The sequence below is a fragment of the Leucopleurus acutus genome (genome assembly GCF_964270905.1).
Source record: "Leucopleurus acutus genome assembly, chromosome: 14".
NCBI classification, from domain to species: domain Eukaryota; kingdom Metazoa; phylum Chordata; class Mammalia; order Artiodactyla; family Delphinidae; genus Leucopleurus; species Leucopleurus acutus.
In genome coordinates, this window is record NC_139156.1 from 12,712,714 (window position 1) to 12,784,802 (window position 72,089).

The window sequence follows — 72,089 nt, forward strand, 5'->3', positions numbered from 1 at the left end:
AATGAATTGAAGGTTAAGTGACAATTTTTCTTTACAACCACTCTTGTCGTATAGTGTGTGAACTGAAAACTGGATTAACCTTTAATTACGCTCTACGATCTCTCAACCCCAAGACAACATTCCCACTCCTACCAGTAGTATTTGCATATACAATTTAATGAGAGAAACATCTGTTTGCATATTTGGTATCATTAATATTATGCAGATAAATAGATATGCACAGTGTGATGGGCATTCGTGTTAATGTCTCATTTTCTTTCTTCATTTCTAGTCTGTCTTCCTCCACCCACTGATTCAGCTAGACTTGTATTAATTAGAAGCAAAGCCTGTCTAGAGCCAGCAGCCTTGTGCAGAATGCACAGATGCAATAGGATCTGAACGCCTGCAAAGCCACATTTTATTCAACTGGGGAAAACACTGCTGGGTTTTACGAAATGTACACTTTATAGGCGTGTGTGAGTGTCTGCGTGTGTGTGTGTGCGTGCGTGCGTGTGTGTGAGAGTGTGTGTGCATGTGTTTGTGTGTGCGCGTGTGTGTGCATGTGTGTGTGTGACTGCGTGTGTGTGTGTGCGTGTGTGTGTGTGTGTGTGTGTGATTTAAACAAAACTATGCTATCCCCTCTTTAATCAAAAATTTAAAGAAATCCTTTGTCCATCTTAGGAAACATTTGCTTTCGTACACAGCTTTCCTCTTCAATGACTGTATCAAAAACTTCCTATATGGAGTTTGACAATTTTAGCACTGACAGAGCCCTTGGAGGCCAAGCCAATCAAACCTTTATTTTTGAGCCAGGCTGAGTGACTTGCCTGCAGTCACCTTAGTGGCTAGTGATGTAGCTGGGCCTGGGCAGGGGTCTGAGCCTCTGGACTTGAAGCCTAGTGCTTTGTCGACTGAAACGTGCTGCCTCTATAGGTGAATGAAGTTTCAAGACATTTACAAAAACCAGTAAACCCATTTCAAACAGTTTTCTAGAAATTCTATGTGGTTATTAACTGAGGCCATTTTAAAGGTGTACACATATGCATTATGAATATAAGATGCACTCTATAAATACAATCTTTATCAGTAAAGGTTATGTTTTGTGTATAAGTGTTTTGATTTTTGCACGTGCAAAGCTTCTGTTTCTGCATTGATCCAAAGATAATGAAAGATTCCTTAAAGATTTTCAGGGCTTTAATTTCATGGTACATTTTTCAATACTTCTTTCAATATGAAAATAAAGTGCTGCTTCTTTATGCTTTTTAAAGTAGAAAAACTCTCAGTTCTGACTTAATTTCACCCCCTTCTGATCATAAGCCTTGAGCCACGCACCATCCCCTTTAGTACTTCCAGCTTCCCAGCATATGCCGTGGAAATTATTTGATAGAGCTACTCCCCATGACTGTATTGTCTCATCAGAATGAAGAAAATTCTTGGCTTTCATTAGTGAATCCATCCTCATTAATTCAAACTAAGTGGTGGTGGTGGTGAAGGGGCAGCCAGATTAACTAGTGAATACTTTGAACCATAGAAATTTTTTATGGGAATGTACTATTCTTACTTCCATGGATGTTCTGTAATTAGAGCTGGGCTGTGACTCTAAAGGTCTTTAGGATACATGATTAACTCAGTTGGTTTGTGATTTCATATCCATTATTTGAAGGCAAAGGTGCATTACTAAACTATTGGAAGCAAATTGTTCTCTAAACACTTTCAAAATTCTCCTTGTACCCTACCTGCTCACTTACACTATGTGTAAAATAAAAAGCATTTCTAGAAAAGAAAAAAAAGGGAGAGCTAGTTCAGATAGAATATGGGTTACTGTCATTTCCAAATAAGTAAGATATTTACCATATTCTCCAAGTAGAAATGGGTACAATGTCACAATTTGATTTCAAAAGACATTTTGAACACCTGATGTGAAAAGGACACTGATCGAGAATTAGGTTTCTATCTGAAGAATAGTCATTCTGTACAATCATTTTAGATGCTCTGTCTCCTACTATTGTCCGGCAAGTAACATTTAAATACTAGGTGAGAATGTCTCCCTGCCAATTGTGACTGTGAATGCCTGACACAACAATAATAACAATATTCAGTGTTCATTAACAATAAACATTTGTTGGATGGCTGAATGGATGGATGGATGGATGGATTGTGGTAGCATGAGGCATCCTGACTCTGTTAGCCATTTCTAGAATCTGAAGGAGCCCACCATTTCCAATGACCTAAGTACAAATTCTAGTCCTCGGGCAAATTTTCGTAAAGAGAGGTGTCACTATAATTCATGGCTTCTAGCAATAGCTGTTCTATGATGTATTTCGTGGGTATCCAAATGTGAATTCCTAATCACTCTAGAATTGCTTGGGTAGCAAAGTTAAGGTGTGTGTGTGTGTGTGTGTGTGTGTGTGTGTGTTGGGGGATTCATAAGGAATCTACCCAAAATTGCATTTAATAGACAATTGGAAAGTACAAATTAGATTCCAGCTTCATGGTGACCCATATATTTTAAAATTTATGCTGCAACTTATTCTTGTTTTTACTTTATATTAGACTTGTCTTATAGATGCTCTTATTGTGTTTCTGGCTGTATTCTAAACTCTAGAAGTTATAGTATATGCTCTTGGGTATACTGATTTATGGGTCATGAATACATTTACTCCAAGACAGGAGGGAAAAATGTTAGAAGGTTCAGGGCCAGATTTCCCTTGTGGGGTGTTAAGGGTGCATCTGCTGATCCACTGGTTGGAACTTCTTTGGCTCCTGCCGTAATGGTAGTTCACCTGTTTCTGACTGATTTAGGTCAGAACTCTTGGCATGTGATCAAGCTTCTGGTTGCATTAGGAATTGGAAGCACAAATGCCTTACTTAGATGCACTAGAAGAATCTCTGGGGTAGACCTTGGGTTTCCATGGGCCCATCAACTCTGGGGCATTTGTCACTGTCAGCAATACACTGGGGCGAGGAAAGAAAATACTAGCGCTTCTATTAACATATTTTCATGAAAAAGATAAGAAGTAAAATAAGCATGACTAGTACTTATTATAACGGATGAAATCTGTATATGCATATAATTTAATCGTACATATGCTGAGGATGATCAAATCCTTTTGCAGGGATGGGGATACATGGTCAAAAAAGTTGGGAGACCTCTAGTCTATGGGAAGATGCACTGCATTTCCTAGGACAGCTGATCGGGGCTCTTGTCTACCTTTCCAGTTTCTTTCTCCCACTCCTTCCCGATCATTTCCTGTAGCTCTGGACAGTCTGGATACCCCACCCAGCTTTCAGATCTGGGCTATGGTGTTGTGTCCCTCAGGGCCTTTGCACCTGCTATTTTTTTAACCTTAGGTTTTCTTTTCCCTCTGCTTAGTGAATCTTCGTTTTACTTTTGTAAACAGTTTCCTGTATTTTTTGGACTGTGTGGGTCTTTCTTTTCGAGGGCTCTACCATCCCCTCCTCATGTCTCTGTCACAGCTTTATGAGTTTACTGCCCTGTTGGTCTTCTGAACAGCATGAGGGCAGAGATTGTTTGTTGTGCCTTGGCGCATAAATGCTTGTAGAATGAATGAATGGAAGACGTGACAGTAGTCTTCACTGACAACGAGCTGCGCTGTTTGGACCCTGTGGCTTGTTCAGGTCACCAGGAGGGGTCGCTGTTGGCACTTCTTGTAACGGGGAGAGCCTAGCTGTCAGATCTTGGCTAACAGTGAGTTCCTTCCCAATATGGCAGAGTCTAATTTCAGGTTAAGTTCTTCCCCTACCCCTTCTCCCACACAATCACTTAGGAGGGGGAGAGAGACTAAGCCAGAAGGCAAAGCAGAGCCTTGGACTTTATGATGAAAGTGCTTTTTGTACCTGGGATACCCTGGACATTGTAGTCTGGGGCCCCTGACATGTGGGACCATCCTTGGATGGAGTCACAAATGCTACTGGAGAAATTGTTGATGCTGTCTTGCTTCTTCTAGACCAGAGAAGTCGTTCTGGAACAAACAATGGAATATTAAAGAGGGTTTTGAAAATATCATTGGCTGAGAGACAGCAACCAACACCCAGGAGCAGATTTTGTGAGGCACAAAATCACTTTGCTGCCTCTGAATGCAGCGGGGTCGGAAGGTTCATCTGGCTTCCCTTGGTAAACTGGATAGAAAAATGCACCAAAGTAGGCGAGATCTTTGTATTAACCATAATGTCAGAGAATGCATTGCCATTTGCCATGACAAACTATGTTTTTAAGAGGCAAGCAGTTAGGAAGGAGTTGCTGCAAATAAAAAAGGGGTACAGAATGTTTCAGTCCCATCCTTTAAAACTGCTCTTCATTTTTTCCACTTTATTTTAATTCCAGGACATTTTTATACCTTGGTAATAAATTAACATTTCAAAAGTACTTTTACCTGCTGAGATGGTTCATTCTGCTAATATGGGTAACACTGTGGGCTCGAATAATTAGTGTAAATTGCCTTTGAATAACACAGAGCTGGGAACAACTCTAACTTGCCAGGGCTTAATGCCCCTTGCTGTACAGGATGAAGAGTCCTTAATGGGGCCTGGAAAAACAACTAATACCTACAAATCAAAGGAGAAAAGCCGTTTTTGATGCATTTGTCTGAGAGTGTGAGTTTTAAACTAAATTGTTAACACTTCCTCCCCTGCTGAGGGTCATGGATTAGCTAGGCTGGGAGATTCTTTGAGAATCTTTCACACTGACCAGGGGAGGTAGGGGGTTCCAAATACAAGTGTTTTCTTAACCCTAATCCCCACCTCCCTGACCAGGACAGCTCTGCATTTCCCTCTAATTAGGTGAAGAATTAGGAGGTGGATAAATGTGTTCGGGGATGAGGATAAAGTGATTAGTTCACTCCAGACCATGATAGCGATTCTGAGGCACTACTTAGTTCCTTTCAAGATGATAACTTTTCTCTTTTCTACAAAAACGTATTCGAGCAAACCTCAAACATGTATTTATAAGCAATGATAATTATCTTCAGGCAAGTTTGGGACAGCATATTGACAAACGATTTTTACTCCCCTTTGCATTTAGCTGCTTTTCATAAGATTTTTATCCCATAGAGGAAAATCCAGAGCAGTTTCTAATCGGACTCAAGTTTTATAATTATTTGTGCAATCTGAACACAATCTAATAACCTAACCCAAAAATAATGCATTCACATTTAAATGATCCTTTCAATGAAAGGGTGGAAAGGACACATTGCTTAGGAGCTGAGATAAAACCTTTTTGACACTTCTTCTGCATATGAATGGATACTACTGGGTATGCCTTTTTTTTTTTAAAGATCTTGTAGATATTCTTCACTGAAGTGTAATTTTAAATCTCAGGCTGATGAAAGCAGTTACAGAATAGCTTCAAACTTTGGTGATATTAGCAACCTTCACCCATGACGACTATCCCAGAGCTATCTAGATTTCTAAATCAGTTTCTGCACACAAAACCCGCAGCCAGGTACCAAAAAGAACATATCGTCTTTTACACTCCGTTCCAGAACTGCATGCATCCAATTTTCCTCTGCTTTTGCCATTTCGCTCACTTGTAGGCTGAATGTGTCACCTTTTAGTCTTACCTAGTACATGTCTTTTGTGCTATAAACATATAATGAAGATAACCTCAGGAAAAGGAAAAGTGTTAGTGATAAATAACAAAACGTAGTGTTCTACCTCTTTTCCGAGGGCGTTGGAAGGCCCCAGGAGTTTTTCCCCTTGGTTCTGTTTGAAGACCCATGAAAAGCAATGATCTAATTCTGACCTTTCAGAACAAGTTCTCCCTGTTTCCTCCTTGGACGTTCATCTCTGAGGATTATAAATGAGCCAGAGCAAAACAGAGGTGAAAAGTACAACTGTAGCTGTGCGCTGGGTCTCCGGGCTTAATTTGTCTTCTCTCTCTTTTTTTTTTTTTAAGTTTAGTGTTTTATTTTTTTAATCTTATACTTATTTATTGAAATATATGTTAATTTTTCCCCCTTTTAAAAAAATTGAAGTATAGTTGATGTATAGTTAGTTTCAGGTATACAGCAAAGTGATTCAATTATACATAAATATATACGTGTATTTTTTTCAGATTCTTTTCCCTTATAGGTTATTACAAAATATTGAGTATAGCTCCCTGTGCTATACAGTAGGTCCTTGTTGGTTATTCTTTTAATATATAGTAGTGTGTGTATGCTAATCCCGTACTCCTAATTTATCTCTCCTTTCCCCTTTGGTAACCATAAATTTGTTTTCTGTGTCTGTGGGTCTATTTCTGTTTCGTAAATAAGTTCACTTGTATATTTTTGTGTTTGTTTTTAGATTCCTCATATAAGCGATACCATATGCTATTTGTCTTTCTCTATCTGGCTTCCTTCACTTAGTATGATCATCTCTAGGTCCCAGGCTTAATTTCTGAGTTAGTCTGAGCCCACTGGGAGTAGACCCTGCCCCTCCAGATCACACTATGGTGACTTATAATAATGGGAGGGAGGCACAACTCATTATTTAAAAACAACAACAACAGCAACGTCTTTTAAACTGCTGTAAGTTTTCCTTTCCATTCCTACAAATATCACGGCTGGTTTAAGGTGTGATGCCCAATTACGCTATACAAGACAGATCACACTACATTAACCAGGATTATGTTGCCTCTTGATCTTATCAGCTTTGTTTCCTAAACTACAAAAAGATCTAACACAGCGCTGGTTAGCAGTTTGGCTTAGACAGTCTCCACAGTCATCCATCACTGTCACTGGTTAGCAAGAGGCATTAGGCACGAAGCAAGGAGGCAGGGTGCTGTGCTGATACGCTCTTCCCAAGCCAGCGCTCTCATCTCCCACTGATGCTCGTCCTTCCTCACTACTGAAACTTTCTTTTCCTTGGTGAAAAGAAATCTATACCTTCTGCCTTCTGAAATCTTAGGCAGTATGTTACACACGTCAATTGTTTGCTTGTTTTTAAATTCTTAGCAGCTATAGATAAGACAGAGAGGGAACACAGAAGGCAAAATATACATTCCTAAGCTAAAAAGAGGGTAGAAAGTCAGATGCTTGAGGGAGAAGAGGCTAATTAGCAGATTAAATCTGACCAATACCATCTTCTGGGTTCAACTTGGATACACTGTGTGCCCATAATGGGAATTCTCAGAAGAAAGATACAGTCTAGCAACTGGGATTTAGCATCGTTTTTTTTTTTTTTCTTTCCCATCAACTCCGGGATTATGCCAAACGTGTCCATTTCTGTTTTCTAGCCTGACTCTTTTAAAGAGCCCTAGGAGTTAGCTAAGATATCTGGATTCTGACCCGCCGTAAATGGGAGCAGACAGCGCCTGCGCTGGGCACTTTCCTGTGTTAGGCAGGTATCGCGGCTGCCTTGTCGGGAGATGTGAAACAGAATGAGATTTGTAAACAGAATCCATTACCCTGTTTGTGATCAAACTCTGATAGGATCAAGTAACTGGTCTCGCAGTAGAAATATCTACATGTCAAGGAGTACACTTGATAATTGTAAGAATGTAGTTAATGCAGCAGGAGAGAATAGCAAACCAGATTAACATTTCTGTTACATAATTACAAGTTCAAGGAGTTCGGCCTCTTATCACTTTATAGTGAGTATAGAAAGTAGGAGTGATCTTCTTTAATTTGTAATTGTTTAACTGAAATGTGAGGTCCAGCGGCCTTTTTCTTACCCTTCTGGGCTGCCAGACATTGGTATGCAGAGTCTATGTGAGAAGGCATAGCACACTATCAGAGGGAGACGTGTTTGATTATTCTTTAAAACCAACTAAGAGAAGTTAATCTCATTGAACTTCTTTTTATTCAACAAAAGAGTTGGATGTTTCCAAGTCTAATGTGACTATAATGTTCATTAAATGGGCTTCTTTACACCTTTAAATGGATTAACGGCACATCTTCACAGTCTAATTATTATACATGTCATTCAAAAAAATCACAGATCTAATTCAGGGGAGGTGATAAAGGCCTTTCTTTTACAATGATGGAAAAGACACTGCAGTAAATGGGTGTGATTTTTATCTGGGCCATTTTTTTTTTTAAAGGGCACATGCTGCTCCGAGGAGGTGGGAGGGGAGGATGTGGGGAACATGCCAAGTGTTTCTGCCCTGGTAATTTGCGTTTGGAGATTTAGGAGCTGACCATGCCGGAGCTTGCCCCTTCCGGACTCACCGTGCCAGGTACCTTAGCGGTTCCTCCCACCCAAGCCTGCTCGGCTAATGACTTCAGTCTGTCCAAGACAGCTCTTAGGCAGATAAGCGATAAATTATGGACAGCCCCCTTTCAGTCTCAGGCCTTTGGGGCTTCTCTGAGTTCCTTTACCCAGACCTTTGTTGAAAGGCAGAGACACCCTCCCATCACGCCCCAAGAAATAGCAGTTCGGTTTTCACACGTACATTTCACATGTATCTTTGGGCCCGTACTTGTCTCCTTTTTGGCTGGGGGAGCATTAAACTTGACATAGTCTGGCAGCTCACTGGTGTCCTGAGAATGTCACAGGCCTTGCTTGGTGCAGGTGGGTACAGAATGTTCTAGAAGCCATCCCAGAGCTGCAAGGACATTTCTCTCCCTAGGGGATGGGAAGTCTAGAGGGGGAGCCCTGGCACCCCAAAGGGAGTGATTCAGGCTTTTTCCGGTTTAAAGCTGAAGAACGCGGAGGTTTGTCTTCATTCATTCATTTCGCCAGTATTTACTGGGAAACGATTCTAGGTCAGGTACTGGGCACAGCCTAGGAGACGCAGCGCAAAGATGCACAGACACAATTCCTCCTCTCAGGGAGCAATCAGTCTAAGAGATACGGATAGAAAATTTTTTAAATCAAAGGAGTCCCTAAATTTTCTGGATGAGAGGGGCTTCGAGTTGACAATCTGGTTAGAAGTTGACTCTAGAGGACTTGCTTTGAGGTTGTGCTTGCCTAGAAAGCTCACACAGTTTTTATTTACATTGTACCTCCATGGAGTTGCTTTGTAGTGGTGGCTGGAGACCTGGGGGAAGAAATGAAGCACCTAACCCCTCCCTTGGGGCCACCACGAGACACCTTCCTTGGAATCAGTCAACAACCTTTTTCCCTCCTAGGGATACTGGGGAGGGATCACAGGTGAGGACGTAGGGTGTGTCTTTGGAGCCTCTTCATGGCATCATGGAAGAAGCATACACTGTGTCAGGCAACCCAGGGGGGAAACACCAGCACGGCTGCTTCCAGCGATTGGCCTGTCAAGTTACTCATCTTTTTAAGTCTCAGTTTTCTCCTCTGTAAATAGGGATAATTATACCCATCTTTCAGTGTCCTTGTGGGGATTTAGAAACAACACATATATAGAGGGTCTAGCACAGTGCCTGGCACATAGTAGCTGTTTAGTAAATACTAGTCCCCCTGTTCTTCCCTATCATCTGCCCCCTTCATCATCCTCTTCTTCCCTGTCCCATTATTAATTCTCACAGTGAATCATTTCACTCTGAGTTAGGTCTTACTTCATGACCAAAGTGTAAAGCTCAAAGCCTATCTGTACTGGGGTCTTTGGCTTCCGAAAGGAAACTCCTAAGACATTCAAAATCCTAAGGAGCTGTGGAATGATGCCCAGTGGGGTTGACATTTGGGCAGGTGGACATGCCTTTGATGTGGACAGCCACAGAGCCACGTGACCACAGATTCTCACAGCCAGAGGCCCCATTTCAGGCTCCATGGTCTCAGTCTAAGCCTGCTACCTCAAATGCCACCTTTTAGGCCTGGCCAGGGGCTGACTTACAGCTCTGGAATATGCACGAGGTTGGTGTGGCCCGGGCTTAGCACGTGCTGTCCCCAAGCCTGAGCTGCCCAGGCTCAAAGCTGAGATGTGACACTTTTGCTCCCATCGCTGCCCATCTTCTGGTCTCCTTTGTATCTGGTGTTCCACAGGATATGGCAGCGATGGGTGAAGATACTCTTAGAAATGCCAGCACTGAGGCAGTAAACTCTTTCATAAATCATTTAAGATCCATGCTGTACCAACATCAATTATGAGAATTAATTGCCCCCTAAAACATGAGGAATTGTGCTACAGAGAGTCAACATGAGCTCAGGAACTGTAAGCCTCTTCCTCCTATCTTCTGAAGGCACGCCAGGCGGGTACCTCGATAAAGCAAACATCAGCCTTTTGTTGTGTGCTAGGTACTATGTCCCCATTCCCAAACTAATAAATACTAAATGAGTAAACAATTTTGTTTTCTCTCTGCGCTATAAAGAGTCAGTTTTATTTGGCCAAGTAACTGCAGGGAATATCATTAAATACTTTTCCAATAGTGCTTTCTCTAAGCCAGAGTCTGCTCTTGGAGAATGCCTACAGATCAATCTAGAAAGTCAAGGTGGAGAGAGGTGGGGTGCAAACCCAACTCTCTATAAGAGGCCCCTCAAAATTGGAGCTGTCCTCACCGAGAGAGAAATCGACAGTGGAGACACGTATTGTTTACTGACCCATTTACTCACTCACTTGTCTTATTACTTTAATGAGGTACCATGGAATATTAAATTTCAGGAATTAAAATGTTACCCAAACAAAGACATTCTGTAATAATAAAAAGCCAGAGAAAAATTTAATTATAAAAATCTGATTTCAGGATATTTAATAGAATTCTAATATTTTATTTTTTATGTATAGACTGTATATATGGATGTAACTTTTATAGCATAAATGTGTGGTTAGATATATAAATAACCTGCATGTTACACATGAGATGATATTAACACCAAAAGTCTATACTCTTTAGCCAGAAACCAGATTACTACTTCAAGATTTTTCTCTTCCAGGGCAGTCTGTGAGATTCCTATTTCCATCTTAGATATACTTGATTCATAAGGTAGGAAGAGTTAAACATGTTTTAAGTTAATTTTGTCCTAGGTTTATCAGGTAATAGACAGCATGCTTTGATTTGCACTTATGCAGAGACCTGACACCAGCTTCGAGGCTTGGGAGGGAAAAGGATCTTTGTTCAGGAAGTTACTTATTGGACAATTAACATGTGGAAACTATACCGAGCGGTATGTGCAACTGGTAAGTTCACGTTGAATTTCCAAAGGGCGGAGGCTCATTCTTCTTATAACAAGACCGTGACAACTCTTGCTGCTGGAATAAATGGGATCATTATATTTCAGTCTCCCAGTGATTATCAGAAATGAAGCTTTGTGAATTCTTTCCTAATGGGGCCACCTGTCACCCTGCCGTCTTTGTATGTAATGGTATTTTGTTTCTGAAGACCTCGGCCCAAGTTTAGCTCTTCCAAATGTGAGGGACCATGTCCTGACTCCCCCTGTCTTGCTGTGATGAATAGATATATTTTCAGCCAGTTACGCACCTTCCACCCAACATGTGATTCTGTGCAACCGAAGTGACTATGGCAGGTATGTAAAGCGACAGCAAAGCCAGGTGTTCCACCATCATTGCTTGCCCATCAGCAGATTTGATGGCTGAGACATCCGCAGCAGGAGGTGACTCACCTCCCTGCCCCCATTCCCCCACCCCCACCCCCAGCCTGCTGCCAGCTGCTCTGGGCTTGTGGCAGCTGCATCAGGCTGTTGCAGACACTGAGAGCTAGCAGTGGGTCACTGTGGCCCGAGGTCAGGTGAACTGGGCTTCCAGGACCTTACTCAGGGACTCAGCCAGAACGCCAGCTCCGCATCTCTTCTACTGGCTGGCTGGCTGCATACGCTCAAGGCTTTTCCTCTGAGGCTGGACAGAGGATGCAACTTGGCTCTGAGATCACTTGTGTGACCCACAGGCTCTTAGGGGTGCAGCTGTCTTGTAGATCTCTGGTGGATGATTCAAGATTTTTCTCTACCAGGGCATTCTGTGATGGCCCTATTGCCATCTTGTTTGATCTGTGAGATAAGGTAAGAAACGCTAAACAACTCACCATATTTGACGTTAATTTTGTTCTGGGTTTACTAGGGAATAGACAGAATGATTTGATTTGTCCTTATTCAGAGACCCGACGCCAGCTTTGGATGCTTGGGAGGGAAAAGGATCTTTGTTCAGGACAAATAACATGTGGGAAACTAACCAAACAGTATGTGTTAGTGGTAAGTTCACGCTGCATTTCCAAAGGTGAAAGCCTACCTCTTCCCTTTCTCACGTGCGTTATTGGGTCCACTGATAGCTTTAGACTTTCTCCCAGAGCGGGTGTGGGGTGCGGTGGGGACCTCCGAAGGGTGCGGCCTGGCACAGTGTCCTTGCCAGGGGTCTCCTCTCCTGGGCAGAGCTATGTGGACAGAAGACCAGGCCCACAGCAGCTGATCTGATCAAGTACTTTCATTAGGTTGTGCTCGGTTCTCTGAAACAAGGAGGGGAAATCCTCGGAAGGTCTTTTTCATTTGAGTGAAAAGTGCTTTTCAGGGCTTGGGAGTCGAGACTCGGGAATAATATTTGAGTGCGAGTCTGCACAATCACAAGTGCCTGGGCACATTTCCTTACCTCAGTCCTATAGGCCCATGTGGATCGGGGCCGCAACATTACGGGGAAATATAATTTCACGGTAATTGGGACTTCTCACAACCCACTTCCTGAAAGGTTCAGGTTTGTGCTAGTGAGGCAAGATTTAATTAGTAATCAAAAGCGTTCACTCCAAACATAGGAAGAATCCTCGGGACTTTCTTATATCACCCAAAGATGTCCTTGTTCCAAGCTGGACCCAGGGAAAGTGAGTCCCAGACTGACACCTTAACCTATTTCACTCTCAAATTCTCTCGCAAGTGATGGTTCTTCAGAAACATCGCCAAGCCTCCTTCCCTTCCCCCAGCTGGACGGACGGTCACATCACTGCCCGAGTGGCTGAACTGAGCGCTGCCATCCTCATGCAGCAGGCTGTGTGATTCTGACCACAGCCCCCCACATTGACACCTGTTGAAATAATATTGGAATCACTTTTGTAACTAATCGCTACCAAGACGTCAGCTCATTTAGTCTGACGATGGGACAACCCAGGAGACTCTGTTCCTGCCGGGGCTGAGGCTCCTAGCCGAGTCCAGGCTTGTTGTCTATTATCTGACAAGCCCAGGACAAAATTAACACTAAATATAAGGTAATTTAATTAATTTCTCCCATCCCAACAGGCAGGTCCCAGCACCCTGGCACCCCCAGGCCTTCTAGCAAGCAGAGGAGCGTTGCACCCCCAGCGAGTAAACACTCGGGTTGTGCTTTCATTATTTTACGTGGGCGATTTGCAACCAAGGATTTCTATGAAACTCCTTTAAGCACTAAAGCAAAAGTATAGTTTTTTCTTATCCTTAAGGACATGTAATAAATTGTGTGAAAATTGTTCACAGGAAAACATACCTTGTAAGAGTCAGGATTCTTCAAGGAATGTGTGTGTGCTTTCTGGAGAGGAGTGGGGAGAGAGAAGAGTGAGAAGGGGGCGGGGGGGGGAGAGAGAGAGAGAGAGAGAGAGAGAGAGAGAGGGAGGGAGGGAGCGTGCGCGCAGAAGACCCTGGTTTAAAAGGAACAATAATAATAAGACAGTCTGAAAGGGTCAAAAAAAAAAAACCAAAAAAACAAAGAAGCTATAATAAATATAAGAAAAAATACACTTCAGAAATTGTTTTATTACGAAGACCTTCTGTGAGCTGATATTTTTAAGGGACACAAAGGCCCCTTTTATTTCCAAATTTCAATAAAGCTGACCCTTGACTTTCATCCCCAGTGAAGTGAACAGCAACCTATTTAATTATTCCTCCCATTTTCCTGCTCTCCAATATTAAGCCAACACAAAAGGACATAAAGCAACAGGTTATGAGCTTTATGAATGCAAATTGCAACTCCTCCGTCTGTAAAGATGAAGTAGACAGTTGAAAAGTCTGGGTGGGAAAAATGAGGCAGCTTGTGGCTGTAACTGTTAGCCAGCTGAGCCCTTCGCTTGTAGTCCATCACTGGAGGTCATGGGGGAATGTGGGCTTTTCCCCCATGTCCGTGGAGTGGGAGAGTTTGCTGAAAGCCTGGTCCGTGTTCTCACCTGGGTCTCCCAGTGATGAGTGACAGCCAGGCTGAAGGCTGGCTGGGCTCGGTGCGTGTGGCTGGGGGCCGTGGCTATTCTCCAGGTGAAGCCGATTAGGTTAGGCATCAAAATGATAAGGAGGTTGCAGCATATTTCCAAGTGTAGATGAAATCAGCTACCTGAGTGAGGAGAGACCAGGTCCATAAAAGCCTGCAGACCTCATTAAAAGGCAGATCAGCGGGATGGACTAAAATCATTAAATATGTTAATTTACAGCCAGGAAATGAAAACTTGGGGAGAAGCCAGTGGCTGATGGCTTGAGGTTTCATCTTGGCTGCCTGGGTTCCTTCCTTGGGTGACCTTGGGCAACCTTGGGTGCTCGAGATACCAGTTACCTTGTCTCTTTTGCGAGGGAGTTGGCGTACATCATTTAAGTTCACCCCCATTCCATTTAGTTGATCACTCGGGACTCTAGTCACCTTGGGCAGGTGCTTCTCAGCCAGGGACATTAGAATTACCAGGGACCTTTTAAATATCCCAGTGCCCAGACCCATCCCAGACCAATTCCATCAAAATCTTGGTGGAACTCAGGAATCAGCATTTTTTCAAGTTCTCTAGGTGATTATGTGGCCAAGACTGAGGACCACCAAACTCATTCTTTCTAAAAAATAGGAACTAGAGACCCCTAACCCCCCCACACACACCCCCGCCGCCATCTCCCATCCTTGAGAAGCAGTGGCGTTTTCTTGATGGGAAAAGGGATCAAACAACTTGCTCCAGCTTGCACTCGATTTCTGGACAAATAACTCAGGAAAAAATGGAATCAGACAGATCACGGGTGTAGGTAACAGCAAATGGCAGGGGCCTTAGATCTGCCTGGTCAGCTTGCTGACGGACGGAGCTGGAGAAGGCCAAGCGGGCCATGCCATGCCGAGGTGGAAGGCGTGGGCTGTTTGGAGGAATTGGAGCCCATCTTTGCTTCACAGACTGGAGCTCCCAGCCCGTAGTGAAGCACAGGCATTTCTCACCGTGGTCCTTTGACTGCCCTCCAGGAGGGAGAGAAAACTGAGACCCATAAAAAAGTCAACATGAGGGCTTCCCTGGGCGCAGTGGTTGAGAGTCCGCCTGCCGATGCAGGGGACGCGGGTTCGTGCCCCGGTCCGGAAGGATCCCACATGCCGCGGAGCGGCTGGGCCCGTGTGCCATGGCCGCTGAGCCTGCGCGTCCGGAGCCTGTGCTCCGCAACGGGAGAGGCCACAACAGTGAGAGGTCCGCGTACCGCAAAAAAAAAAAAAAAAAAAAAAGTCAACATGAAAAGCAGGTTAGGGTAAATTACTCTTTTAGGCGAACTGCACTGCATGGACCAGTGTGTCCTCCACAAAGCTCATGTCCTCCCCAGAACCTCAGAATGTGATCTTATTCAGAATAGAGTCATTGTAGAGGTGGTTAAGATGAGGTCATCCTGGAGTAGGGTGGGCCCTTAATCCACTGTGACTAGTGTCCTTATGAGAAGATGGGGGCAGGGAGACACACGGGGATGACGCCATGTGCGTTAGTTTGCTTGGGCTGCCGTACAAAATGTCATAACAGAAATTGGTTTTCTCACAGTTCTGAAAGCTAGGTATCCGAGATCACGGTGTAGGCAGATCTGGTTTCTCATGAAGGTTCTCTTCTTGGCTTGTGGATGGCTGCCTTCTTGCTGTGTCCTCACATGGTCATCCATTGACCTGCTACCTGTGTCCTAATGTCCTCTTTTTACAGGGACACCAGTGGTATTGGATTAGGGCCCACCCCAATGATCCCATTTTAACTTAATTACCTCTTACAGACTCTATCTCGAATACAATCACATTCTGAGGTGCTGAGGTTAGGGCTTCAGCATATGAATTGGGGTGAGGGAGACAGAATTCCACCCATAACACCAAGTGATGAGGATGGTAGAGATTGTAGCCACATGGTCTACAAGCCAAGGAATTCGAAGAATTGCTGGAAGAAGCACGGAAGGCTCCTCCCCTGGAGACTTCAGACGTTCTGCTGACACCTTGATTTCAGACTTCCAGCTTCCGGAGCTCTGAGACAATAAGCTTCTCCTGTTTTACGCCACCTGGTTTGTGATCATGTGTTACACCAGCCCCAGGAAACGAATACAGCTTGCCGTATGCTTTTACCTCTGGGCGTCTACGGCATGACTTAAATGTCTAGACACGGTGAAGGCTCATGCCCTCCAATCGAGCTTGTGCTGTCCCCGCAGGCTACAGTGAGGGGCGGCAGGACAGCCTGAGGAGTGGATTTCTCACCCGTTGCTACGGCTGCCGTCACTGCCACACTCCACACACCTTTCCACGGGGGGCCCTGGGGAAGGCCGGGCCAGGCTGGGCACAGCAGGGCTAGCCCGGGGTTATGGTCAGGAGGGATGCCCCCCGTCACGCCTCGCTTTTTACTGGGGAGTGGTCCTTTGAGCGCAGTGCTGGCTGCAAATCACTCATCAGAAGTTCTGCGTGGGATCGGCTCTCATCTTGGGACTGAGGGGTGATTTTAACAGAGGTCTGTTGCCTATTTATTGCTCTCAGCATCCAGCCCAACCCAAGCTCCTTTGCCAGCAGTGACGCCTGGGACCCAGGCCCTTGTGTGGGCAGAAGTGCTCAAGCCGGGCGGCAGCAGGCCCACACCGCTGGCATCCTTGTGAAGTGACGGGTCAGTGTGGACCCGCGTTGTTCAGTAAGTTCATTTACAAAAGGAGATTGGTGTGCTCCCCCCTCCCCGCCTCCTTCAAAGGGTCTAGCTGACCGGCTTTGGACCATACAGGCAGGTTTCTGACCATGGAAGGCCCAGAAAAGGGGAATAGGCCACAGAGACTACACGGGGAAAATGTGTAGGAAGAAGCGCCAACTGCAAAGGACGGAGCACGACACGAACCCCAGAACCTCCAGACAGTCGAGCTCTGCTGGGGGCCGTTGAAGAAGCTGAGGCTGTGCTCGCCATGGCAGAAACCTGTGGCATGGGTTTAAACAGGGAAGTGAAGACGCAGGAAAGCAGCTTCCGTGAGGCGCTCTGCCCACAGGAAGTCTGTGGTCCTGGGCTCTGCTTCTTGCTGGATCCAGTCACGGGGAGGCTTTGCAGCTGCCACCTCCCCTCTGGGTCAAAGCGGAGAGTTAGGATGCACGGCCTCCAACCTCCCGTGACTTGGTCACTTTTCTTTGCAGTCAGTGAGCGTCGCAGGAGCATGTATAATCTGGTTTGGTTCGTTTGTTTGTTGGCTTGCTTTTGGCCCCTAACCTTGCCAATGAGTCCAGGTGTGTAAATCAGGCCCTTGAAGCCTCTTTGAGAAGAAGGAGGACCCGAGGGGGGAGACCAGGCAGCGCTCAGCATCCGCCCCCGCTGTGTAGCTGCAAGTAACGAGCACATAGACGGCTGTGCAGAACCCAGGGCTTGTCTGAAACTCTGCTTCCAGGGGCACTGGGTTTAAGAGTGATTTTTAAATTCAGGAGAAAGGGAGAGAAGGGGCCAAGGAGAGGAAGGGACCCCAAAATGGAGAACTGCCCCAATTAGACCAGCAAACAGCAGGCAACCTTTCTCCCCGGCAGGCAGCACCCCAGCACACGATGAGTGACAAGAAGCCGCTGCGAGGTGCCCACTTTTTCAAAGGGAAAATGTAATATGTAAACAGTCAACATCTTAACAATCTATAAACAACCAGCCCTGACTTCTAGCAGATTTACTGATGCCTGAGTGACTAAAATTCACAACGTTTTTTCAAACCAACTCTGTTAATTTGTGGCCTGGTGTTCATTAGGAACCGCCTCCAGCTCCGCTTCCAACTTAATGATGCAGGGCTGGGTCTGAGCCCTTTTCCACCCGGGGTGCGGGCCCAGGGCAGTTCAATCTTGTCTTCTTCTCTTTCTCACCACGGCTGGCCTTGTACCTCACAGGATAGGATATGTTTGTTTTGTTTTAAAATTCTAGCGTTTCAAAAATCACCCATCATTTATCACTCATCTTAGATGAACAATTGCAGGTTGGTGCCGGTGGGATGCTTTTCCTCCAGACTCCTCCTCTCTCCACCACACCTCCTACCTCCTCCCCCCCAGGGAAATCAAGAAAAACAAGATTCTACTTGTCCAGGCCCTCAGAGTCTCCTCGGAATGGCTGGAATCGTCACAATAAGTGGTAGTAATAGAACCATATACAGGACCATAAATACAAACTGCTCTGTGGAGTGGCAAAAAATAATGAAGTAATTAGGTGAACTATTACCAGCACCTGCGACTGATTGGTACAAGCACGTCTGGGCTTTATTATTTTATTATTTGTCAGGAACAATAAGAAGATTCTGAAGTTGCAGAACTTCAGCCCTTGCACCCAGCTTCCCTCTCCCGAGGGCCCCCGTCACCCCCAGGGTGCGCGGTCCAGATGGGGGAGCTGTCTGCTCAGTCTGTGGAAACCCACGGCGGGTAAACGCGAGTTCTGCTTCCCAGTCCATTAGGGTTAATGCCACTTTAATTAGCAATTGATGGGCAGCCTAAGAGGTGCTACTTAATGCGCCACTTCTAGGCTAAGCATGTGTCCCAAAGACAGACCCAAAACAAGAGACCATCAAGGGAATGGAGACATTCAAAGCTACTCACTAGTGGCTCTAAGTGGAAATGACCGTTCGAATGCTCAAACTGCAATCTTGTACTTGGCAGGCTGCCCTTCCTCCTTGTTGGGATTTCTGCACCGAAGTGCCCAACTGCCAGTAAAAATAATAATTTGATGATGATGATAATAGTTAACGCTTGTAGTATTACTATGCACCCGGCCCTGTTTTAAGCATTGTATACGAATTTATTCATTTACTCTTCACAAGACCAGTGAGATAGATACTGTTATCATTCCCATTTTACAGATGGAGAAACTGAGGCACAGAGAAGTGAAGTGACTCCTCCAAGGTCACACAGCTAGGATTCCAAGCCAGGGAGTTTGGTGGTAAACTACACACTCTTTTTTTTTTTTTTTAAACATCTTTATTGGAGTATAATTGCTTTACACTGTTGTCTTATAAACTACACACTCTTAATCCTCTGTCCACTGCCCCTCCTCAGTGGGTTCCTTATAGGACTAGGGACCAAGGGATACCCACAGTGTGTCTGGTGGAGGCTGGGAAGGAAGGAGAGAGGTAAAGAAGTGGAAAAGAGTCATGCTAAGAACCAAGGCAAGAAAATAGTTTCTCAGACTTGTCAATGGACTTAGGAGAATTCAGTGCCTTCCCTTAGCTGGAGAAGATAGACCTCCCTCCAGGTACAACCGTCACACATACGGAGGCACGTGCTAGAATTCTCATCCTCTTCTAGAGAAATGTGTGATGTTGACAGAGTACAGCCTTTTGTGAGAGCCTCAGATGCACTCAGGCTCCTCTTGGGTTTCCTGCCACGCAGAACCTCTCGGGGTCCACAACATTTGACTGGCTACTTACCTTAAGGATTTAATTTTTAAACCAGTTGAGTTCGTTGAGTTGCTAGCCAGGTGATTCTGTCCAGTGGGAGAGTCATTTGCCATTTCTGGCAGAAGGAAGCTGAGCAGTGGACCTTGCTGGATGACCGCAGGCAAGTTACCCAACCTCTTTGGACCTCAACTTTCTTACCTGTAAAATGGGGATAATAACCATCTGCCTCACGGGCTGACTGTGAGGATTCAATGAGTTAATTAATGTTAATCACTAATTACTATTTCTATGTACAAAGGTGGGTTGTCCATGAAGCCAGTGAAACTTAAGCTTCAGGTCCCTGGTCTTGCATTCTTGTGCGCCTCCTCCCCCAAAGCACTATATCTCACCCTCATTTTGTCCTTTTTTTTTTTTTAATTTTGGCCGCACCGCTCGGCTTGTGGGATCTTAGTTCCCTGACCAGGGATCGAACCCATGCTTCCTGCAGTGGAAGTGCAGAGTCCTAACTACTGGACCGCTAGGGAATTCCCTTATTTTTCTTAAAGAGGGTCCCAGCTTGCATACGCTTTGAGCCCTTCAAAACCTGGATCCACCTGGAATTATCTAGAAAAAGAAGCAGCTGATTTGGATAACTGCTGCAGCCCCACGTAATGCAAAAATGCAAGATTCTAGGTCTTAGACATGAACACACGTGTGAAGGACCCTCCTTTGTGGATAGGGGCACAAACGTCTTTCTAAGCAGACAAGGAGCCATAGAAGATAGCATGTGCTGGGCTCATGATAGAGCGACCAACTAGTCCCAGTCTTCCCGGGACGGCACCAGTTTTAAAACCTAAAGCACTAAGTCTCAGAAATCCGCTCAGTTCTGGGCAAACCGGGACGGTTGGTCACCCTCCTTGTTGAGGACAGACACATGTCACTGTCATTCACCACAGAGCTCCCAGGTAGCTGAGTGCCCGGCGCCCAGTCAGTGCCCAGTGACTCTTTGTGGAGTGAGTGGTGTGTAAACCAACCATGGTGCCTTGTGAGCTGGAGGAGGGAGAGTGCATGGTGGGCTGGGGGCGGGGGAGAAGGTAGATTGCATGGAAATCCAGTGTGAAAAACAAGCCTGTGGTGGTGAAGTTGGATCAGAAAACTACCATTATTGGGAGGGAGGGCTGTGGATTGTGACGAGAGAAACCGCCCCCCCCGACCCCCCGCAAATGCAGTTTGGCTGCCTAGACCAGGGATAGTTTCTGTTCACTTCTAGGTACCTGAGAGCAAACAGCATGTCTTCCACTGAGAATCTGCCCATCGTCATTTTCTCAGAAAATGCTCAGAAGCTGCCCCTGTGTCCTGTGTCCAGGCAAAGCCCCCAGTACAAGCTGGATCTGGCAGGGGGTGGGGTCGGGGGGTGGGAAATGGTGCTGCAGGCAGGTCTGCGGCGGGCTTTGGGCATGCGGACGAGCTGCTCAGGCCCCGATTCCACATGCTGTGTAGACTCCAATTACCCGAGGACTTAGAGATCAAACAGCCCAACTGTTTGCTCTTATTGCTCCACAATAAAAGAGGAACTCAGTTTTACTGTGCACTGCACACTTCAGCCAGACTGTGCAAAAACAATGCATCGCATTGATGTCCTCCTGTGCCCCAAACCTTCCTGAAATTGTCTCCTCTTATTCCAGCAACATCTCTATAAAGTGGACAGTGGAGAGAGTCAGAGATTTAAAAGGACTGCCCAGGATAGCACGGCTACCACACATGGCTTGAACCACACGCTCCTACTTTGCTAAGGACAGAGAATTTAAAAATTGTCACTGATTTGTATTTTCAGATATATTTGAAAAGTGTAGCATTGGAAGATGAGGAAAATTATATCGGCCCTTAGCTGAGCTATGGCATAGATGCTGAGGACTTGAAAGAAAACAGGAAAGCCAGCAAAAGGCCAAGGGCCAGAGACTGGAATTTTTCAAATTTTATTTTTCTCCTCTCTCATAGTACAAACATAGTACATCATAATCAGGATTTCTAGTGAGGCACGGCACGGCCAAAAATGAGTCTGTTTTTTTTTTTTTTCAACAATAATGCCAGTTCATAGGTAAATATTCTGGAAAATGCAATCACTTTGAACGTATAAGATTAAGGAAAGCCAAAAGGTTTGGGAGAAAAAATTTTCTTTGTAGACCTCTAAGTATGGCGGCAACAATGGAGATCTAAGTCCACAAATCGAATTCGTTTTTCCATATACCAGTATTTTAAAACATACTTTTAGCTTTCAGGACAAAAGCTATTTAATTAAGAATAGTGCACTAAAGTGATAAAAAATTTCAGGATGTTTTGATAGGTGACTTCACCTGCATAACAATCAGGTTATTCATGTTTCTACTTGTTTACGGGCTTCTCTATAAATGAATGATACAGGTACCTTAAATGGATCCATGGTCCCCTTTGATGTAGAAAGTGAAAAATAAATGTTTGAGATGTAGTTGAAGCTCTATCACAACATAGGGATCAGGATTATAGCTCCAAAGGCAAAGGCAAATATCTTTTAGGCTGAGCATTTTTTACTGAAAGCAAGCATTTATAATAAAAATTGACCTTAACGTTAAGAGGAAATGCTCTTGCAGGGTTTTCTATTTTGGAACTAATATGCTAAATTGTTTCTCATTTGATGGTCTTAAAGAGCAGTTAGTATGACTTTGAAAGCAGCATTTTTCAAGCACTGTAAACATGCTAGTGTAGAAAACTAGAGAGAAGCAAAACTGTCTCATTTGTGAGATTCCTAAACAATTTGTCTTAAATTTAGTTGTTTACTCTCAAATATCGAATGCTCTTCCCACCATGCCACTATACCCACACATTGTTTATTTAGTGATTTTTTGTGAAATTTACGTCTAAATGACTTATGGTCACACTTCAAATTGTCTTGAAGATATTTAACGCTGAAATAATGCAAGAACTCAAGGTGCTCACTCTATTTTGAATAACTTGCCACTATAAGAATAAACCTGGAGATATTTATTTTCTGCTACTAATTTTGGATCTATTAATTCTTTTACTGTAATAGCCCTCAACTAGAAAGTTAAAAATCAGATTGTTGATAATCGTGAAATAGGATATTGTAATCCATTACAAAACGTCACTATTATGCATATGTGTAAGAATTAAGATGTCTTATGAATTAGCACCAAACGCTGGATAAAATGAACCACCTGCCACAGAATCTTCCCCTGTGCAAATTCAGCAATGCTAAGCAGGTCCTCCGGGTTGTAGAAGTCATGGCCAGATCATGGGTTTCTGCACACAGTGACGGTTTCTGTGGGAAAAATGTAGCAGGGAATGTCATGCTACTTACCTTGCTTTATACCACAACTGTTGCAGGCAAAGATTTCTCCGACTGCTTCCCAGTTTTGCTCCGGATCTAGAGAGAAAGAGTCTCCCTGACTAGTTACTTCTTAGGTGTTCCTTAGGACATAGAGATTTTGGAAGATAATTTGGCATGCTGTCCTCAGTGGTCCCTCTCAGTTTAAAGCCTTAAAGATGGACAAACGTACCTTGGCTTCTCCTACAGGCTCTGAAATTCGGAGCAGTCAAACTGGCTCCAAAAACCTTTCCCGGGAAATGAGCACAGTTTCTCGTAGAGCCACTAGATGGCGCATGACAACCATTTGTGCCAGCCACCCACGGGCTTCCCATCTGTCAATAACTTCCCGAATGTGTTCTAAAACAATTCCTCAAATGTGTTGTCTAATAGCGACCACTTCGCTATTAGATTATCATCATTTCAATCTTTATATGGAAATTTAAATGGTTCTGATTTATGTTTTTGAATTAGACGAAATCTTCACTGCAAGAGACTATAACAGAAAGTGCATTTGCTATGTACCAACGTTGATAAACACTGGCACTTAAAGCTGAATTAAGACACAAATATTAAATGTTGGGGCTTCCCTGGTGGCGCAGTGGTTAAGAATCCGCCTGCCAATGCAGGCGACACGGGTTCGAGCCCTGGTCCGGGAGGATCCCACATACTGCGGAGCAACTAAGTCCGTGTGCTACAACTACTGAGCCTGCGCTCTTGAGCCCGCAAGCCACAACTACTGAGTCCGTGAGCCACATCTACTGAAGCCCGTGAGCCTAGAGCCCGGGCTGCGCAACAAGAGAAGCCACAGCAATGAGAAGCCCACGCACCGCAACGAAGAGTAGTCCCTGCTCACCGCAAATAGAGAAAGCCCGCGCACAGCAACGAAGACCCAAAGCAGCCAAAATAAATAAATTAATTAAAAAAAAATGTTACCCATTTATCTACCAATGCTTCAACAAATTTTAATAAGTGAAAATTGTGTAGTAAATGTTACCTGTGCTTCTAAAATGTTGAAAGAACATCTTATTACCAGAAATCAATTAAGTATCTGAAAGTAAAGACATCAATTCCATGTTTTACAGTTGGGCCACCAATATAATGTTAAAATTAAATAAGTGCTGGAATTTCAGCAGCTTCATACTGGACGTAGAATAAATCTGAAATTCAGGGACAAAAATGATCAAGTGAAGCACTTTGTAGATTATTTTCCCCCCATAGCAAAATATGACCTCCCCCTTGCCTCAATAAATGTAAATGCCTATAAAGAAAATAGACTAGTAAGATATACAAGTTCTATAGTAGGGTCAGTTTTCTCTTTTGTGTCCTTTATTACTAAGTATAGGTATGAGATAATGAGATGCTCTTAGGAATGAGTATTTTACGACATAATTTTTTTAGTCTATTTGTTGATAAGCCTTAATAATAATAACGGCTTTATCACGATGTTCAGAAGGGCGTGAGAAGAACTGTTCAAAAGTGAGTTCCACACCTGTGGAGGTAATCAACAAATCTCTCAGATCCTTTCCACTTTTAAGAATCAATGATTAAAAAAAAAAGGAGCATTTAAATTCTTTCACCCTTCTCAAAATAGGTGTGATATTTCTTCTAGGCCAGTCTCTACCCCAAAGAAAAGAATGGTCTCACTTTTAGAGTTACTGGCTGTTTGTTTGAACTGAAGCATTAGTTGCATTTCAAAATAAAGACATGCCTAATGAAATGATTAAAACATACAGAGCATTAAATTATAAGCAGATGGGGGTGAGAGGGGGTGGGGGGAGGTGAGTTTGCTAGAGACCCGAGACCAGGAACACTGACAACTTTGGGTTTTTCTCCACAATACAGAAGATGATTGTTTAAGCAATAAAAGATAAAACCACCTCTGAAAGATAAATCTTTTTTTTTTTTGGATAGACAGGAATATGCAAGAAGAGCCAGAAAGTAAAATCCATATGTATTATAATGATTTAAAGAGATGGCCGCTATTGAAGGAAACTGGATATTCACAATGATGCTGGGAAAGGGAACCAGGATGCTTGCAAGTGTATCATCAGAGCGAGAGGTCCTATGTGAGCGAAGAGCATCAGAGGGCCCAGGATAAGTCATGGTTCAGGGTTTGCAGTCTTCAGAAAAAAGGCATCTCCTCGGCTGTTGTCTGGTCCCGGTTATTCATGTAACCCTGTCTTTCTCCCCTCCTCCCCCAAATTTATGATTTTAAATGCCGCCCCATATAGTTAAAAGATAAGAGTTTGATGAGATCAAGTTTAGAATAGCTAAAAAAGAAGTTTGGCGAATGGGAGCAATTCACAGACTGTGCAAATTGTCTCAGTGACACTACATTACAGCAGAATCCGTGAGAGTTTTATCTCGGGTTTCTATCAGGCTGCATTCAAGGGGAGCTGGTTCCCTGGAAACAGGCTTTTTTTTTCTTTTTTTTAATCTATGTTGTGTCTCTCTCTTTCCTGGATATACGATGGCAGTTTCGACCCATCTGAGTTGCCCTCCCGAACAGCAGCACTGATTGTCTTCCAGTGTGGGTTAATGGATGTAGGTCTAAAGATAAAGGAAATAAACCCTCTAAGATTCTGTCTAATTTTTAAAAGGCGTCTCACCTTCCTAAGTGGTGTGTCTTTGTCCTGGATGTCTGCAAGGGAGAGGACAGCCCTGCTGTGGCGACTGTGGCTGGTACCCGGGGCCAGGGCCAGGGCCAGGGCCAGGGCCGGGCTCAGAGTGAGGGCCAGGGTCATTTTCAGAATTGAAAGCAGTTCTTGCTTTAATAACAGAAAGAACACGCTGAAGATGAGTGGGGTGCACACACTCACATACACACACACATACACACACAGACGCTCTCTCCAGGGAGGAATTTGCTGCCCTTGCTCTCTTTCACGTAAGACCCCGTCTCCCATCCATTTGAGCTGCCCCTGTGCGTGGCCGCAGCACTCGTATGTCTGGCCACGTGGCCGGGAGCACTGCTCTGAAAACTGACCAGTTACTGCAGGATCTTGTTTCCCCAGCACCATCCGCGGACCTTGAGCACTGCTCAAACCTAAAGTTGGAGGAACAAGCTATCCATTCCACTCTGCCTCGTGCCTTACTGAAACTCTCAGAGTCATCTCTGCCAGGAGACCAGGTCTACGCGTTCAGCAGCTGAGGGAGTGTGTCTCCTTCCCAAATAATTTGCCCCATTTACTGGGAAGGTCGAGGTTCAATGGAAGGCTTAGCTACACCCAACCCCGTTGGCCTGGTTTGGGAATAGTGACGCCCCTTCCCACCTCCCCTCTCTGACCACTGTAAGACTCTTTTTTCTTTGATTTTTCAAGTTCTGTTGAATGTGTCCGAGAGTATGATTTTCAGTCCTTGGAAAGTAAATGACCATAAATGTAGAAATTTAACATTTATGTACAAAAATATACAAATAATATGTACTGACATTCTACCCTTAAATTTGGAAATTTGACAGTGTTCCCATTCCTTTATGAGAAAAGAACATTTTTGCAGAGGTTGAGACTATCTATCTCTATTGTCACTGGCTAGAGTGGAGGGTGAGGGCCCAGAAGCTGGGATGGGGGTGGGGAATTACTTGGCCGCTGAAAAAGCAAAGCTTATCAGAGCTTGGTGAGGGCATGAGACAGAGCTGCCTGGCGGGGGGACAGTGTGGGGAGAGTTATGCTCCCTGTGGGAGTGGAAAGGAGCCGAAGACCCATGAGAACGGCTCCTTCTCTCTGTACGTCCGTGGCCCTGCCCACCTCTTCCTGGTCCCTGCAACATCCTACAGGAGCAAAGGGATGACTGCAACCAGGCTGGGAAAAGGCCATACCCTGATCTTAGGTTCTGGCTCCGCCCCGTCAGGCACAGCCACGGGAAGACCTGGAGTTACGTCCTCCAGAAACTCGGTTGAGTGGTTGCCATCATCGCTGCCCTCATCATCATAGTTGTAGTAGAAGCCAACCTGTTGGGAGCTCACCTCCTTTAAGGTACTGTTGTAAGCACTTCACATGCATCGTGCCACTTAAAGCTCTCAGTCACCCTGTGAACCTATTGCCATGTTCACGCCAAGTCCTGGTCAGAATAGTGCTTGGCTCGTGATAAGAGCTCCAGGAAGAAGAGTCGTGGCCAGCGTTCTGTACGAGGCACTTGCGCGGGAACGGTCCTTTGAAAGAGGACGGAGGTACCAGAGAGCGATTCATCAACACGTGTTCACTGACTCCTGTTCAGTGTCCTTGCGGTGGATCCCAGGCTGCTGGCCCTGCAGGTCTCACTGCACCGGCTGTCACACTGGGCATTTCAAAGTCGGCTGGCTCAGTCTATAGGGGGTTCAGAGACATGCATGGGCTACCCTGGTCCTGGAGACCTGAGGATGTGGAGTAGAGATGAGATGCAGAGTGACAGAAAAGTGTAAGGGAGAGCGGCACAAGGTACATGTCTGGAGACATATGGCCTGTCACAGCCTCAGCTCCAGGCAGTATTCCGGGCCCAAGGAGCATCCGAGGAGGCGGTTAAAGATGCAGACACCCATCCCCAGAGCTGCTAATTTGCTGAGTCTGGGTTGGGCCAGGGAATCTGCATTTTAATCAAGTTTCCAGGTGCTCCCAAAGCTGGAGGTCCAAACTTAAAGGAGACAGATCGGAGTGGATGGACTAGGGACCAGAGGAGGGGGGAGGCTTTGAGTGGCCCTGACCTTTATCACAACTAAGATCATTTTTTTTTTTTGAGACTAGTACTAACTTTTATATCAAAACCAGACAAAGTCTGTATGAAAAAAGAAAACTATAGAGGTCTTACCTATAAACATAGATGCGAAAACTCTAAACAAAACATAAACCAGTGGAATCCAACGATGTATAAAAAAAGTTTTCATGATCAACTTGGAACGCAGAATTGGCTAAACATGATAAAAAGCTATCAAAGCTTGAGTGACACATTCTAACATATATATATATACATATATACACATATATAGGTATATATATATATATATATATATATATATATATTTGAAGTATTAAGACTCTGAAAGAGTTATGCCAATTTTGAAAAATAAGGATAAAGAGGGGAGGCTGATTCTACCAGATAGTAAGATATACTACAAAATTATATCCTTACAACTAAGGTCATTTATCTCAACTCTTCACCTGATTAAATATGGGGTCGTAAGAGATTGAAATTGAGGGGGGACTCCCCACACTTTCCAGAAACATAAACTGCAATTCTTCAGCACTGGGTGCCTGGGAGGAGAAAGAGAGACAAGACAAAACCATGCATCCTGCCTTTGGGAGCTGATGCTCGGAAGATGAAACAAGGCTCAGATTAGCTCTGAGGTCCCCGGAGCGCAGTTCAGGGCTCTGACCAGCCAGGAGGAGGCTGAGGGGCGCCTCTCTCAGCCTGTCATCCAGCCGCCTGGATGGAAACAGCTGAACTTCAAAAGAAGCCTGGGGTTTACCCAAAGGCAGCTGTGGTTGTGTGGGTGGGTGACGCACCCAGGGGAGCTGCAAAAAGAGCTGAAGAACAGGAAGAGAGAGAGAGGGATTCAGGAAGGAATGAACAGCCCTAGGATTGGGCTTTATTTAGGAAGGAGGTGGGCATACTTGGAAATGTCTTCCGCATTTGTGTTTCCATCAACACTGAATTGTAAAATCTCCCTGATAATCCCTCGAACATCCATGCAGAGAAGTTGTTTCACGGTGATTCCACCTGAAATCCTTTCCTGCACTCCTACTTTAAGGATTGCCGTTAAAACGTCCTGGGAGCCAGGAGGCAAAGAACCTGGGGCATCCATGTCACTCCCAACAGATGCTTTTGTGAGTTCTTTTTTCCCTTAAGAGGCAGTGATTCTAGAGAGTCTGGCTAAGGGGTGGAGAAAACCCCGAACAAACAAAAGAAAGCCACTCAGGATTTGGAAGACAGAACAGCTAAGAGCCCGAACCATGTTCTGTCTTAGGAAGACAACAGAAGACAGAGCCCCTAGCAGTTTCACAATAGGCGAGATGATGTTATCGAAGGAATCGCTTTCAGTGGCTTAAGTTACGGGAGGGAAAACATGGGCTCAGAGCTTGAAGAAGTTCAAAAAAAAAGAAAAAGAAAAACCAAACCAGGGATTGTGCAGAACAAGAGAACAAGCAAAACAAGGGAATGAACTGCCAAAGAAAGGGGAATTTCCATCCCTGGAGCTATTCTGAGCGAGAGGAGGGAACTCTTTATTACAGGTTGTTTGGAATAATGAACTCGATCCCAGCGCGATGCATGGAATGGACTAAATGACCCTGGCCAAGTTCCTTCCAGTCCAAACAACTCCATAATTATTGACCCAGGTGGCCAAGGGTTGGTCTCAGAGGAGGAAGAGTCCGTTTTCAAATGACTTTCAAGGGCTCAGTTGCCAGCAGTGCTTTGTCACTGACTGGATCGTTTTCAAGTCATTTTGTTTGGCGAAAACTCCAATAGGGAGGCCCACTCAGCAACCGGTTTTGAGCCTTTGCCGAGGGTCTCCAGGTTTCAAACATTTCTGGCCAAATTTAATTCCCAGTTGCATCATGCAGGCTCTGGAAAGGTTCCAGAGGTCTCCTGCAGAATTCTGCTGCTCCCTGGAGAAAGGGAGGTGGCAAATGCCCTCCATGTTTTCTCTTGCTAGAAAGTTCCATCCATTGGCCTCTAAGGCTGGTTGATGGAGTTTCTCCCCAAAGATATTGAGCAGAGTCTACCTCGATCCTGTTTTCAGTCACTTGGAGTGAGCTGAAAATGACTCTGGCCTCCTTGTCTGCATTTTTGCTGTCTTGTCACCTCCGTAGCTCGACATGAGGCTCACCCCCATGCCCCCCCAAAAAGTCAGACTCCCAATCGGTTTGAATTCTCCACTCCTCTCTCATCTTCCACTCTCGGGGAGACCATTTTAAAAAGAATTTTAGGAAACTGGCTTCAACCTTTTATGTACTTATACAATTAATATTTCATGACAATAATTTAATTTTAAAAAAAGCATCAACTCTGATTTTCTCAGGCTTCAGCAGCGTGAGGGATAAATGACCCCACCTTGATGAAGAAACCATGCCTCCCTGGCTCTGGTCCCCCTCACATAACACGTAACGTGTAGGGCCTCTTGAAGCCTCAGAAGGTTCTCTTTTTTTTTAATCAATTTTATTTTATTTTTTATTTACTTATTCTTTAGCATCTTTATTGGAGTATAATTGCTTTACAATGGTGTGTTAGCTTCTGCTTTATAACAAAGTGAATCAGCTATACGTATACATATATCCCCATATCTCCTCCCTCTTGCGTCTCCCTCCCACCCTCCCTATCCCACCCCCGTGCTAACACATATATACGGAACCTCAGAAGGTTCTTTTTTTTTTTTTTTTTTTTGTGGTACGCGGGCATCTCACTGCTGTGGCCTCTCCCGTTGCGGAGCACAGGCCCTGGACGTGCAGGCTCAGCGGCCATGGCTCATGGGCCCAGCCGCTCCGCGGCATGTGGGATCTTGCCGGACCGGGGCACGAACCCATGTCCCCTGCATCGGCAGGTGGACTCTCAACCACTGCACCACCAGGGAAGCCCTCAGAAGGTTCTTGAAAGAGCTCTCCCAACAGTCACAGAGAGTCAGTCCACCCTGGTTCTGCTCCCCAGGAAACCGCATGTAAGGGGCAATTTGTCACCATCCCTGCTGCCATGACCCACAGTGACAAAATGGATCTCTTGACAAGCTTGCTGGTTCCAGGTGGTTCCAAAGCCAGGGGCCCCAGCAGTGCTATGTTCCTCAGAGTCCTCTGCATGGTGAAGACACAGGTTCAATCCTGCTGAAATGTGGAAAGACCCCTCTCCCTTAGCCTCTACCCATCCCACACTGTCTCTATGTCTCTGTAAATTAGACCCAGACACCAGTCACTCTGCTTGGCCAAGGTCTTAGTACCTGGTTCAGAGGAAATTCTCCCCCACCAGGGAGAGCAGAATCCCCTCCTGCACTGGGCTCCCAGGGGCTCTACCCAGTCAAGTCAGAATTCAGCTGTGGTTCTTGCTGGCATTTCCAACTCCAAAACCCATACTTTTTCTTTAGTTATACCCTACGATTCAGTAATTCCTTCTCAGTCACTTTTTCTAGGGAAATAATTCTGAGTACAGAAAAGTTCATAGGCACAAAAATATTTACTGAAATATCATTTAGGAGAGTAAGAAATTAGAAGTCACCGAAATGTCTGACCATTAAAAAATGGGTGGGTAAATTATGAAACGTCCCCTTCAAAGGAATGGTACACAGCCATTAAAAATTGTTTACAGGGCTTCCCTGGAGGCACACAGTGGTTGAGAGTCCGCCTGCCGATGCAGGGGACACGCGTTCGTGCCCCGGTCCGGGAAGATCCCACATGCCGCGGAGCGGCTGGGCCCGTGAGCCATGGCCGCTGAGCCTGCGCGTCCGGAGCCCGTGCTCCGCAACGGGAGAGGCCACAACAGTAAGAGGCCCACGTACCGCAAAAAAAAAAAAAAAAAAAAAAAAAAAAAAATTGTTTACAGAGGCTTTGTAGTAACAAGGAAAATGTTTGTCAAATAAGATTAAGTGAAAAAGGCAATAAGAATACAGAATTTTACATTCAAATGATTGTAATGATATTGAAGAAAACTGAAAATATGCATAAAAGGTCAGGAGTCTTTAGGTAGTAGAATACTGGGTGATTTAACAAATACATCTCTTTTTACTTTTCTGAATATATCAAATTTCATCCAGTGAGAGTAGCCCTTAAATAATGGAAAAATAAGTGTTAAAAAAAAGAGAGAAAAAAGATTCTCATCCCCATTTCCATACAGGTGAAAATGAAGCCTGTATGAGCTGGTGGAGGACACACAAGTTCAGCATCCCCCCTGGACACTCCGGCAGCTAACGTCCCTTCCTAAGTAAACATGACAGGGTCTAAATGCCACAGCAGAAGATTTGCCATCAGAAACGTGGTCTCTGTCAATTCCGAGTATTTACATGACAGTATGAACACCTGTCATGGGTCCAGCCTTGTCTCACTGAAAATGAATATAAATTAAGGCCCATTTAGGAACTCTTTACAATTCCAGAAGGAATTATTATCTCTCAGGTCTGCCCTTCCTCTGCTATACTCAACTTGGGGTGCTGAGGCTGGGACTCCGCACACCCCATTACTGCTCCGCGAGCTCCCTGTGAGGCTCGGCCAGTAGGGAGAGCGGAAGGGAGATGGAGGAGGAAGAGGCTTGCTCCCTCCTCTTGGCTTCCTGTTTCTGAGCACCTCTCCAGACCTTGCTGCTTCGCGCCGGCAGCTGCAGTTCCTTCCTGAGACATGGCTGAATCCATTTTGCAATTTTCCCAACACTTACAGAACTAGCCTCGTGCTGCCCCTTTAGAGACGCATATTCTGGCCAGTGCTTCCTCTTCAGACGTCTGGGTCCCACCCCACTGCTCCCTCTTCTAAGCTTCTAAATTTTAATAATCCGAACTTTCCTTTTGTTCTTCCATCCCTAGGGGTGGTTGTTGCCTTCTGCAGTAGCTACCTCTGCAATGCCTTAAAGTGGTCTTTTTAAGCCTTTCAGTTACTTAATAATTTTTTTAACCTTACTAAAAATTCTTTACATTAAATTATCTCTGTTCGAATAGCGGGAATGGCTTCTGTGTCCTGAATGTACCTTGACTGCTATGATACACATTTCCGGAAGGGGAGAGTCACTTGGGTGACGTCAGGATACCTAGACTATCAGTTCATTATCCATTTCCTCTTACAGATATTCAACATTACCTCAAAGGAATCCTTCCTATAGGCTTTTGAATCTGCTCAGATCTCACAGAATAAAAATAATCCTTTCTTGATTCCCAATCCCCTGCCAGTGGCCACCCTCTCTCTTTCTCATCCTCTCAATAACCAAACTTCTTAGAGTCCTTTACTTCTTGCAAACACCTCCATTGTTGCCCTGCTGCCATATTTTTTATCTATTGCAACGGCCTCTTAACTGATCTGCCCCCCCCCCTTCCCCTCTCCCAAGGCACTCTCTAGATTGCAGCTGGGGCAATCAGCTAAAGAGGAAAATCTAAGCATGTCACCGCTCACCTTAAAGCATGTCAATGACTTCTTTTCAGTCTTAGAAAAACCTGAAACCCTTCCCAAGACCTCCCAGGCCCCGGCCCACTGCCAACCTCACCTAACACCCTTCTCTTTCCTGTTCTCTGTTTTCCAGCCACCTGGCCTTCTCCTGTTCCCTCCTGTCCCAGGGCCTTTGTACATGCTAGTTTCATCATCTGGGATGTCTATTGATTCTTCATACCTCAGTGCAATGATCATTTCTGAGGGAAACCTTCTCTGATTCGCCCTCCCATGCCCCGGGCTTGGCGAGGGCCCCTTTGCAGAGAGCTATGTACCTACCTCTCCTTGGAGACACTTCCACAGTTGCAGTTTTACATTAATTCCTGTGGTTCACTGGCCGATGTTGGTCTCCCCACAAGTTGCATGTTCTAGATCGGGGACCATATCTGTCTTACTTTGCCCTTGAATTCTCAGGCCCAGAACTGGCTCTTCCACGCAATAGATATGTATTTGTTGAGTAGATGAACGAGTTTGATGATCTCAGGATGCAACATTTTCGATACCTTTACACCATGGAATCTTTCTGTATATTTAAATGGAAAATGTTGCCTGGATGTTAAGAAATGCTGTTTCAAGCTGAAAGACTACAGATTAAGCCACTACAAGCTGAAAAGGAAAATCCATGACAATATCTTCCTGATTTAAAACCAAAAGAAACTTCTTTTAGGCATCGCTTAAAATTAGAAATGTATTTTCAAACAGGAAGAAGGCAGATATGTGTTTCATTTACTGTCTAAAGCAGAAAAGTTAGATATGTTATAGTAATGGAAGCCAAACCTTTGATGAGAAACAAAACTTAAGTACAATTTGCTGCCTGAATCCAGAAGGGACAACAAGCTAGAAGGGTTTGGAAAAGAATGTCTTTTAAAAAATACACTTTTTATTTTGACATAAATTAAAAGTTTTAGAAAAATTGAAAGATAACACAGAGAGATCCCATATACCCTTCACACAACTTCCCTCGTTGTTAAACGTCTTATATAGTCATGGCACATTTGTCAAAAGTAACCAACATTTGTACGTTGCTATTAACTAAACTCCAGAATTTATCTTGATTTCATGAATTTTCCCACTCGTATCCTTTTTCTGTTCCAGAATCCAATCCAGGGTACCACATTGTATTTAGAAAATTTCCTTCTTCAAGGAAGAAAAAAAGGGCCCCCAAACCTATTACTGATAATATGAGGAGCTGAGTCTAAATCCACTGGCTGAGATGATCTGGGAACAACTTCTGTTAATAAACAATAAAAGTGTTTATTTTTAATAAGTACTTATTGAGCACCTATTGTATATGTTACATTATCTATGTATATTTTATATAATATATATCATAACAATAGTTTTGTCTCAAGCAATCATATGCACTACCTGACTTAATAGTTACAAAATCCCATGTCATTGGTGTAATTATCACTTGTTTTACAGATGAAAGAACTAAGTCTTGGGGAGTTAAAATTGCTCAAGATTATACAACTAGTTATACTAGTTGTATACTAGGCAGAGACTAGTCTCCAACCCCTGTCAGCTTGACTCCAAAGTTTAGCATATTAATCACCATGAGAAAGTACCAGTTAATGCTCACTACATGGATATATCAGTGGCCCAGTTACCTACTGATGCTTAAAAAACCATTTCAAAATTGGTTATTTAAACAACAGCTGTTTTAGTATGCTCATGATTCTGTGGGTCAGAAATTCAGGTAAGGCACAGTAGACACGGCTCATCTCTGCTTAGATCGACTCAAATGGCTGAGGATGGCTGGCATGGCTCACTGGGCATTACACGCTGGGGACCCTAGTTCTGGCTCTTGGCTGTGTTCCTTGACTTTTCTCCATATCACAACTTTTGGCCTGGAGGCTCCACAATGGGTTTTTCATTTACATGTCTGACACTGGGTTGGAGTAGTTGGATGAGCTGGGGCTAGTCAGGCATCTCTCTGTCTCTCCAAGCAGCCTTTCTAGCAGCTAACTTGGCTTCCTCACAGCAGGGTGGTCTTTAAGGAATTTGTCCTAGATGGCAGCTGCCTTCCCTCAGAATGACCATGGCAAGAGGTGGCCTGGAAACTGACAGAATATCCCTTCTTTATTGGTCAAAGCAGTCAGAGTCCATCTAGATTCAAGGGAAGGGGAGACAGACCCCACTTCTGGATGGGGAGGAGTGTCAAAAAATGTCACCATTTCAATTCATCATAATCAGATACATCAGAATTACTCTCAATGTTTTGGAATACTATATATATTTTACACTGTTTTATTTCTTTTTAAGATAAACACTGCTTATAAATTTAATGTTATCACTCTTGTATGAGTTTTCAGGTTCTTAAAACAGTAACTATACGTTAGATAACTCAGAAATGTCTATAGCGATCACAGCAGGACATCAAAGTGGAGGGTGGATAGAACAGAAAGGGTAACAATATTCTGTTATTTACAAACCCTGATGGTTAAAACATAATGACTCCCAGGAGAGTAGTGGACAGCTGAAGCAGCCTTGAAATGGGATGCTGTTATTAATCTCCTCTGTTTTTATGATTCAATCTCCTCTGTTTTTATGATTTCCTCTCTCTTGCTTACCTTTATTTTTTTTAAGGTGTTGGGTTTTTACTGGTTTCATTGGTCTTTTAGCATTGTATTCCTCTAAATGTCATTGTTCTTTTTTACAACTTCATAAGCCCTTTTCTGAATTTTTAAAAATTAAAGTTTTTAATTTTGAGATGACTGTAGATTCAAACAAGTTGCCAAATATGACGCAATTTTCTTGAACCCTTTGCCTAGTTTCTCCCAATGATGACATCTTGTAAACTATAGTATAGTATCACAAATGGGATATTGACATTGATAAGGTCAAGATGCAGAACATTTCTATCACCCCAAGGATCCCTCAAGGTGCCCTTTTATAGCCACATCCATTTTATAGCCACATCCACTTCCTTCCCAATCCAATCCCCCTTTAAGCCATGGCAAGCACTCATCTGTTCTCCATTTCTATAATTTTGTCAGTCAAGAATGTAACATAAAGAGGAAGACGTATGTATGTAACCTTTTGGGACTGGCTTCTTTCGCTCTCTGTAATTCTCTAGAGATTCATTCAGATGGCTGTGTATATCGAGAATTCATTCCTTTTTATTTCTGAGTAATATTCCATGGTAGGGATGGACTGTAGTTGAATCCTTCACCTATTAAGGAACATCTGGGTTGTTTCCAGTTTGTGGCTACTCCAAATAAAGCTGCTATAAACGTACACTTAGAGGTTTTGTGTGAACACAAGTTTTCATTTCTCTAGGATAAATTTCCAGGGTCCAGTTGCTGGATGGTATGATAATTGCACATTTAGCTTTGTAAGAAACTGCCAGACAGCTCTATTTACAACAGTCAAGACATGGAAGCAACCTAAGTGTCCATCAACAGGTGAATGGATAAAGAAGATGTGGCACATATATACAATGGAGTATTACTCAGCCATAAGAAGAAACGAAACTGAGTTATTTGTAGTGAGGTGGATGGACCCAGAGTCGGTCATACAGAGTGAAGTAAGTCAGAAAGAAAAAAACAAATACCGTATGCTCACACATATATATAAAATCTAAAAAAAAAAAAAAAGGGTTATGAAGAACCTAAGGGCAGGACAGGAATAAAGATGCAGACATAGAGGATGGACTTGAGGACACGTGGAGGGGGAAGGGGAAGCTGGGACGAAGTGAGAAAGTGGCATGGACTTTATACTACCAAATGTAAAATAGCTAGTGGGAAGCAACCGCATAGCACAGGGAGATCAGCTGGGTGCTTTGTGACCACCTAGAGGGGTGGGATAGGGAGGGTGGGAGGGAGACACAAGAGGGAGGAGATAGGGGGTTAGATGTATATGTATAGCTGATTGACTTTGTTATAAAGCAGAAACTAGCATACCATTGTAAAGCAATTATACTCCAATAAAGATGTTAAAAAATGTATATATATACATATATATATACATATATAGACATATATATATATATACACATATACATATATATGTGTGTATATATACGACATAAATGGATCAAACTCTACACACAGTTCTGTATTCTCCTATTTTCACACAATACTGTTGGCACATATGGACTATTAATGGCTGCTTAGTATTTCATTATATGGATGTGCCATAAAGAATTTAATTTTCTTAAAGCAGACATTAGAGAGTAACCAGGTTTTGTTACTGAGGTCATTAAGGTGCTGTAGTAAACATTTTGTCCAAAAAAAAAAAAAAGAGAAAAACAAAAGAAACGGCCAGTTTTTCAGGGGGGCTATACCATTTTACATTCTCGTCAGCGATATAGGAGTGAGCCAGTTTGTCTACGCCATCTCCAGCCTTTGCATTTTTGCTATTTTAGTTTTAGCCATTCTGATAGGTGTGTAGTGATAGGGCATGGTTTCAGTTTGCATTTCCCTAATGGTTAATGATGTTGAACCTCTTTTCATGTACTTATTTGCCATCTGTATATTCTCTTCAATGAAATATCTGTTCATGTCTTTTGCCCCTTTTCTAATTGGATTGTTTGATTTCCCACTATTGAGTTTTGAGAGTACTTTGTATATTCTAGATTCCAGTCCTTTGTTGGGTATATGGTTTGCAAATATTTTCTCCTACTCTGAAGCTTGTCTCTTCATCCTCTTAACAGGGTCTTTTTTGGAGCAAAAGTTTAAAAATTTCATGAAGTGAGTTTATCAAATTTTCCTTCTGTGGTGTGTGATTTTGGTGTTATATCTAATTCTTTGCCTATCCCTAGATTCTAAAGATTTTCTCTATTATTTCCCTAAAACTTTTAGTTTTATCTTTTACATTTAAGTTAGTATCTGTTTTGAGTTAACTTTTGGATAAAGTTCAAGACTTAGGTCAAGATTAATTTTCCCCCCTATGGATATCCAATTGCTCCAGCACCATTTGTTAAAACGGCTATCTTATTTTATTTTTTTTGCCGTAAGCGGGCGTCTCACTGTTGTGGCCTCTTCCGTTGCGGAGCACAGGCTCCGGACGCGCAGGCTCAGCGGCCATGGCTCACGGGCCCAGCCGCTCCGCGGCACGTAGGATCTTCCCGGACCGGGGCATGAACCCGTGTCCCCTGCATCGGCAGGCGGACTCCCAACCACTGCGCCACCAGGGAAGCCCAGAACGGCTCTCTTTTATACACTGAACTGCTTTTGCACCTTTGGAAAAAAATCAGTTGGGCATATTTGTGTGAGTCTATCCCTGGGTTGTCTATTCTGTTCCATTGATCTATGAGTCTATTCCTCTGCCAGTGCCATGCAGGCTCGATTACTGTAGCTATATAATAAATCCTGAAATCAGATAGACTGATCCTTCTAACTTACTTTTTATTTTTAAAAATTTGTTTTAGCCATTGTAGTCCCTTTGCCTTTCCATACAAATTTTGGAATAATCTTGCCTATATCTACAAAGATCTTACAGAGCTTTTGATATGAATTATATTAAACCTGCTTATATATTTGGGTAGAATTGGTATCTTTGCTACGGTGGGTCTTCCAATCCATGAATAAATATGTCTATTTTTTTAGATCTTTGATTTCCTTTATCAGTGTTATATAAATTCAGCATACAAGTCCTGTACATATTTTGTTAGATTTATATTTAAGTATGTTATTTTTTCAAATGGTAATAAATAAATAAGTGGTATTATATTTAAAATATTCATGTTATATTCATGGCTATTATTTAGAAATATACTTGATTTTTGCATATTTATCTTGTATCCTGTAACCTCGCTAAACTTGCTTATTAGTTCTATGAGTTTTTTTTGGGTAGATTTCTTGGAATTTTCTATGGAGAAAATCATGTCATCTGTAAGCAGGTTTATTTATTTCTTTCCAATCTGTATGTCTTTTGTTTTCTTTTCTTGTCTCATTACACTGGTTAGAAAGACTGGCACTATGTTGAATAAGAGCAGTGACAGTGCTTTGCTCCTGATGTCAGGGGGAAAACACTTAGTCTTTTGCCATTAGATGTAATGTTAGTTGTAGGTTTTTGGTAGATGCTCTTTCTCAAATTGAAAAAGTGCTCTTTAATTCATGTACCAAAATGTTCACTGCAGCTCTATTTACAATAGCCCGGACATGGAAGCAACCTAAGTGTCCATCAACAGATGAATGGATAAAGAAGATGTGGCACATATATACAATGGAATATTATTCAGCCATAAAAAGAAACGAAATTGAGTTATTTGTAGTGAGGTGGGTGGACCTAGAGTCTGTCATACAGAGTGAAGTAAGTCAGAAAGAGAAAGACAAATGCCGTATGCTAACGCATATATATGGAATCTAAGAAAAAAAAAAAGGTCATGAAGAACCTAGGGGTAAGACGGGAATAAAGACACAGACCTACTAGAGAATGGACTTGAGGATATGGGGAGGGGGAAGGGTAAGCTGTGACAAAGCGAGAGAGAGGCATGGACATATATACACTACCAAACGTAAAATAGCTAGCTAGTGGGAAGCAGCCGCATAGCACAGGGGGATAGGCTCGGTGCTTTGTGGCCGCCTGGAGGGGTGGGATAGGGAGTGTGGGAGGGAGGGAGATGCAATAGGGCAGAGATATGGGAACATATGTATATGTATAACTGATTCACTTTGTTATAAAGCAGAAGCTGGCACACCATTGTGAAGCAATTATACTCCAATAAAAGTATTAAAAAAAAGTGCTCTTTATTCCTATTTTTCTGAGAGGTTTTTTGTTTGCTTTTTCTTATCATGAATGGGTGTTGAATTTTGTCAAATGCTTTTTCTGCATATGTTGATGTGATCATATGATTTTTATCTTTAGCCTATCATTATGATGGATTACACTGATTGATTTTCAAATACTGAACCAGCCTTGCATTCCTAAAATAAGCTCCATTTGGTCATGATATATAATTCTTATATTGCTTGACTCTACTTGCCAATGTTTAAGGACTTTTGTACCTCTACTCATGAGGAATAATGGTCCATAGTTTTCTTTTTTGTACCATCTTTGCCTGGTTTTTGTATCAAGGTCATACTAATTTCATAAAATAAATTGGAAAATATTCCCTCCTCTTCTATTGTTTGAAAGAGTTTGTGTAGAATTAATGTTAATCCTGAAACTTTTGTTAAAATTCTCCAATAAAACATCTGAGTCTGGAGATTTCTTTTGGGGGAGTTTTAAAATTATAAACTCAATTTTCTTAATAGTTACAGGGCTATTCAAATTATCTATTTTGTATTGGGTGAGTTGTGGTAGTTTGATTTTTTGAGAGTAATTGGTCCATTTCGTCTAAATTGTTAAATGTATGTATGTAGATTGAAGTATTTCTTTATTGTCCCTTTGATGTTTTCAGTGTCTTTGGCAATACTCCACATTTCATTCCTGATATTGGTCATTTGTGTGTGTCTCTGCTTTTCAGTCTTTCTAGAAGTTTGTCAATTTTATTTCTTTTCAAAGAACCAGCTCTTTGTTTCATTGCTTTTCTCTATTTTTATATTGGTTTTAATTTCATTAACTGCTGCTTTTGTCTTTATAATTTGCTTCCTTTGCTTGCTTTAGGTTTATTTTGCTCTTCTTCTAGGTCCTTGAGGTGGAAGCTTAGATTATTGATTGTAGTTTTGATTTCCATCCTTTTATTCCCAAATTGCTTTTCTTGTTACGTGTGAAATGAGTTTCTTGTTAGACAGCACATACTTGGGTATGTTTTTTAATACACTCTTCTAATCTCTGTGTTTCAATTGGTGTATTTAGACCATTCACATTTAAAATTATTGTTGATATGTTAGGTCTTAAGTCTGCCATTTTCTTTCTGCTTGTTCACTCTGTTTTTAATTTTTCTTTTTTTTTTATATATATATTATATATATATTATTTTTATTTTATTTTTTTTAACATCTTTATTGGGGTATAATTGCTTTACAATGGTGTGTTAGTTTCTGCTTTATAACAAAGTGAATCAGTCATACATAAACATATGTTCCCATATGTCTTCCCTGTTGCGTCTCCCTCCCTCCCACCCTCCCTATCCCACCCCTCCAGGCTGTCACAAAGCACCGAGCCAATATCCCTGTGTAATTTTTCTTTTCTTTTTCCCAACTTCCTGTGATTCACTTAAACCTTTTTTAGAATTCTATTTTGATTTATCTAAAATCAAAATTCGAGTGTATCTCTTCCTAGAGCTTTTCAAGTGGTTGCTCCAGGTATCACATTATATATACATAATTTATCAGTTTACTAGTGTCACCATCTTACCAGTTTGAGTGAAATGTAAAAAAGTTATCTCCCTTTATGTCAATTTATTCTTCTTCATGTAATACTATTGTGTTAAATATTTCCTTTAATACATTTAGAAACATGTCAGACAGTGTTATAATTTTTGCTTCAACCATCAACCGTAATTTAAAAGACTCAAGGGAAGAAAGAAAGTCTATTGTATTGACCCATATTTTTGTTTGCTATATTCTTTCCTTCCTCCTGGTGTCCCAGGATTGCTTCTTTTATCATTTCATTTCTATTTAGAGAACTTCTATTAGCCATTCTCTTAGGGTAAGTCTGCTGGCAACAAATTCTCTTAGTTTTTCTTCATTCGAAAAATGTGTTGATTTCCTCTTCATTCCTGTAGGATATTTTTCTTGGATATAGGATTCTGGGTTGTCAGTTCTTTTCTTTCAGCACTTGAACAATGTTATGCCACCTCCTCTGGCCCCCATGGCTTCCGATAAGAAATTCACTGTCATTAGAATTTCCTCAGTGTGTTTTTCAGTGATTTCAAAATATTTTTTTTCAAGTTTGACTGTAATGTGTCTTGATGTGGATTTCTTTGGGCTTATTCTGTTTGGAATTCACTCAGTTTCTTAAATCTAAAAATGTATGTGTTTTGCCAAATTTGGGATGTTTTAAGTCATTATTTCTTCCAGTGCTTTTTCAGCCTCACTCTTTTTTTTCCCTATCCTTCTGGGAGTCCAATGGCATAAATATTAGACCTTTTATTAAAGTCCCACAGGCCCCTGAGGCTCTGATCCCTTATTTTCAGTCTAATTTTTCTCTACTGTGCAGATTAGGGAGCTATTATTGTTCTGTCTTCAAATTTAATGATTCTTCCCTCTGTTCCCTTCATTCTGTTGTTGAGCCCATATAATGAATTTTTAAAGTTATTGTACTTTTCAGAAGAACCATTTGGTTCTTCATTATATCTTCTATGGCTTTTCTGTGATTCTCTGTTTTTTGAATTTGTTTCAACTTGTTCATAATTTCTTATCAAAACATTTTTATGATGGTTGTTTTCATATCTTAGAAATTCTAATATCTCTGTCATCTCAGTGTTGGCATCTATTAATTGTCTTTTTTCATTCAGTTTGATATCATCCTGGTTCTTGGTATGATGAATGATGTTATAAGATGTCTTATAATGTTATAAGACACTAGATCTTATTTTAATCTTCTGTTTCAGATGGCTTCCTTTGACACTGCTCCAGCAGGAGAAGGGGAAGGAGAGAGAGGCACCACCTCGCTACGGCCAGATTTCTTCTTGGCCTTTGTTGACGCCTATTTGAAAGGTAGGGGAATGCTTCTTGTTAGTGCTGGGAGGGTGTGGGAGTTCTGGCTCCCATGAGGCCTCCAGTGACACCCCAGAGTGGAGTGGCCTCTGAATGTTAGAAGGTTATCCTGACTCTTCAAGCCCACCACTTCCGACACCACCAGTGGATTGGGGTAGCGGGGACATCTCATTACTGTCAGGTGGCGTTTGAAGTTTAGGGTTACCACATGACCTTCAGTGATCCTGCAGGGACATGGGGGTTTGGGGTGGGGAACTCCTTACTCCCTATAGGGAATGAAAGTCCCAGCTACATGGCCATCTCTGACAACACCCCAGCAAGGGTGGGGTGGGGTTTGGACATCTCTTGCAGCCTGGTGAGGGATGATGTCTAGAATCCCACGTGGCCTTTACTGTCATGGGTGGGGCTGGGACCACAGTGTTTTCTGTGATATTTAGTTACAGCTGAGTCGTTGTTTTCTAAAAGTTTACTACTTTCTTGCGAGGCTGCCCTTTCCTTGTCCCTTGGCTAGAGAGAGCAGGCTTTTTTGCTGAGGCTTTTCTGTCTGCATCTGTTGGTATTTGCAGGTTGCCTGCTTTGCCAGCACCCAGTCTGGGATGTCTGAGGCAACAAGAAAAATCATCACTGTGCTGTTTTTCAAGTCCTGGGATCCCTAGCCCATCTGCCTTCTTCTCTCTACCTTTCAGAGTCTTCTTATGCTTGTTTTATATATTATGTCCAGGATTTTTAGTTGTATTTTGAGGGAGGGATAGAGAAAAGTACACTGACTTTATCTTCTGAAGCTGAAGTTCTGTTATCTTTATTTTTAAAGAATATAAAACATTTTGTTTAAAAATAATAATTTTAAAGTTATAGTTTGCACAGTCAGAAAACAAATACAGCAAATATTAAACAAACTTAGATGTGAAACTTAGAGATAAATACTCAGTATGGTCTTTTAAAGAAACCTGCAGTCATTAAGACTATCTAAAACCTTCACAGAATAAAAAGAATGTTCCCTTATATTTAGAGTTCTTTATGCTTTCTTAAATACTTTCTTATATTTTATCTTATTTGATCCTGCTGGGAATCCTGTGAAGGAGGTAAGGCATATATAATCATCACAATTTTACAGAAGGGGAAATGGGACTATAAAAGTCAGAACAAAACATAGGACCCATTAAAGATTTATACTAAACAATTGGCATATTTGTTTCCCTACTCTGAAATAAATAATTCTCTTTTATAGAAAATCATAAAACTAATCTTTCCTGAAGGCTTTCTTCCCTATCATCTAAAAAGAGAACATTTTACCTACTCTAAAGCTTCCAGGTTCCAACCATGAGAAGACTTGTTTGGAATCAATGAGAGGATGGGAATTTACTACTTCTCCACCCCCTTCAAAAATTCCGCACCATAACTTCTCCGCACCATAACTCATGAATCATCTTTTGAAAGTCTTGAGTTATATTCTGAATGCTCATCTGGACCCAAGCTGGAGAAATGGCATCTTCTTTGAATTTCAGATTCCTTCTGTGCAATGGAGGCCAAACCCTGCTGAGTTTCCCCTACCTGCTGCTGTATGGGCGGCACGCTGAAGCATGGGAACTATTCTGAGGAATATGTGATGCTGAAATGAGGTGGTGTCCATTCTGACCCTGAATTACAGGCAAAGCCAATGTTTTCTTGGGCACCAAAGATTTTCCCATGACAGAAAAATTCCTCGAGTGTGAGTTTCCATCGTCTGCCTCCATACCTTCTGCAGGAAGCAGAACTCACAGAGGAAGTGGTCCTAGGACTTTCTCTCGGAGATACAGCCTGGAGAACTTCTCTGTTTAGTTTGATTTCCATGTACAGATATAAGAGATTCAAATGTAGAATCTATTGAAGAGGAGAGGGAAATAAAACAATACCTTAAACATGACAGATCTTTTATAAAATCATCAGAAAGGAAATGTTTGAGAGTAAGGAATTGAGTGGAATGCTGAGTTTATTTAGGTACTCAATAATGGCTCACCGACACATCCAAGGTATTACGACATGGAGAAACCATTTTCCCAATTAAGCCAGGGTCTGGGTCTTTTGTTTATTTTATCTGTTGCCCATTACTTCTGTCTGAGGCAATTGCTGGCAGCAGGAAGACTCAGCCTCTGTCCTCAGGGAGCTTCCAGCCCTGCTGAGGAGGCCAGACATAGAGACAGGAAGATGAGAAGCTGCAAGGGAATGGCACAGACGTGACGCTGCTTCTGTTATTTTTGGACTGGGCTGGCCCTAGGAAGTAGACCTGGGATGTAGCGGGGGAAGAGGGGTCAGCCAAAGAGGAGAAGGGAGGAAAGGCGCGAGGGTGGGTCTCCACCTGTTCTTCAAGGGCAATGAATGGACATGCCTCCAGGACCTCTGCCAAGGACATAGTTTATGGAGGGACATAGTGGGAAAAGGGGGCCAAGAGACAGGACAGGTGAGACTGGGACTTTCTTTGGCAAGGAAGGAGCGCTCTTAAAGGCCAGTGGGGAAATGAGAGACACACAGAAGGAAACGCATCAGGAAGATGAATCCAGCAGTGGAGTAGAAGATGGGTTGCAGAGAAGAGAACTGCATACAGTGGTGACAGGTCATTTATTTAGAAAGAAATGTTCCCTTTTTGGTTAAACAACAAAACTCCGCAAGGGAATAATTAATTTGCATCCTCTTGATCTGTTTACAATTAATATGGTCAAATAAATGTCCAAAAATCTAAATTCAGCCAAGTTCAAGCTTTGTCAGCCCTGGGGATTCCCTAATATAACCAAGAAGATATTATTCAACATCCTCTGAGCATCTTCAGTGTCCCTACACCGAATTACGCTCCTACATCCAATTTGGGATGCGGAACTGAAATTAGCATTTTTTTTTACTCACAAGAAAAGAAATATCTCACAATTTTGAATGCTAAGTTTTCTCAAAATTATAAAATTTGCTTCACTTTTTTATTGACGTATAGTTGATTTACAACGTTGTGTCAGTTTCAGGTGTACAGCAAAGTGATTCAATTGTACATATAATACTTATATATCCATTCTTTTCCAGATTCTTTTCCCTTATAAGTTTTTATAAAATATTGAGTATAGTTCCCTGTGGTACTTGTTGGTTATCTACTTTATATATAGTAGTGTGTATATGTTAATCCCAAACTCCTAATTTATCCCTCCCCCTCCCCCTTTCCCCTTTGGTAACCATAAGTTTGTTTTCTATGTCTGTGGATCTATTTCTTTTTGAAAATAAATTAATTTGTATCATTTTTTTGTAGATTCCACATATAGGTGATATCATATGATATTTGTCTTTCTTTGTGTGTCTTACTTCCCTTAGTATGATAATCTCTAGGTTCATCCATGTTTCTGCAAATGGCATTATTTCACTTTTTTTTTTTTTTTTTTTTTGCGGTACGCGGGCCTCTCACTGTTGTGGCCTCTCCCGTTGCGGAGCACAGGCTCCGGATGCGCAGGCTCAGTGGCCATGGCTCACGGGCCCAGCCGCTCCGCAGCATGTGGGATCTTCCCGGACCGGGGCATGAACCCATGTCCCCTGCATCGGCAGGCGGACTCTCAACCACTGCCCCACCAGGGAAGCCCCATTCTTTTTTTATTGTTGAGTAATATTCCATTGTGTTTGATACATCAGCTGCTTATCCTTCAAGGGGAAAAATTAAATAATTCATATGGCTAAACAAGAAGCCCAACTTCCAAGTTTACATAAGACTAGAAGGAGGCTGGTTAGGTTTGTCTCGGCATTGAGAAGCAGGAATGCCCTTCAAGACCAGATGTTACAAACCGTTCACTTTAGAGGTGAAGCTGTCAAGACCAGAGGGGTTTTGGGCCTGCCACTTGTCCAGTTGGTGGCCAGGCAGGACCATGCTGAATCCACCCCATAACTCCACCTTCTGATGTTCACTGAGACACCTGCTCAAACCCCTGGCTGCCGTGGTCCTTGCCGGGCCCATTAGAAAATAGGTTGGAGCATCATTTCCCTGGTCTGGGGTCCAAGTGGAAAGTTTCTCCAAGGTCCCTCCCAGAGTGAAGTCCCATGAAGAGTCTATTCCCAAACTCTACCACAAGTTTATTTAACTTTCTTGTTCTCAGTTGCTTCTTCTTTAAAGTGGACTGATACCTGCTCCATGCACTTTCCAGAGCTCTGATTAGGATCAGGGGAGATAGTGCATGTGAACTTTCTTGGAAAAGAGTAATTCATGATACAAATATTTCTATGTTAGCTGATTTATCCTCCAATCAACTGTGGATTGGTTTGATATAAGTAGCTGGGGAATAGTATTTAAGACCCTAGGTTAAGTGCTATTATTCATACTGAAAGCTTTGGTCAGACTTATACGGGCCTGTAGGGTGTTAGAAGAATATGATAATTATTCGAAATATTTTCCGTCTCATATCCATAAAGTTTTTCCCAGGGCAGAGAGGAATGTCTTCCTTTCTTGCTCCCAGAAATTTGATTCAACAAAATTTACTGAGACATCACGCTGTAGAAAGAATTATGTTAAGTGCTGAAGAGGTAAGTGAAAAAAGCCCAGCTGCCCAGAGAAAACTCATGATCCAGAAAGGGGAGGAGAGTTATTCGTATCCCAGGTTGAGAATCAAACACGAACTAACTGCCGACCTGGGCTGATACACACATGAGAGCATGGGGTAGAGCTGCCCTTCTGAGAAGCAACTGATTGACAAATCAGCCTGAGTTTGGGGGCATCGATGCCTGTAACTTTCAGGTTGGGGCTATTTGAAATGACCCCCTGTTTGCTCTTAAAGTGCACGTCACACCTCTCCCCGTCAGCAGTCACACTGGCCTCTCACGGCACCTAGGTTTGACTAATCTGGAGAATAACCATCCATCCATTTGCCATGTCCCACCGCAGGCTCGCCTGGAGTGATTTTCACATAAGCTCACGTGATTCATATTTTAGACCTTTCTAAGTGGAGTGTAAGATCTCTTTAGCCATTTTCTTTTAATGCTTTTGCAGAAATTTAATTTAATTTTTTATACATTTTTATCCAATTTCTTTGGAAAAAATATTAAGGCACTTAACCATGATCTGATGAGATAACAAAGTTGTATGTATTAGTTTGCCAGGGCTGCCTTAACAAAATGCCTCAAACCACAGAAATGTATTCCCTCAGAGTTATAGAGCCCGGAAGTCAGAGATCAAGGTGTTGGCAGAGCGCGCTCCCTCTGAGGGCGCTGGGGAAGGACGCTTCCTCGCCTTTTCCGTCTTCCGGTGGCTGCTGGCAGTCCTTGGTATTCTTTGCATTGTAGCTGTATCACTGTAATCTTGGCTTCCATTGTCACGTGATAGTTTTCCTATGTTTCTTTCTGTGTCTTCTCTTCCTCTTATAAAGACACCAGTCATTGGATTCAGGGTCTACCCTATTCTAGTATGACCTCATCTTCATCTAAGTAATGATATTTGCAGTGACCTAGTTTCTAAATAAGGTCACGTTCTCAGTTTCCAGGTGGACACAAGTTTTGGGGGGACACTTCAGCCTACTACAGTAAGCAAGTGGGACCATCAACAGTGGGACAGGGGAAAGGGCTTGCCAAGTAAAATGAAGAGTAAGGTTGACATCCAGAGTCTGCCATAGACTGTTCCACACTGTGTTAGAAGGTGGGCTGCAGGCTCGTGGTTGTAGTTCCTTACATGGTCAAGTTGCTATCATCAAGGGCTTGAGCTCTTGGGTCTGACCACCCAGGTTTGATTCCTGGCTGGTTTCACCAATGTGATTTGGGGCAAGTTACTTAATCTTCCTGTGCCTCAATTTTTTCATCTGTAAACTGGGAGTAATGGCTTTCTGGGGGAATAATTAAATAATGCATGTAAAGCACTTGGCACAAGGTAAGCTCTCAGTGAAAGCCAGCCATGAAAATGTTGGCTTTGCAAAGTCTAGAAGGCAAAAAGTAAAGGAAGCCGCAAAGGTCTGATGTGGGAGAGGATTTCAAAGGAGTGATAAAGTCTGGCTGAGGAGTTTAGGAAAGCCTCCGTGGAAGGGGTGGCCGTTAGAAGGACTTGGATGTTTGGAGATGGGTGGGCACATGGCCTATCTAGCAGTCAGGAAAGTGTAGGGTCTGGGGGAACAGGGGCAAGTCTGGTTTGGCTGGAGCAGAGAATAAGAGAGGAGGAGTGTAGGGCTGACTGGAGAGGTTGGCTGGGCCCACCCTGGACATCAGGGTGAAGATCCTGACCCAACTGGCACAAGTGGTTATGGTGACATCTTGCCTGAGTTCCGATGCCCACAGAGAGCCACGATAGAGGGCACTCCTTGGTCTCTGCAGGCGCCTCAGTCACCCCATGCCATGTACCTCTGTATTCCCACTGCTGCTCCTCCTCATAGCTGTTGGTTTTCAACCCTGTTGTAAATTTTGTGGCTCCGCTTTGATGTACCTCAAACCGTTCCTCATCTCTCCTCTTTGGTAGAACCAGAACTGCCCACCGTTAGGATTTTACCCTACCTCAGATGTTTTATTCCAAACTCCTAGTTTTACAACCCTGTGTCTTCCATCTCTCCGCCCCCTCACTTCTTTATCTATAAACAGGGTTATATATGTGACTTTGTGTCTGGTCCACGGTGACCCCTGGATCCTTTCCAGCCTGTCTCCGTGATCTGTAGGCATTCTAAATCTTATCTTGGCCTAACGTGCTTCTTCCCTCTCCGTGGGGCACTGTGATGTGCTCGCGTGGTACTGCACTGTATCGGGGCTGCTCTCCCCCCAGCCACAGACCGTAAAATTAAGAACGGCAAGACTCTCTGGATTAATTTCATTCGCCTGTCTTTAAATCCATTAAAGAAAATGCCTGTTTGAATCATTCTTTTGTGAGCATATTTGTAAATAATGCTTAAAAAACACTTCATCTAATTATTCTTACCACAGCTGAATGTTAATAGATTGAAGATGAGATTTATGTTTAGACAGCATTAAGGTACTAATTTTTTCTCAACAATAAGAGCTGCCATTGACAAAATTAAAACAGAAGACGTAGACCAACGAAAATTAATTTGCAGCAGGCTTAATAGTTTCTCTAAGCAAAGCCAGTCTCTCCTCAGCTGCCTAAGAAAAGCCATAAAAATTTCTGAGAAGAATCTGGAGTTTAGGATTCCACACTAATTGCTTCCCCTCCCCTTTTACTTCATCTCCTTTTCTTGTTCATCTTGACCGCAGAGGGACATGCAGTTTCCATATCCAAAATGCCTTCGGCTCTGCTGGGGTAAGGAAGTCAGGGGGAGGAGGGAGAAGGCCAGGGAACCACATAAATAAATGGGAATTTCTACATGGACATGAGGATTTTCGTTTTCATTTTTTAAAAATGAGAAGAAGGCACGAGTATAAATTCCAAAAAGAGCAATTCATTTAAGTCTATCATTTTTGGCAACACAATAGAACGCACATTGGGCTGAAGAGTCACAAATCACTCCCCTTCCCACTGTCTGTTTTCTCCACCATATGTTGTGGAGAATACAATTCACATGCTGAAGTTTCGCCTCCTTTCAATGTGAGAAAGCATATTGCTATATCAGCAGCCTGGTTACCGAGCCAACGCTTCTTGGAGCGGTGCGGGTGGGAAGAGAGAGGAAGTGGGGAAGACAGCTAACCCTCCAGTCAGAGTACTTATTTTAAAGCCTGGGGAACCTTCGAAATAGTTTGCTCCCCAGCAATATGGACTTGAACGAGCCGGACTAGGTGCTTCCTGTAGTTGACTTTCATTGACTCCCAGGACTCGGATGTGGACTTGATGGGCCACCAGTGCAAACACGTGGCATGGATGTCCCATCAATTTTTTTTTCAGTTGTTTACCATTTTATACACAAGGGTAACCTTCCTTCTCCATAACCAGTGGGATGTGTGGGTCTAAAGTATTTACTTAGTAGAAAGGTTATGATACCCCCCATTCTCCCCCATGGCCCCCGGCCTCATTTTCCCCTCACCTGGTTCTCCATGACCAATCAAAAAGGGGACAACAGTAATTGGTGAAACAGACCAAAGGTAACTCCATGACAGCCTCACAGTTCCAACCTCATTAGTCCTTTGTCGTAGCCCAAAGAGCTGACATACCCACAATGCACCGCCCACCCAGAGAAGACTAAAGCTGTGACAACTCTTCCATGCCATCTCTGTTCATCACCAACAGGATTGTTGTATGCTCTTTGTATCACAGCTTTCATAACCTCTGTCCTTCCATGTAAATGGCACAGATGGCCCTGGTGAAACGAGGCTTTCTAAGCCGACCTAGGATGAGGTCAAAGATTTGATTAAGCCCTATACTTTCAGTTATTTAAGAAAAAACCTATGGCCCCACCAGAAAAAGCTTGAGTTTTCATTTACAGCATGACAATGTTTGAAAGAATATTTTCAACATTTAATCAATTGCCGAATACAAGTTGACCTGTAGGAAACTTCACGAAAGACAAGAAAAACCTTTTATTTTTTTGGCTCTTGGGATTTATAAAAATCACAGGTAAAAAGTGAATTTGATTCCTGAAATGTTGCATCAAACTCCTTGTCTAAATTAAACTGAACAGATGTGGAAAAAATGAGTCAGGGGCTCCCCATATCATTCGAAACGAGCTTTCAGGTTCCGCTTCCTATGTCTGATTTCAGCCTAAGCCGCCTTATTGCTTAAAATCTGCAACTTGATACTAAAAGCTTGTCAGAATTAAGTGCACGCTTTATAAGTTTACATTTTACAGTCTGTTTTTCTTTGATATTTGACAGGGACACAGGTTCCCATGTCATCTGGCCTTGAAGTACTTTTAGAACTTTCTCCTGGACCAATTTGAGGAAGCTCACGATTGCAGTGAGTTATGGGCCTTTAAGCTGCCTGCCCAGCCGCCGGCCGTTGGGCCCACACTTGAGGGCTAACACCTGTTGGCTGGACAGAGCAATTAATTTTTTTTTTTTAAATGCAGTAAGCCGCCAAAAATCAAAGCTAAAGGATAAAAATATAATTTTACCTCCTGAGCTTCCAGGGGTGACCTTTGATCTCGTCCAACGTTTGTGTGGCAGGAGACACCGATCTTAAATTTTCTTCCTAAAGAAGCACTTTGAAAGACACAATTTCCGAGAGCTGGCCGCACATTTTCTATCCTCCGTCATTTCGCTCTTGCGTGATTATTCACATGGAGACCTGACTGAGATCGTCACTCACAACAAAAGGCCACATCTACCAAGTGTCCCCGCTTTAAGAAAATTATACTGGAAGCTCTTAAATTATGCTGCGGTCCATCCCTTGTAAGATCGAGTGTTATTTCCCTAAGAGGTGACAGTTGGGTTTTCTAGTTGATGATTATAATGTGGCATTTTTTTTCAGAATACGTCTGTATGTTAAATAGATAACTGTGAACTTCAAAGAGCTAAATACCAATCGTGGGCTGGGGCATGGCCACATGGACAGCCTCCCTCCTTCTCCAAACCCTTTGGTAGCCAAGACAAGGTCACTGATCAGGGTAATTTGCAGGAAAAGTCAATTTCTCAAGTACCGAAGCAGGTGTTGTGGCACTCTATGACAATTTACTGAATCTAAATTGAGGAAGTTGAAAAAACCAAAGGTCATGATCCACAGGAAGAACGGAGGAAAGGAAATCTCTTTGACTGTATTTTTAACTCCTTTTCAACCAAGACGCACTCACCAACGGAGTCGATTAACGCTAAAAATAAATAAATGCAAATCAGAATATCTCACTCCAATCAGCAACTTATCTGATTTCTTTAAGTAAGAGGAGAGGAATTCAATTTTGCTTTGCATTCACAAGGAAACAAGCCCAGTTTATAGAAGCTCAAGATCAGGTCTTTCGGCTCATGAGTTTAGAAACAAAAATCAAACCAAGATGTCAGAACTTTCTGTCTTTAGAAAAATTAGATATGTAGTAATATATATTATATGATATATACTACTTAGCATAGAGTAGAAAGTATAGTGTAAATGTTGAACAAATAATCTATAACCTGGATTTTTTTCTTTTAAATGAGCACATTCCCTACTTCCCCACCCTAGGAAAAGAGAACACAGCTGAAATGGAAAATGCTTTTAGGAAGGGAAATGTAACATGAGCCTTAGCATCTGTAACGTTGTTGGTGTAGCAAGGAGAACATGGGATGCGGAATGAGAAGGTTTGAACTTGAATTTTAGTTAATCACTAATTGTGTAATTACAGCTAATCATTTAACCTCTTTAAGCCTCCATTTTCTCACCTGTAAAATTGGGGGTTGTACGGATTAAATGAGCTAATATATGGGGGCAACATTTGGCAAATTATACATATTAATTGTCATTACTAACCTTTAGGGCATTATTATCCTGAAGGATGATACGCACACCACTGGTGTGCATGAGGCTGTTATAAGCCTTTGAGATTTAAAAAAATGAATCAATTAGAAGAAAAATGTTAAATAAATAAGAGCACAGGTGGAAAAATATTGAAGGTGGCAGGAGAAAGACTGGCATTTGGGTGACTTTTCAAGATTTAGTTAAATTCTTCTTGGGAGGTAGGGAAAAGAGACGGAGCTCCCAAACTCCCTAATAATGTTTCCAGCACAAGAAATGTTTTTCTAATGCAGGTAAAAATTTTAAAAATGAGTTACTTTTAGTTGATTCCAACATTCAACCTAAGAGGAAAGTACATTTGCTTGCTTGTCATTTCTCTTATTCCAAAGAAAATTCTCATTAAAACAACACTATTCATGTAACCGGAAGATTTCTGAGTTCTAGTTTGTAGGTCAATGATTTCAAGCAATATGAAATGCAACAAAATTCTCTTCCGGCATAATCTGAATGCCTCCCTGGGAACTCACGTCTTTTGTCTAACACGGTGTTGCAGGTCATAGTGTGCTAGCCACAAGTTATCATAAATGTCATGTATGCCAACCTCCTCGCTTTATGGATGGGGAAACTGAGGACCAGAGAATGGTAGCAATTTGGTGACTCTGCGTATGTCACAGATCCAGGGCTGGGAGGGGCTTCGGGTCCAAGGACTAAGTCCAGGGCTTTTCCTAGTTCCTAGTTCCTAGTTCCTACCTGTAGCATTTTGACATTTAAATCTCCATTCATTTGTTTTTTTAATTTATTAGTGTTAGTGAAAATCTTATATAGAACACAGAGGGCAACCTTAAAAAGCATTACACACTCCATACATTAAGAATTGAAATATAGATTGAATATTACTTCTTCCAGACTCATATTCTCACCTGCCCTTAAATTTTATGATGCTTTAATATTCCTAGTTTAGTTCTGAAGTTACTTTCCGTGTTTATGTTACCTCCCCTTGGGTTTAAATATTCTTTCCCAAAGGTGCTTCTTAATCTTAACCACGGTGTTTGCACACCTTCTACATTGATTGGAATATTTTGATATGGATCATTGAAAATTCAGCATACAGAAACATCGGTCTATAAGGAAGGCAATAATTTAATTGTTGATACAGATTTTTACACTTGAATATTTAATCTGAAAATAGTTTGCTTTTTTATGTTGGTAAACATTTTATGTTTGGTAAAACAGATATTTTCCAGTGGCCATTCAAATAAATCGCTGGAAAATGAATTCTATTTTAGCTATCAGGATACTATGGTCATTTTGGCTTTCAGAAACTAAGTTCCAAACATGTGGAGAGAAATGTTTCCTGCGGTGGTCAGTCTCAGAACATTCCAGCCTTTCACCCACACCCCTGGCACTGTGCCCTCCAGAACTGGATGTCTAGTCTAGGGGGTCATTTATTTTAAAGTTTTTAAAATTACATTTTAAATATTGAAATAATTTTATATATGAAAAAGTCACAATGATAAGATAAAGAGTTGCCATATATCCTTCATCAAGGTTGTCTATGTTCACATTTCACCACAGTTACTTTATCACTCTCAATAGAGAGACAGAGATATATATATATTTTCTGAACCATCTGAGAATAAACTGTAGACCTGATGTTGCTTTATTCCTGAATACTTCAGTGTTTATTTTCCCAGTATAGGGACATTCTCTTACATGGACACAGTAAAATCATCAAAATCAGGAACTTAGCATTGACACAGGACTATCGTCTAATCTAAAGACCTATATATAGTCTACAGACCTATACTTATTCAAATTTCTCCGTCTCACTAATTTTCTTTCAATATTTTCAATATTTCATGTCATCTTGCTCTACCTGATTTATTGGCAATTCTATAAACCAGAGGCTCCTGTTCCCAGAAAAAGAATTAATTTATCTATTCTAGATATATTAATTATAATAAATTGTTCCTATTGAAGGAATACTCATATTTAAATTTGTAGACCAGGCCCATTAGAGCGACTTCTAGTGAGTCAATGCAAGTCACACACTCTTGTCTCAAAAGCATGTTTTATGTGAATATTGTGAACTATGGAGAACAGTATGGAGGTTCATTAAAAAGCTAAAAATAGAACTACCATATGACCCAGCGATCCCACTACTGGGCATATACCCTAAGAAAACCATAATTCAAAAAGAGTCATGTACCACAATGTTCGTTGCAGCACTGTTTACAATAGCCAGGATATGGAAGCAACCCAAGTGTCCATCGACAGATGAACGGATAAAGAAGATGTGGCACATATATACAATGGAATATTTCTCAGCCATAGAAAGAAATGAAATTGAGTTCTTTGTAGTGAGGTGGATGGACCTAGAGTCTTGTCATACAGAGTGAAATACGTCAGAAAGAAAAAAACAAATACCTTATGCTAACACATATATATGGAATCTACAAAAAAAGTTCTCATGAACCTAGTGGCAGGATAGGAATGAAGACGAAGACGTAGAGAATCGACTTGAGGACACGTGGGGGAAGGGGAACCTGGGACGAAGTGAGAGAGTAGCATTGACATATATACACTACCAAATGTAAAATGGATGGCTAGTGGGAAGGAGCTGCATAGCACAGTGAGGTCAGCTTGGTGATTTGTGACCACCTAGAGGGGTGGGATAGGGAGGGTGGGAGGGAGGCTCAAGAGGGAGGAGACATGGGGATATATGTATGCATATGGCTGATTCACTTTGTTATACAGCAGAAACTAACACACCATTGTAAAGCAATTATACTCCAATAAAGATGTAAAAAAATTAATATTCCCAGCTGAAAGAAAAAAAAGAATTTATCATCATCTGATACACTTTATATTTTGGGGCTTACTTTATGGCTATAAGCACCACACCATGAGGACAGTGATCTTGGACATTTTATTCACTTCTGTTCCCCCAGACCTAAAAATATGCCTGGCATATAAAAAGAAATCAGTAAATAATTGCTGAATAAATGAATTAATTGAAAAAAAAATTGTGAACTTACCTGAGTGTGATTTGCAGGGATGGGTTCCCCTTTGCAGGGGTGGAAAGTTAACCACACATCTGCAAGTAAGTGTTTTGGAGAAATAGCTTGTAGCTTGAAGGCAGCTTCCCGACTGAGGCTGTGTTCACTTGGGCAGCTTATTCTTGGAGTTTCGATTTCCTCTGGTCAATGAGACAGGCAAGCTCTTCCTTCGTGAATTACATGAGGTAAATAAAGCATTAGGACTGGGACTGGCCTGTTAGGGGCCCCATCGCTTATAGACATGGTTAATTTCATCATTTGAATGAACTAACAGGCAAATGCACTTTGTTTTGCGTGAAACAGGAAAAAAATTATTTCCAATTCAATGGAAAGCAATTAACACATTGATTTTCCATGGCTTTTGTAAGCAAGCTAAAGGGATCCTAGCCCTCCTCATGAAAGAAAAACTAATTGCACCCTTGTCTTGGAGCTTTCCAAATTAAGAGAATATATTAAACTAAGAGCACAGAACTGGGACAGGGGCTATTTTATTTGTATACTGCAGTGGATACTTTGCCTACAGTGCATTAAATGATACACCTACAAACTTTCTAACTGATTGTCAAGTCGTATTTCTATTCCTTGCCTAAGAGGTCTTAAAATAAGACAACCTATCACAGAAGCTAAAGAAAATTAGGAAGTACCTTTCTTTCTTCCTTCCTTCCTTTCTTTCTTTTCTTTCTTCCTTCCTTCCTTTCTTCCTTCCTTCCTTCCTTCCTTCCTTCCTTCCTTCCTTCCTTCCTTCCTTTCTTTCTTTCTTTCTTTCTTTGTTTTTCTTTCTTTGTTTTTCTTTCTTTCTTTCTATTTCCTTCTTTCTTTCCTTCTTTCTCTCTTTTTTTCTCTTAGGAAGAGACAAAGAAGGAACACCTCCAGCTTGGGAATGTGACCCCGAGCTGATTAGCCAGGCAAATAAACAAATACAGTAAAATATACAAATAGAGGTTGCCACACCTGCAGGCATGCGGGCTGGGTGAGAGGGGACCACACTGGCCCCATTTCCACCACCACTGACCATCCCGCAAGTGCAGCTGTAACACCACTTCGCCTGCAGCAAGGTCAGAGTACAGCGGGACAGAAACAGAGGCAGCATTGTGTCTCATGTCCGCACGGAATACCATCCAGCGTGCTCTGACCTGCAGCTGCAACACGGCCTCCCCAGAAAGCCATCTGCCCTCACCCATCAGCCACCCTTCTTCCATGAACTCACCATCCATAAAATGCCTGATCTTGGCTTTTTAAACACTCTTCAATCCTTTGGTGAACGTGAGACTTCTAAACTTTCCTATTTCTACAAATTGCCTTTAAATGAGAAGTTATTTGGCCTGTGGTGGGCACTGTCACCTGGAGCTCAATGAAAGCTATGATTAATGAATGATAAAGCCAGTTCATTGAGCCATGACATTGGTACAGCACTGTCGTAAGCAGGAACTAATTATACGTGGAAATAATCATTCAACCTGAGAAAGGTATTTCCTATTCATTAGAAAATAGTATGAAGAGATAATACTTAGAAAAGAAAGTTTTCTATGTTATTGGCCAAAAGAAAGGATTATTCCATTCTTTATAATGAATTTGTCAGGAAACCTCAAATTTGAATTTTGGCTTAGTTGTCGGCTTTACTTTCTGGTGAAAAACAGTGTTACATGATTACTTGATGATAAACAATTTACTGCATGACTAGTTCTTGAAAAGTATATGTCTTTAAATTAAAAGTTCTCAATTTGTGTTTCATTACTGAAAAACTTGGTAGGAAAAACATGTTTTCAAGACTATAACACAAGCTTAGGGGAAAATTTTGGTCATTATTTTTCATTTACTTTCCTTATTGAGCTAATTTAATTATCATAGAGACACAAACATTAGCTCCGGTACTGGGCTTCTCACATCTGTTGGTAAAGATTTGATTAGGGCTACACAAATGTGCTAGATTAAACTATCTAGTTGGTGAAATTCAAGCCACCTGGATATTTTAGCAACATCAATAAGAATAATTCTCTTTTTCAAAATCAGTAAATCCAAGCTATATTAAAAAGAATTAATTAATGAGTGCCAGATAGCGAAAACAAACATTTGACAATGAATCATATTATCAAAGGTTTTGAGGGAGATCCTTCTCAGCTTATGTTTAGATGTCAAATTATATTACCAAAGCTAAACAATCTGTTAAAACGATGTCTTAATGTGATGTCTCCTGCGCTGTACTTTTTTTTAAACTTCTTAAATATTTATAGTAGAAAAAAAGATATGTTGTATTTAACTATGATAATCAAATCATAAGACATTTGCCCCAAAATATTGCCTTGGATATTTCCAAGAGCTGTTAACATAATTTAAATCCTATAAGAAAAAGAAACTATTATAAAGTTTGCTTAATGTATAATATGTATCTTTTGAAGCAGTACAAGGCATAATTCACAGGAGAAGCTCCATAAAGATTTGGGGATTGAAAGGATTAATACATAAATATTAGGTGTTTTATAGAATATATAAGGAATTCTAGAATTGGAGAGGACCCCCAAAGTCAACTAGTCCAGGGCTGGCCAACTTGTTCTGTTAATGGGTAGATAATAACTATTTTAGGCTTTGGGGGCCAGATGTGCTCTGTCACAACTACTCAACTCTGCCCCCATGGCTGCAGATAATAGTAAACTCACAGGCATGGCTGTGTTTCAGTAAAACTTTATTTACAAAAGCAGGTAGCAGACAGATTTTAGCCCACCTGTAGTATTCTGATGATCCCTCATGGAGCCCAACTTCCGTATTTTGAAGATCAGACACCTTAGGTCCTTTGTGGGAAAGTAACTCACCCAAAGTTAAACAGTAAGTTACACAACAAGTGGCAGAGTTAGAGCTGAAATTGGCCTTTCTGGCTTCCAGGCAGGCACTCACAATGGGCTGAATTAATTTCAGTGACACGTGGACAGGTGGCCATGTCCAAATGGAAGGTCTGCCTCTGTGTTAAAGCACATCCACATGCTTCATGCATTGATGTCTATAGAATTGTGATGTGTAGATGATTCCTCAAGTCTCCAGAGAATAAGTTGCTTTTCAGAGACCTAAGCAGAGTCATAAAGAATATTTTTTGGGAAAGGAACACGAACAGCCTGACAGTTAGCGGAGCATGAAAATGCTTGACTGAAAAACCACACATGGCTTGCTTCCTTAAAGACTATTTCAATCCTGGAAAACTGTTTCTATTGAATATTTATAGCAAATATGATTGAATAAGAAGAATTTAAAGTAGAAAAAACCCTGTGTGTTGTGATTCCAAATTAAATCTTATTTTCATGGTTGCCAGTGTTTTGCATTCCCCATGTTTGCATTGTATAAAAAACCCATCTTGTTACAATGCCCTTTTCCAGCAGCAAATAATAAGATTTCTAGATTAACACTTGAGCTGCCAACATCCATTTTCGGGTGGGGTTTCCCCTTTTCACATACCTCATTTTCATTTGGAAGGATAGTGGAGGAAATGGGTCCCTAGGACATCCTAAACGGAGACGTGGATCTGGGTTTTTCTTCGAGAACGTCTGTGGATGTCGCCTGGAAAGGCTTGGTAATCATTGCTGTGAAACTGACAGTCCAGAAAGACATGATTGATGAAAGGGAATTGGATGTTTGAGCCAAAATGGACCGTCATTAACTAACTGAACCAAGTAAACGAAATGGAGTTTCCAAGGGGCAGTGGGGCACATTCTTCTGGAAAAGGCGGGCCCAATGTTCAGGATGTGTTTCACCGAAGGGGGCGGGGGGAGTGGAGGGAGCCATTACTTAATGGCTCCCAGCTTGCGAAGGTGAAATAACCCACACTATATAGGTTTTCTTTCTTCAGCAGTTCTGTGTTGATATTGATTCACACATTTCTCACTGAACAGAAGAAGGTGCATCTTCTCGTGTGTCATGCATTTTCTGGTCTTGAAATCACAAAAAAGGTTTCCATACTAATAAATGTAAATAAAATTCTGCTACTGTAACTGTTTTCTAGCTTAGGCATTTAAAACCAAGTCAGTAAATCAAGCTGTATTATTTACTACTTTAGCTTGTGTGAGCAAATGAAATTGTATATATGCATAAGATAAAATTATGCACTTGTGTAAAGTCATATTTTTTAAAAGGAGAAAAGAAATATTAATTGATCTTTTTTTAATATCTTGTGGGTTTTTAATTTTTATTTATTTATTAAAATTTTTTATTGAAGTGTAGTTGATTAAAGTCATATTTTTATACCCGGTTCTCTTTTTTGATCAAAATGACAGTAGATATTTTATAAATCTTATTTATTTTATTATACCTCATATTAGAACTTAACTTTAAAGTAATAAAAAATAGTTTTATAATACAATAAAAAACAAATCCATACAATTATTGACATATTGGAGCATATAATTTTTTTTTTTTTTACGTTTTCTAATAAAAAGTTTGTCCTCTCTACCCCATGCCCCCAAAAGAAACATCCACCAGATTGCATTAGGTCAAGGATAAAAAAAGCATGAATGATTCAGATGAACACCTTTTGAACTTTCCTCAGGAAGATTTGAGTGGTAGGATAACTTAAAATCTTGATCAGAATGCATGCAGGTGGCCATTTCTCAGCTTGAAACATCTTGAAACAGTTTCGGTGCCTGGTAAGGAGGCTTCTGGTGTCAGTGTGGCTTGCCCAAGAGGGAGGGAAAGAGAGTATGCAAATGAGCACATATGCATTAGTTCAAGAGCAAGACTGAGCACCTTAAAGGTTAGAAGCCCAGAATCTCATTACCCTCCTCTCAAAAGATGGCCAGAGTACATCAAGTGACCAAAAATGCATTTTCATTATGTTTTATTAACTGAAGGAATTTTTGTTTTGGTTTCTGTAATAAACTATTAAGGAATACAGGACAGCCTGTAATATATTATTATTCTGCAAGAATAACAAAGACAAACAGTTAGCAAACTACTGAATTAGAGTGGATTTACTATGGTAGAGGTTTACCTAAACGAAAGTCTGTGCCTTGATTTTAAGTGTTAACGGATGAAAATCTTGGCTGAGCTGTCTGAGCTATTCCTGTTTATAAAATAGAACTTGTGACAAATGTGTAAGACTTCGTAGTATACATTTTTATATTAACTTTATTCCTTGCTTCATGTTATAGTCATACTTTTTTTAAAGAAATCATGTTATCTTGAAGAACTTCATGTATCTTTAGAAATACTTTAGGTCTTTTTTGGAAGTAGAAAGTTATATATATACAGTGTGAATTTTACAGTCATGGAAATTTAAAGATGTTATGATTCTCTGATAGGAACAAATTATAAGAAAACCTGAAGTCATTAGCTCAGATAAAGGATTAGAATTAACAATGGAATTGAACCTAGAGTATAATTAATGAAGTCTGTAATTGTTCTTCCTGTGTTAGTTCATTAAGCCTGACTATCGAGTGGATAGTTGGGCATCTGTCTCTAACATCTGTTGTCTCACTGATTCCCTCGGTTGAATGCGTCAATGCATGGGAAGAAGGGTATGATTTCCCTCCAAAACTTGAACATGCTGGAAAAAAAACAAACCCAATAACCATTCTCTAATATGATAGCATGATAAAGAACCACCTTGGGGGGAGTTTAGCTAACCGAAGACATGTGAAAAAATTAGAGATTATGTTAAATGAGTTCATTAAATGAAAAATATAAAATATAGTTTTCCCAAGAAGCTTCTTTTGTGCTCACATTAGCTGAATTCAATTGCAATCAAAAACACATACCAAGCACCTACTTTGCACAATATATTCTTGGCTAGTGATGGCTTTCATTGATTGAGCACTTATCTTTTTTTTTGAATTTTATTTAATTTATTTTTTATACAGCAGGTTCTTATTAATTACCTATTTTATACATATTTGTGTATATATATGTCAGTCCCAATCTCCCAATTCATCTCACCAGTACCCCATCCCCACCGCTTCCACCCTTGGTGTCCATACATTTGTGCTCTACATCTGTGTCTCTATTTCTACCCTGCACACTGGTTCATCTGTACCATTTTTCTAGGTTCCACATATATGTGTTAATATACGATATTTGTTTTTCTCTTTCTGACTTACTTCACTCTGTATGACAGTCTCTAGATTCATCCACATCTCTACAAATGACCCAATTTCATTCCTTTTTATGGCTGAGTAATATTCCATTGTATATATGTACCACATCTTCTTTATCCATTCATCTGTTGATGGGCATTTAGGTTGCTTCCGTGACCTGGCTATTGTAAATAGTGCTGCAGTGAACATTGGGGTGCATGTGTCTTTTTGAATTATAGTTTCCTCTGGGTATATGTCCAGTAGTGGGATTGCTGGGTCATATGGTAATTCTATTTTAGTTTTTTAAGGCACCTCCATACTGTTCTCCATAGTGGGTGTATCAATTTACATTCCCACCAACAGTGCAAGAAGGTTGCCTTTTCTCCACACCCTCTCCAGCATTTGTTGTTTGTAGATTTTCTGATGATGGCCATTCTAACCAGTGTGAGGTGATATCTCATTGCAGTTTTGATTTGCATTTCTCTAATAATTAGTGATGTTGAGCAGCTTTTCATGTGCCTCTTGGCCATCTGTATGTCTTCTTTGGAGAAATGTCTATTTAGGTCTTCCACTCATTTTTTGATTGGGTTGCTTGCTTTTTTAATATTGAACTGCATGAGCTGTTTATATATTTTGGAGATTAATCCTTTGTCCGTTGATTTGTTTACAAATATTTTCTCCCATTCTGTGGGTTGTCTTTTCCTCTTGTTTATAATTTCCTTTGCTGTGCAAAAGCTTTTAAGTTTCATTAGGTCCCATTTATTTATTTTTGTTTTTATTTCCATTACTCTGGGAGGTGGCTCAAAAAAGATCTTGCTGTGATTTATGTCAAAGAGTGTTCTTCCTATGTTTTCCTCTAAGTGTTCTATAGTGTCCAGTCTTACATTTAGGTCTTTAATCTATTTTATTTTTGTGTATGGTGTTAGGGAGTGTTCTAATTTCATTCTTTTACATGTAGCTGTCCAGTCTTCCCAACACCACTTATTGAAGAGACTGTCTTTTCTCCACTGTATATCCTTGCCTCCTTTGTCATAGATTAGTTGACCATAGGTACGTGGGTTTATCTCTGGGCTTTCTATCCTATTGTATTGATCTATATTTCTGTTTTTGTGCCAGTACCATATTGTCTTGATTACTGTAGCTTTGTAGTGTAGTCTGAAGTCAGAGAGTCTGATTCCTCCAGCTCTGTTTTTTCCCCTCAAGATTGTTTTGGCTATTCGGGGTCTTTTGGGTCTCCATACAAATTTTAAGATTTTTTTGTTCTAGTTCTGTGAAAAATGTCATTGGTAATTTGATAGGGATTGCACTGAATGTGTAGATTGCTTTGGATAGTATAGTTATTTTCACAATATTGATTCTTCCAATCCAAGAACAAGGTATATCTCTCCATCTGTTTATGTCATCTTTGATTTCTTTCATCAGTGTCTTATAGTTTTCTGAGTACAGGTCTAGATATTTCCTGTATTTCTGAGTACAGGTCTAGATTCCTAGATATTTTATTCTCTTTGTTGCAATGGAGAATGTTTCCTTAATTTCTCTTTCTGATCTTTCATTGTTAGTGTATAGAAATGCAAGACATTTCTGTGAATTAATTTTGTATCTTACAGCTTTACCAAATTCATTAATTAGATCTAGTAGTTTTCTGGTGACATCTTTAGGATTCTCTCTATATAGTATCATGTCATCTACAAAGAGTGACAATTTTACTTCTTCTTTTCCAGTTTGTATTCCTTTTATTTCTTTTTCTTCTCTGATTGCTGTGACTAGGACCTCCAAAACTATGTTGAATAATAGTGGCAAGAGTAGACATCCTTGTCTTGTTCCTGATCTTAGAGGAAATGCTTTCAGTTTTTCACCACTGAGAATGATGTTTGCTGTGAGTTTTTCATATATGGCCTTTATTATGTTGAAGTAGGTTCCCTCTATGCCCACTTTCTGGAGAGTTTTTATCATAAATAGGTGTTGAATTTTGTCAAAAGCCTTTTCTGCATCTACTGACGTGATCATATGGTTTTTATTTTTCAGTTTGTTAATATGGTGTATCACATTGATTGATTTGCACTTATTGAAGAATCCTTGCATCCCTGGGATAAATCCCACTTGATCATGGTGTATGATCCTTTTAATGTGCTGTTGGATTCTGTTTGTTAGTATTTTGTTAAGGATTTTTGTGTCTATATTCATCAGTGATATTGGTCTGTAATTTTCTTTTTTTGTAATATCTCCATCTGGTTTTGGTATCAGGGTGATGGTGGCCTCATAGAATGAGTTTGGTAGTGTTCTTTCCTCTGCAATTTTTTGGAACAGCTTGAGAAGGATGGGTGTTAACTCTTCTCTAAATGTTTGATAGAATTTACTTGTGAAGCCATCTGGTCCTGGACTTCAGTTTGTTGGAAGATTTTTAATCACAGTTTCAATTTCATTACTTGTGATTGGTCTGTTCATATTTTCTGTTTCTTCCTGGTTCAGTCTTGGAAGGTTATACCTTTCTAAGAATTTGTCCATTTCTTCCAGGTTGTCTATTTTATTGGCATAGAGCTGCTTGTAGTAGTCTCTTATGATGCTTTGTATTTCTGCGGTGTCTGTGATAACTTCTCCTTTTTCATTTCTAATTTTATTGATTTGAGTCCTCTCCCTCTTTTTCTTGATGAGTCTGGCTAAAGGTTTATCAATTTTGTTCATCTTCTCAAAGAACAAGCTTTTAGTTTTGTTGATCTTTGCTATTGTTTTCTTTGTTTCTATTTCATTTATTTCTTCTCTGATCTTTATGATTTCTTTCCTTCTAGTAACTTTGGGTTTTGTTTGTTCGTCTTTCTCTAGCTCCTTTAGGTATAAGGTTAGATTGTTTATTTGAGATTTTTCTTGTTTCTTGAGGTAGGAGTGTATTGCTATAAAATTCCCTCTTAGAACTACTTTTGCTGCATCCCATAGTTTTTAGATCATCGTGTTCTAACTGTCATTTGTCTCTAGGTGTTTTTTGATTTCCTCTTTGATTTCTTCAGTGATCTCTTGGTTATTAAGTAACATATTGTTTAGCCTCCATATGTTTGTGTTTTTTACGTTTTCCCCCCCTGTAATTTATTTCTAATCTCATAGTGTTGTGGTCAGAAAAGATGCATGATATAATTTCAGTTTTCTTAAATTTACCGAGGCTTGATTTGTGACCCAAGATGTGATCTATCCTGGAGAATGTTTCGTGTGCATTTGAGGAGAAAGTGTAATCTGCTGTTTTCGGATGGAATGTCCTATAAATATCAATTAAATTAAATATCAATTAAATTAAATATCAATTAAGTTAAATATCAATTAAATCTATCTGGTCTATTGTGTCATTTAAAGCTTTCATTTCCTTATTAATTTTCTGTCTGGATGATCTGTCCATTGGTGAAGTGGGGTGTTAAAGTCCCTTTCTATTATAGTGTTACTATTGATTTCCTCTTTTATGGCTGTTAGCATTTGCATTATGTATTGAGGTGCTCCTATGTTGGGTGCATAAATATTTACAATTGTTATATCTTCTTCTTGGATTGATCACTTTATCATTATGTAGTGTCCTTCCTTGTCTCTTGTAACATTGTTTATTTTAAAGTCTATTTTACCTGATATGAGTATTGCTACTCCAGCTTTCTTTCGATTTCCATTTGCATGGAATATCTTTTTTCCATCCCCTCACTTTTGGTCTGTATGTGTCCCTGGGGCTCTGAAGTGGGTCTCTTGTAGACGGCATATATATGGGTCTTGTTTTTGTATCCATTCAGCGAGCCTGTGTTTTTGGTTGAAGCATTTAATCCAGTCACATTTAAGGTAATTACCGATATGTATGTTCCTATTAGTATTTTCTGAATTCTTTTGGGTTTGGTTTTGTAGGTCCTTTTCTTCTCTTGTGTTTCCCACTAGAGAAATTTCTTTAGCATTTGCTGTAGAGCTGGTTTGGTGGTGCTGAATTCTCTTAGCTTTTGCTTGTCTGTAAAGCTTTTGATTTCTCCATTGAATCTGAATGAGATCCTTGCTGGGTAGAGTAATCTTGGTTGTAGGTTCTTCCCTTTCATCACTTTAAATATATCATGCCACTTCCTTCTGGCTTGTAGAATTTCTGCTGAGAAGTCAGCTGTTAACCTCGTGGCAGTTCCCTTGTATGTTATTTGTCATTTTTTCCTTGTTGCTTTTAATAATTTTTCTTTGTCTTTAATTTTTGTCAATTTGATTAGTATGTGTCTCAGTGTGTTTCTCCCTGGGTTTATCCTGTCTGGGACTCTCTGTGCTTCCTGGGCTTGGGTGGCTATTTCCTTTCCCATGTTAGGGAAGTTTTTGACTATAATCTCTTCAAATATTTTCTTGGGTTCTTTCTCTCTCTCTTCTCCTTCTGGGACCCCTATAATGTGAATGTTGGTGCATTTAATGTTGTGCCAGAGGTCTCTTAGGCTGTCTTCATTTCTTTTCATTCTTTTTTCTTTATTCTGTTCTGCAGCAGTGAATTCCACCATTCTGTCTTCCAGGTCACTTATCCCTTCTTCTGCCTCAGTTATTCTGCTATTGATTCCTTATGGTGTATTTTTCATTTCAGTTATTGTATTGTTCATCTCTGTTTGTTTGTTCTTTAATTCTTCTAGGTCTTTGTTAAACATTTCTTGCATCTTCTCGATATTTGCATCCATCCTTTTTTTCCCTGAGGTCCTGGATCCTCTTCACTGTCATTATTCTGAATTCTTTTTCTGGAAGGTTGCCTATCTCCACTTCATTTAGTTGTTTTTCTGGGGTTTTATCTTGTTCCTTCATCTGGTACATAGTTCTCTGCTTTTTCATTTTGTCTGTCTTTCTGTGAGTGTGGTTTTCATTCCACAGGCTGCAGGATTGTAGTTCTTACTTCTGCTGTCTGCCTTCTGGTGGATGAGGCTATCTAAGAGGCTTGTACCAGCTTCCTGATGGGAGGGACTGGTGGTGGGTTGAGCTGGGTGTTGCTCTGGTGGGCAGAGCTCAGTAAAACTTTAATCTGTTTGTCTGCTGATGGGTGGGGCTGAGTTCCCTCCCTGTTGGTTGTTTGGCCTGAGGTAACCCAGCCCTGGAGCCTACAGGCTCTTTGGTGGGGCTAATGGTGGACTCCAGGAGGGCTCATGCCAAGGAGTACTTCCCAGAACTTCTGCTGCCAGTGTCCTTGTCCCTGTGGTGAGCCACAGCCACCCTCCGCTTCTGCAGGGGACCCTCCAACACTAGCAGGTTGGTGTGGTTCAGTCTCCTATGGGGTCACTGCTCCTTCCCCTGGCTCTTGATACGCACACTACTTTGTGTGTGCCCTCCAAGAATGGAGTCTCTGTTTCCCCCAGTCCTGTCGAAGTCCTGCAATCAAATCCCACTAGCCTTCAGAGTCTGATTCTCTGGGAATTCCTCCTCTCGTTGTTGGACCCCCAGGTTGGGAAACCTGATGTGGGTCAATTGAGCACTTATCTTGTATCAGACTTGGTATCAAGGGTTTTACATACTTTATCAAATTTAATTTACTCCTGCCCTGAGGGCCAGTGATGGTATTCCCATTTAGAAATGAGTAGACTGAGGTCCAGAGACTTCATTTGACTTGCCTGGTTTCAACCAGTAAATGATGAATGAGGCTCCCCACCTGCTTCCATCACTGAGATTTTATCCAGTACTCTGAGAATAAACTTGCTGCCTCCAGAAAGCTGCTTGTTGCATGGCTTAGCTCAGGTTGCTATAATAAAAATAGCATAGACTGGGTGGCTCAAACAAGACACATTTATTTCTCACAGCTCTGGAGGCGGGAAAGTTCAAGATCAAAATACTGGTAGATTCAGAGTCGGGGGGGGGGGCCCATGTCCTTGTTCATAGATGACTGTCTTTTTGCTGGGTCCTCACATTGGTGTTTTATAAAGGCACTAATTCCAGTCATAAGGGCTCCACCCTCATGACCTAATCACTGAGGGCCCCAGCGTCAAATACCATCTCATTGGGGTTTATATTTCAACATATGGAGTTTTAGAGGTCACAAACATTCAGCCCATAACACAGAGGGCCTGCAAAGTTTTTTCCCCTTTTCTTTGACGGTCTGGGAATTAAACTGTGAATAAGGATTTGGGATGTCAAAGCTAAGACACAAAAATCTATTACTTGCTACTGATGGCCAGTGTTGAGGAGAGAAAGAGATACATTCAGAGATGTGTCTACTTGCTTAGCTCATTTTAATCTCTGCTTATGTGGATTGTACATGGTCCACAGTGTGGCAGCCCCTGACCATGCATCATCTTTAGGTTCAGAGCTTTACTGGTGATGAGATAGGAGATGGGAAGATGTCTTCTCAGATAAATGACTATCAGCACCATGGACACATTTTTCAGAAACAAGAAGTTCACGGCCAGTGTGTGGGCCTTACCACATGACCTTTTCCCAGTAGGAAGGCTCTTAATAGTCTCACTGTGCTCAGAGACTAACAGTGTAGAGAAGAAACAATTTTATCCTTTTCTTGGTTTATGAAGACCTTTATTGGACTGGTGTTCTAGATAACACACTCATTAAGAATTGGAGAGCAGAAAGACCTAGAAGAAGGCAGAGGTACAGAAAGAAGCAAAAGATATCTTTATCATTTGATCAGCTTGTTAAGTTCCAGGACTTTACATTAAAAAAAAAAAAAAGAATTGTTGCTTGGGCTATTATTAAAAGGGAACAATAAAACTTTAGCTGAAGAATAGTTGGCTAGCAAAAGCAATTCCAGGATAAGTTAAAACATACAGGCAGTATGCTGGGTTAAGATACTTTCCCTCAGATAAATAAACATATAGTAAAGCTCACCGCTACTTTTAAAATAGGTTGGCTTCAGCTTACACTGGCAGATGGTTGTATGTATAAATATTTGCTCATGGCCATTACTATTATTAATGTATAACATTTGGGAAGTTTCAGAGTTCTAGTTACATGGATTTATTAGGAAATGTTCTCCTGTATGGAAGATGTTCATTGCTAGTTTTCCCCTTTTGCAGTGAAACAAGTCCAGTGAGAAATCTGAGAGTGGATGCATTGAAGAGGGTAGGAAGACCAGTTTTATTTTACCCATGTCATCCCTTCCCAAAGATGACACAGCTTGGTGCCAAAAGAGGACCCTAAGCCTGTGATTTCTCCCATGGGGGAAAATGAGAGCAAAGTGAGCACTTGGCTTCCCCATGCTTGTAGCATGATCCCCAGGAGGCCCACTTCCATCCTGCCCCATGCAGAACACTGCAGGGGATCAGCAGGGCTACATCATCTGGGGGCAGTCAGGAACAACTAGGAGCAGAGAGAGAGGGGATGGGAATTCACAACAACCAGCACGTGGATCTCAAAAGTCTGGCCACAGTCCTCACTGGCTTGCAGACTCTACCAAGAGGCCTGTCCATGAACCCTTCAGGACAACCTGCTTGCAGAACCCCCAATCCGCCAATGTACCCTGCATGCCCTGTGCATGGCACCCTACATGCCCTTGCAAATGATCTATGTGAGGCCCTGCTGACAGCACACAGATCTTGGTAGTAGGGATGGATGTCAGCAGCCGACTGGACTCAGCTGGACTGGACTGGGCATACAGCCTTGAAACTTCAGGGTACTGCCCTAGGGAACAAGAACTGGAGCACCCAGTCTGGCTTTTCAGGATCAAGAGAAGGCACACAGTCCTAAGACTTCCCCCTTAGAGGGAACAAGAGGAGAAGAGCTGGTAGACCCATAGAAAATACCTTAGATACCCCAGAATCTCTAGCTGGGCTGACTGGTGAAGGTCATTCTTCCCTGAAGCCAGTCACTAAAAACTGGAGCTGGTGACAGCAACAGGAGGCTTCTAGGAACACAGAGACGCAAGGAAACATGGCACCTTCAAAGGAATGAAATCAAACTATATTGGTGGAGCACAAAGAAATGAAGATTGGTGAATATTCTAGCAAAGAATTCGAAATCATCATCTCAAAGTATTGGATTGGCCAACAAGTGCCTTCAGTTTTTAAGTAAAAATAAAAGACACATTTTTCATTTTCACCAAGAACTTTATCGAACAATGTACTCACACTTTTGTTCCACTACCTTCTGCCATTTCTCAGGCAACTTTATAATTCCATCTTCCCAAAACTTTTTATCTTTTTGACCAAAGAACTGTTCCAGGTGCCTTTTACAGTCTTCCAGGGAATTGAAATTTTTTCCATTAGGAGAATCCTGTAAAGACCAAAATAAATGGAAATCTGAAGGTGCAGTGTCTGGTGAATACGGTGGATGAATCAGAATTTCCCAGCCAAACTGTAACAGTTTTTGCCTGGTCTTGGCGTTATCCTGATGGAAGATTATGCATTTTCTGTTGACTAATTCTGGATGCTTTTCATCAAGTGCTACTTTCGGTTGGTCTAACTGGGAGCGGTACTTGTTAGAATTAATCGTTTGGTTTTCCAGAAGGAGCTCATAATCGATGACTTCCTTCCAATCCCACCATATACGCAACATCACCTTCTTTGGAAGAAGACTGGCCTTTGGTGTGGTTGGTGGGGGTTCATTTCGCTTGCCTCATGACCTCTTCCATTCCACATTATTGTACAGTATCCACTTTTCATCTCCCATCACAATTTGCTTTAAAAACAGAACGTTTTTATTACATTTAGGTAGAGAATCACATGTGGAAATACGGTCAAGAGGTTTTTATCACTTGACTTTTGTGGAACTCAAACATCAAAGTGATTCACATAACCAAGCTGGTGCAAATGATTTTCAACGCTTGATTTGGATATTTTGAGTATGTCTGCTATCTCCTGCGTGGTATAACGTTGATTGTTCTCAGTTAATGTCTTGATTTGATGGCTCTCAACTTCAACTAGTCTACCAGACTGTGGGGTATCGTCCAGCGAGAAATCTCCAGCACGAAACTTCGCAAACCACTTTTGACACATTCGATCAGTCATAGCACCTTCTCCATACACTGCATAAATCTTTCTTTTGTGTTTCAGTTGTGTTTTTACCTTTCTTGACATAATAAAGCATAATATGCCAAAAATGTTGCTTTTTTTCATCCATTTTCAATATTAAAGTGGCTACATAAAAATTCACCAATTTTGATAAGTCCTTTTTAAAATGCATGCTGATACAACAGCTGTCACATACAATCTAACAAAATTGTTTTGAATGAAGTTAAAGACAAATAAATCATCTTATTTGGCATCTACTAGAGCCATCTTACGGAAAAAAATAGAATGAACCTTTTGGCCAACCCAATAGCTCAGTGAGCTACAAGAAAACACAGACAATTAAATTAAATCAGGAAAACAATAAATGAGCAAAATGAGAAATTTAATAGAGAAATAGTAACCATAAAAAAAAAGAAACAAACTGAAATGTCTAAACTGAAGTATTCAACAGAGAGTTTCAGCAACAGAGATTTGGAAAGACACTTCATCAACAAAGAAACACAATGGCAAATAAGCACATGAAAAGATGCTGAACATCATTAGACGTCAGGGAAGTGCAAATTAAAGATACAATGCGATACCATTACATACCTATTAGAATGAGTAAAATTAAAAAGGTGACTGTACCAAGTGCTGGTAAGGAGGAAGAGGAATTGGACCTCTAGTACCGTGGTGGGAATGTCAAATGGAAGAACCAGTGCAAGACAGTTTGGCAGCTTCTGAAAATGTTAACTATTCACCTGCCTTCTGATCTAGCTATTCTGCTAGCGGGTATTTACCCAAGAGAAATGAAGCTTATCCATAGGAATACCTGTACAGGTTCACAGCAGATTTATTTTTAATAGCCAAGATCTAGAGACAACCAAAATATCCATCCACAGGTGAATGAATAAACAAATTGTGGTATATCCATAGAATAAAATACTACTTAGCAAAAAAAGAGGAATGAACTATTGATAGACACAGCAACATGGATGGATCACAAAACAATAATACTGAATGAAACAAACAAGAGGACATATTATATGATCCCATGAATATAAATCTCTAGGAAATGCGAACTAATCTACAGTGTCAGAAGGCAGGTCAGTAATCATCTGGAGATGGAGATGAAGGGGTTTGAGAAAATTTTAGGGGTTATGGATAAGTTCATTATCTTGACTATGTTGAAAATATAGGTCAAAATTGATCAATTTGTGTGCCATTTATCGTATGCATGCTTTTTTAAAAACAAGCAAAACTAGGAAAGTATATTTACAGCAAATATGGTAATCATATCACATCTATAATAGATAAAAAGCTTGTGTATATTGACATGAAAAATACTAACAGTCCAAAAGATAAATGGGCAAAGGTCATATACTGTTTTTAAAAAATAACAAAAATATAACTAGTGCTTTAAGAAAATGTTCAATTTCACAAAGAATTGAGGAAATGGGAATGAAAACAATTTAAAAATA